The 72,089-nt window shown below is 30.5% G+C and overlaps 1 protein-coding gene and 3 pseudogenes across 1 annotated transcript; 3 read left to right on the top strand and 1 right to left on the bottom strand.

Annotated features, from left to right (window-relative positions):
• Positions 1–2,190: 2,190 nt before the first annotated feature.
• LOC114739759 (L-type lectin-domain containing receptor kinase IX.1-like) lies at positions 2,191–4,106 on the bottom strand (annotated as a pseudogene).
• Positions 4,107–6,939: 2,833 nt separating this feature from the next.
• Positions 6,940–8,354, top strand: LOC114739758 (short-chain dehydrogenase reductase 3b-like; annotated as a pseudogene).
• Positions 8,355–26,657: 18,303 nt separating this feature from the next.
• On the top strand, positions 26,658–33,031 carry LOC114739753 (agamous-like MADS-box protein AGL21). Its single transcript, XM_028927835.1, has 4 exons — positions 26,658–26,839; positions 29,753–29,831; positions 32,333–32,394; positions 32,926–33,031. Exons 1-4 carry the CDS (start codon positions 26,658–26,660, stop codon positions 33,029–33,031), a joined length of 429 nt encoding a protein of 142 aa, XP_028783668.1.
• A 23,387-nt stretch (positions 33,032–56,418) lies between these two features.
• LOC114739757 (MADS-box transcription factor 23-like) lies at positions 56,419–70,363 on the top strand (annotated as a pseudogene).
• The last annotated feature ends 1,726 nt before the right edge of the window (positions 70,364–72,089 follow it).

Genomic DNA, 72,089 nt, shown 5'->3' with positions numbered 1-72,089 from the left:
TCACATTAGAGTGCTTTAACTTGAATTAGTACACAATATAGATAAAATTGTCATAATTGTGATTAATCAATTTTTAAGGACAATTAATACTACCTTATTCTTGAATTGTGGTTGCAGGCTTTTAGTAGATTTTTAAAAAAAAAAACAGAGAAGAAAAACATATCTAAAAATTTTTTTAAAAAAAATAGTAAAAAAGTGTTTTTCTCCTACCTGAAAAATTTCAAATTAAATCATCATCTTCGTGAAAGGAGGGAGGACGCGAGAAGCAGAGTTGACGGCGCACACACAAAAACACGCGAATGCAGGCGAGCAGACACAGAGCGAACCAGAGGCAAGCAGGAGGATCAGTGGAGTCGACGGCGAGAGGAGAATCACCTGTCATCGTTCTCGTCTTCATCTTCTTCTTCTCCTCCATCTGGAGTCAACAGTAGGCGACGGCAAGAGCGAAAGAGACGAACAGAACCAGAGGGAGAGAAGCAGAGGCCAACGGCGTGAAGAGGACAGGGGAGCTCAACGGGAATTCTTCCTTTCCGGAGGATCATCATCACCACCGTCTTCTTCACTGCCATGGCCGACGGTATAAGGGAGCTGATTGAAGTAGATTCTGAAATTATGTATGGCTAGAGCTTCATAATTTTCTAATTCAACAACAATGGCGGGGGCTTGGATATTAAAGGGGAGTTTTAGTTACTTTAATTTTGTGTCTAATAGTTGTTTGGTCTTAGGGTAGTTATTCTGATTATTAAAAAATTTGTATTGTTTAATCTGATTATATTTGGATATTATTGATGCTGAATTACTGTTTAGCATTTGACATTAGGCTGTTTATAGTTTTAATTTCAATTATAATGCTATGGTTATGACATTTGCATTGATTTTGGAGTTAATATATTGTGATTTTCTGAGATAGGTTGGAATCTTATATCATATTATTTTTTAATAGCTTTAATTCTGTTGTTTTGGATTTAAGAGTTTTAATTAAGCATTGGTCTTTAGCGTCCTTAATTCCATTTTATTATTCTAGTTGCAGTTAGTAAGTTGGGGTTTTGAAAAATATTTTGTGACAATTCGAAGTGGCTCAATTGTTGGATTAAAAGCTTAATTATAATTTTTAACTTATTGTTTTAACTCCCATATCTGTTGAAGTAAGGATTACTTGCGTTGTTAAATTGGACGATTGATTATTATTATTATTTACTTGCGTGTTTATTTTCATTTCTTTCATCTTCATTCATTTTAATCATTTTTATATAAAAAAATTAAAAAAAAAGTATTTTAATTTCAATTTACTTCATGACATTTAGTTAGCAATTCATAAAAATCAAAAATCCTTTTTATAGTTTAGATTGCTTGCATTTATTCACTAGGGTTTAATTTTGTTTTTGACTCTTCAAAGTAAATACAACCCGGATTATGCACTATATTGCATTAATTTGGTTAATTTTTGGAGTAATCCTAAAGTGACAAATTAAAGGCATTATTTCATCCACATCTACATGCTATAAACTAGCGAAGAAACAACATGCATTAGCCATTTAGCAAATTTATTTGTATCCTCAAGTTGTGTGGTTCTTTACTTTGTTTCATTGTCTATCTGCTGGGCTTTTCTTGGTGCTGCTGGTTTAATAAGAAGGAATTATTTGTCATACTCTCTTTTATCCACTTTATTATGGACAACTGTTTTTGCTACATTTTTTTTTTCTTGCCTTGCTTGTTCATGCCCCTAAAATCCTTTTCATCTACTACCTTTTATTCTTCTGATTCTACGTTTCTCCTCAAAATTCTGGAATATAGACTATTCTATTTAGGGAGAATTACTTCCAAGAAAGAAAAATAATTACAAAACAAGTCCTAGAAGTTGTTATTTTCTACTCTGAAACTTGTCATTACAGGTTGCTTAGGTTGTTATTGAGATTTTTTAGTAATTATATTCCTTTATTGGGATCTCATTATAATTCTCCCTTCTATTTTTTGTCTTTTTATGACACTACTCATATGGTGATTGCAAGATTTTAGAATCTACCAGCTCATAACACATGCTACCAAACTGCAAAATATGATTTTACAACTAATGCACAACTATAAATATACAACAAGGTTTCTTGTTCACTACAACGTTAGTGTTCCTAAAGCATATCCACATTAGAATATTAAACCAAAAAAAAAAAAACAAAAGAAAACCAAATGAAATTAAAATGTTGGAGGTTGATATGTCAGCACAGGCATCTTCTTTGGAAGATTAGGTAAAGATGCTTCAAAATTCAGCACCTGAATCACTTGCCTAATAGAAGGCCTGGACGAGGAATCTGGATGAGCACACCAAATGCCTAGAATGACTAATTGTTGCATTTGCTGCTCACCAAACGCTCCACGTAATTTTGGGTCTGCTACTTCAATGAACTTTCCCATTCCGTAGAGCTCCTAAGCCCACTCCACAACTGTTGTTTCATTCTCATCATTTAGGTCAATGGGTTTTCTTCCTCTAGCAATCTCTAACGCAACAACTCTAAAACTGTAAACATCATTTTCCTTACCAGCCTTGCCTCTAGTGAAATATTCAGGGGCAATATAGCCCCGGGTCCCAGCTATAAATGTGGTTTGTGACATGTTCTCATGTTCTATTAGCGTGGCTAAGCCAAAATCACCCAGCTTAGCATTGAAGCCTAAGTCTAACGTGATGTTACTTGTTTTAATGTCTCTGTGAAGCGCACATTCTTCATGCAGGTATAATAATGCTGAAGCCAAATCTGGAGTGATCTTATACCTCACTTGCCATGTCAATAACCTCTTTCCATGATATAAATGTGAATCTAAGCTACCATTCGGCATATATTCATATATAAGCAGGAAATCTCCCCTCTTGTGGCACCAACCGAAGAGTTGTACCAGATTCCTATGCCTTAGTTGGCCAATGATCTGCTGAGAAGTTATCGCAAGAAACCTTTGTAAACTCCACCAGAACCACCATTCCCACGCTTGTTTTCTTCTGAGAAGTTACTTGTCCCAAGCTTGTTTTCTTCTGAGAAGTTATTTGTTGCAGTTACCAACTCATCATGGCAAAACTTCTTAGGGCCACTGCACTTTTGGAATTCATCATTCATGTTCAGATCACAAATTAAGTCTTCTTCATTCCCTTGTCTTTTTATGGTCAATAACTATTCCTTTTCTCCAGTTTTTCGACACTTCCTAAGCAAGATATAAATCAATCCTAAGGAACTCACAGCCATACATAAACCAACTTCCAGATATTTCCTTGCCAGTTTAGGGCTGGTTGTTGTATTTGGCGTTATTGCTGGTATATTTCTACGATGATCAAAACTTGAATGAAATGACCAAGACCTCAAGTTAAGGTTCTGTAACGCATCTTCAGTTGCAGCTGAAAAGCCAACAATAACCGACTATGGTAAGAAGTTTCTTAGATTAACTTTATGAGAAATATACTGTGTTGTAGGGCATAACGATTATCACGCTGTGCACAACAAACACCTAAACGGAGAGTAGCTGATTTATACTCAATAATACAGTCATGGTAATCTCTACATAACCAATGTGCAAGATTGTTAGAGTTCACTGAGCTTAAATTCATACCCATATGTGCATAATTGGGGTCCCCTGAGTTTTTGTAAATGTCAAACTCCACTGCCATAAAAAAATGTTTAGCTGAGTTCAATACTTGGTCACCATCCACAAGACCAAGACCACCTGGTTCTTTGATTTCCTTTGAAACCGGGAAATTTGGGTTTGCTAAGAAGAAAGCCATATATACCATCTCCAGGTTGACTAAGAGATTCTCTATACAATATGAAGGAGAATTTGGTGGTGAAACTAGTGATGTTTCATGAGGTGTTATTCCAGAGATGTAACCGTTGGAAACTTGTGATTCCTGTTGTGCTGTAACCTTGGAAGCCTTTGTTTACAGAATCCACACCGATTTTGATTTTAGAATCTTCAACATAAGCTTCTCCATTCAGTTTCACAACTCCTTTCTTAAAGCCATGGTAATCAAATGATAATGCATGCGCAGTAACTGGAGGAGGGATTGCAAGGGGCAAGAAAATGGCTCTTATTGTGTAAAAGAGGAGAGCAAGAATCAGCCCAGCAGCCATATTTCGGAAAAGTTTTGAGCTGAAGCCTAAAAGGATTCTTTTTTTTTTAATTTTATTTTTATTAAACAAGAGTATCATCTTATTAGAAGCATGTTCAAGGCACTATTAGCTACTAAATGTGAGCATATCTCTCTGTGAGGACTCGAATCATAATTCACCACGTTATGAGATGTTAGCTTCTTTTACTATATCCAACTCCCATTGGTTCACCCAAAAGATTCTATCATACAAACGAACTTACATTGTTTTTGTTAGTCTGTGAATTCCCGATGAACGACTCTACAATTGAAGTTGCTTCCGAAGGCACATCGTTTCATTCGAAGTTTTGGATTTGGTTTGACACGTACTGTTTCTTTCTTTACTTTTGAATGCCATTTGAGTTTCTTTCTATCTTGGGAGATCCTTCATAGCCCAGCGTTGTTGTAAACAACAAATCACAGGGGGTTTATCTTCAATAAGATCTGTTTCCATGTACTAGTCTGGCCTATTCTTGAAGGTGCCAGCCGCCTTATGGGTCGACTTCTTATTGAATATTATCCTACTTGTTCTCTCCTTGTTTGATAATAATTTTGATTATCTTATCTGTTAATTTTTCATTAAGCATTTTGTTAACCAGACTTTGGACTTTTGTGGTTGTCTTTACCAAATTTAAACTTCCCCGTTTTTTGGTTCCCGAAGGCTTTTTCCCTTTTTCATTTTTATTTTTGTTTTCTTTTTTAGCTGTATCCTTTTATACAACAGCTAGATATTTTCCATAATGTCGCCTTTTTGAATGAATTCATGATCTACAATCTAAAGTGATTAAATCTATTATTATGAAAATACTTTGTTGATAAGTAACGGAAGAAACAAATTAAAATAATTTTAGGTAAATAATATTTCATTCTTTTGCTGCAACATGCAATAATTGTGCCGGCTTAATGTTCCTTTTCCTTTCTTCTACCTCAAATCTCCCAATTTGATGGAAGCCACCCTACACACAAGGTAACCAATAAGTTAATATGATATTACCTCCAATACTTAATATAAGAGCTAGTTAACTAATTTGAGTAAATTAAAAAAAATTAGTTTAGTTATTTGTAATAAATAGGTGTTATCTTTCCTAAAATATTCTTGTCAATCAAGTGTATTATTTAGAACTACCATTACTATAAAAACTATTTTAGGGAAAAAAATAGGTAAATGTAAGAGATAAAGTAGATTGGAGTATTTTATTTAAGATCAAAATAAAATTCAAACTAGCTCTTATATTAAATACCGGATGTAGTACTATGTAATCCAAAAAGCCTTAAGTCAACCCTTTAAAATCAAGTTGATTTTCAATGTCCCACGTCAATTCATGTACTCCCTCTGTTCCTTATTATAAGAGACATTTGATGTTTATAGCATGTTTCTATATATAAGAGACACTTAAAAGTTGTCTCTATTTTTTTGTATTGATTTCCTATTTTACCCCTATTTATTTTGTGTCCAACTCATACTCTCTCTCCCTCCCACTTCTCTTTCTTTTAATAATTTAATTATTCTCTCTCATACTCTCTCTCCTTATTAATGGGGGCATTGTTGGAAAAAATATTATACTTTTTACACATTAATTGTCCTCAACTAACTTTAACTGTTTTTTTATCAACGTAATTTGGTTATTTGTCTCTTATAATAAGGAACGGAGGGAGTACTATGATGTCTTTAGATTCACCTAAACATTCTGTGGAAAATTAATCACTTTTGTGTTTAATGTTTCTCAAATTGTACTTTTGTATTCGTAGTGTTTGTATATAATATAAAAATTCTAAAAATTTGCATTGTGAGTTATGTAATAAATTTGTGAGATTAAAAAGATTTTTTTTTTCACATAGAGAATTACTCCCTTTTGCCTCTAATATGTGAGCTAATTGGAAGATTAAATTTAGTTTTAAATATAAAACACCGATCTACTTTGCTTCTTCATATTTGTTATTTTTCCTCAACTTAATTTAACTTATAAACTCATATATGATATAATGTTATACAAAATGTCAAAATTGCTATGATTAACTCATTGACTGACTTCATAATTCCATCCGCATTAATCAGGCATACAATGCTACGTTAATTTCTAGGTTTTGCTTGACCAAGTCCGGACTTCAAATATAATCAATGCATCAATATATCTATTTTTGTTAAATGAGAACAGTAAATCAATACAATTAATGTGCTGAGGTTGGAAAGAGAATGAAAATTAATATGATGCTAGAATTTAGAGTAGTTAGGTAATATTGGAAATCACTTAAATTTTATAACAAATTAATGTTTTTAACTATTTTATTAGCATGTGTGAATTATTTAGTTAGTGAATTCTTATAATAAGTACCAAAGGAAGTATATGCATGCATTTGATCCTACTTGTAAGTCACATGTTTCATCAAAAAAAATAAAATTTTAAACCTCATTAACCCTTCATAAAATTTAATATCTTTCCAACTTTACCCCTATTTAATATATATTTTGTTATAAAAGTGCAAAGTACATAACAATAATAATAAATGAAGGACAGACAATAACCTATTAATGTGAACAAGAAAAACTTTCTCCATTAGGGAGAATTAGTTGATTTTCTTGGGAATCATCGAGCCTTTGATTAATATATTGGTAATGGCACTAAGCTTTTGGAGAGAAAAGGCCAAAGGGGCAGTCCTCAGAAGCATCCTTTCGACAATATAAACATTAGCTTATATCCTCTCATAATTTGGAGAACCAACCAACATAAACGCCATATCCAAGAGCTGTATTTGCAGGTTAATTCATTTGAAACCTCATGATGACCACTCAAGGAAACGCAGACACCGCACTGCTGATGCCAAAGGGGAGGTAAATCCTTTCATTTAATCACATTTTCGATCTTCTTCTTCTGTGTGTGTGTATGTATCAAAATCAGTTAGGATTTCATCACCTTAGTGATCATTTGGAAAACAGTTAGGGGCTGAAAATGTGACTCCTCCATCATTCTTTGTAATTAATTTCTCAACTTCCCAAATTTCTTTTTTTTTTTCCCGTCTTTTTCTCCTGGTCGTTAGATTTTATATCAAATGAGTAGCATCAATTTGATATCTTATGAGCACAAAATTGTGTATTATTGAAATTGTTAAAAAAATTTCAAAGAAAAAAAAATTCTAAAATTGTGCAGTTTTTTTTTTTTTGAAGAATTGTTATAAAAAAAAAGAATCAAATTTACAACATTTTATATCCATAAAATATCAAAATGCATTCATTTTATATAAAATCTAATGATCAGAAAAAAAAATAAAAAGAAAATTAGAAACTTGGAATATTACGAAGCACATTAGAGAACATCAGAGGGAAACATATTTAAAGGCCCTAAACCCCCAATGATAGCCATGATTTAAAGTCTAAAATCACGTTGTAATTAATGCAAAATTTAATTAATGCCCCATCATAAAAGACGTAAGAATCTGACGGATTTGTGATTTCAATCTGGTCTTTCTTTGAGATTGTGCAGGCTAGAGGGCAAAGTGGCTCTTGTGACAGGAGCAGCAAGTGGAATAGGCGAAGCAACAGTGAGACTATTCGCAGAACATGGAGCCTTCGTTGTAGCAGCAGATATTCAAGACCAACTCGGCCATCAACTCGCGGCTTCCATACCCTCAAACTCAATCACTTACCATCACTGTGACGTAACAGACGAATCCCAGGTTGAAGAAACACTGAACTTCACTCTCCACAAACATGGAACCCTAGACATACTAGGTCCCTTCTCCGGCATCCTCGACCTCGACCTCCACGAATTCGACGCCACCATGGCTGTTAACGTCCGAGGCATGGCCGCAACGATCAAGCACGCTGCTCGTACTATGGTCCAAAACAACATACGAGGATCAATCATATGCACTACGAGCTTGGCTGCTTCCATTGGAGGATCTGGTCCTCATCCTTACACGACATCCAAGCATGCTCTCCTTGGACTGGTAAAGTCAGTGTGCAGCGAACTCGGTGCGCATGGGATTCGGGAACTGCATGTCGCCGGCAGGCGTAGCGATCCCGCTGGTCTGTTCGCTGTTTAATATGAAGCCTCATGAAGTTGAAGAAGCCATGTCTTCGAAGGCTAATCTTAAAGGGGTTGTGTTGAAGGGGAAGCATATTGCAGAGGCGGTTTTGTTTCTTGCTTCTGATGAATCTCTTTATATCAATGGGCACAACTTGGTGATTGATGGCGGCATCTCTGTGGTTAAAAATCTTTTCTCAAAAGATTAATTAATGCATTTATTTAGCAAATGGTTCGTTGAGAAGCATAATTATATAGAGCCAAGAATAATATCTTGTGTGAGTAATCCCAGCTTCTTCGTGTTTTTTTTTTTTTTGGCTACATATAGCTATTCTCTTATTGGAAGATCCTATTCGAAATACTGTTGAGCCCTAAATGAAGATAGTTTTCTATTCAAACTTTGATTTGTCACAATGTAAGAAAATGACCCTTTCTGCTATTCTGCTAAAGTTGTTGTGTTTGGTCTTCATTGTCACTATATATAGAAAAAGGAGCTACATATGCAAAAGAGATTTATATTTTTGGCTTACAATATTTGATATTCCGAACCCATCATACTTCAACAGGAGAATTTATTCGGAAACCTTTTTTGCTTGATATTTGAAGGGGGTGGAAAAGCTACACTTTGTGTCGGCCCAGTAGTCGGCCCAATAAGCCTCAATTATCCTATAACTAGCTGTAGAAAGGAGGAAGAAAAACAAAAAGTAAGCAAGTTACTTATATCTATATATAAGGTCAAGTTCATAAAAGTAAATTTAGAAATTTATATACGCACTTCGATAACGAACAGTAAAAAATAAGATTGAAAAACTTGAATAAATAAACATAAGCAATTTGATTTGAGTTTTGTCCTCTATATACACACACATCCCAACACAAACATATACCGACTAAGGCACTAACAGAAAACTAATTGTGACAACTTTCAATTCAACCCATTAAATTCAAGAATATTATATCCGCATGCAAAAGCCATAATGTAACTATCAGAATCACGGTAAATGTTCGAATATCAAACGAAAATATTTATGTCTATGTTATAAAGAATAAGATGTAGTGTTCACTTTTTTTTTTTAAAGAAAAATATCACTTCATTAAATATTTTTATACGAAATAATAAATTATTTTATCTTTATATAATATGTTGACAATTTTTTTTGTGTGAAAAGAATGTATCAATAATTGATCGATTATATGATTATCTAAAACTCTGGGGACACTGAAACACAACAATGCACGAACCCGAGCGCAATAGCTATCCCATTGGATATGGGTACTGGATTATGCTGGAATATTCAGGATCCTTTCCTCTTAGATATATATGCTTGCATTTTGATAGAAGCACATTTTTCATGTATTGTACAAAATTTGATAAATAAGTTGTACTATCAAAACTAACAAAGAACGTTATTTGTTATAAATTCTATTATATGCATTGGCATAATGATAGAATTGAGATGACCAAATATTCTCACTTTAGAAAGTAACACATAAAAAATTTAAATAAGTATATGGAAAATTAATAAGCAAAAATTACAATAAGGTCCCAAGAAAAAAAATTAATAAAAAGTCTCAATAATAACTTAAGCAGCTTGTAATAATAAATTCCACAATAAGAAATGACAATTTTTTGGGACTTATTTTATAATCATTTTCCTTCATGGGGATCTCATTGTAATTCTCCCAATTAATAATGGGATATTTTGGTTTCGTTTATTTATTCCCATGAAAAACAGTACTTGTGTGTGTGTGTGTGTGTGTGTGTGTGTGTGTTTTGCTAGGGAAAAATATTGGGTCAAAATGTTTCCATCAAATGATGTACAGGATGCTTTTCCAATTATACCAAACATGTCTCTTTTCTTCCCCTTTCCTTTGCATTGCTTTATCTTTACCTTCAAATCAAACACATTAGGCTTCACTTGGTGAGATAGAATCGAACAAACATCAAATTAATAAAATCTAATATTAAGGGCTTGTTTATTTCTCCTCCAGTCCTTAATGTAAAATCTAATTGGGGAGTTAATATTGTCTTATATGTGAGACCTATTTCACAAGTTTATCAATTTTTTCAAATTGACCCTATTGACATTCCATTAACAATAATCAGGTATGAGAAGGAGAAAAGAAATTAAGAAAGATGCTTAGCATATTTTAGAAAAAATATATCATATTGACTAATTTAACTAATATTATTAATATACTCAAATTAATTAATTAGATCTTAAATTAAGAACTGGAGGAGGAGTATGTAGAATGAAATCTGTTAGGTCAGAGAATTAAAAAAAAAAAGATTTTGTATGTGGATAAAAATGTCCTTTATATTCTTAGATCAAATCATTCTTTTACCATTACCAGCCTACCCATTTTATCCTCTTGTGGTTTATTTAATTACAAGATCATAATCCAACTGGAATGCACATTTATGAAGTGATGTTCAAATGTTGGTCCCCAATTTGCCTACCTTGTGTGCGTGCATTACTGTATTTTACTTTGACCCTCTTTCCATATAACTAGTTTCATTTTGTAATTAATTAGACGGAATATTTCAAATACATCTCTTTATTCCTAATTAGTTGCGAATTTCATCCTCAGCGGGTATTCATCATTTCTTAGTATTAAAATGACAAAAAGAAAGTTTGCAAAATAATGAACGGTTCACAAATCACAACCATATATATTTACTATACTGTGACCAAGAAACTTATTTTTTTAAGAAAAACATAAAGTATTTATTTACTATGCTGCCCAATGATATTCAAGTATTGTCTCAATCAGTTAAAAAAAAAATTATCCATTGGCTCTGATCGAGCATGATATATTCTTAATTTTATTTTGAAGCATACCAACTGATCGAAAAGATTAGAGTCTTTGTGCCTGACTAAACTTTATGAATGTTTGGATTAGCTTTTTAAAAGTGATTTTACAGAGTTTATGATAAATATATAAGAGAAATTTTTTCTCGGCTCATGTGAAAGCATTTTTTAAGTCCTTCTGAAGGGTTCTAATCTCACTACTAGAGCTTTTTGTCAACTAAGTGTCATCATATTAATTACTCCTCCGGTCCTTAATATAGGACCCATTTACCTAATTTGATTAGATTAAGGAAGTTAGGTAAGTTAGTTAATTATAAAAATTGTGACATGTTTTTCCTAAAATACCATAATCATCTTTCTTAATACTCCTCTCTATCTTCTACTTGATTATAGTTGATAGAGTATCCATAGGGGTAATTTAGAGAAAATTGATAAATATAATAAATGGGTCTTATATTTAGGACCAAAATCAACTTAACAATTGGGTCCTATATTAAGGACCGGAGGAGTATCTTATTTTGATTAAGATGCTTGTTCGCTTGTGAAAAGCCCTTAAGCTAATTGGAGCCTATGTCATAAGTTTTAGATTACAATTTACTCCTTACTTCCTTAATATAAAACTATTTAATTAATTTGGAAGACTAATAAAATATAAATAAATCACTTAATTCTAACAAATATAACATGATTTTTCTAAAATATTTCTATGGAATATTAGATTATATATCATTTATAGGTTTAATAAATTAGTTTGGAAAAATGATAAATGGAACTGATAAATGGATTAAAAATCTTATATTTAGAATAAAAATCAACTTCATAACTAATTCATACAATTAGGGTCAAAAGAGAACATACATTGAAGCATAGCATCCATCAATTGCCATTGAATTTAGTTATAGTATGAAAATTTTCTCGAGTATTCTAAATAGCACTAGATGTAAGCACTATAATAGGCAGTGATATTGATAATTTTACATGTTATTTCTTTTCTATGTATGATCTGTGATCCTTAATATAAAAATTTGCTGAATAATTTGAAGAAACTAAGAAAATTATTAAATTACTTAATTATAGTATATGTTACACAATCTCTAAAAAAAATACTTATTATCAGATTATATATATCAATTTATAAGAATGATAAATTAGCTTGGAAAAAAATGATAAATAGAAATACTTTAAAATAATTTATTAACTTTCTTAATCTTCCCAAATAAGTTAATTGGGTCTTATATGAAGGACCGAAAGTAGTATACCCGAATCTCTTTTAATTTGTTGCTACGTAGGCTTAACAAAGTTAATTAGCGGCATTCACATATCGGTGTTTTACATATATATATATATATATATACACACACATATATTTCACTTGTGGGTAAAGACTTTCAATTGTTTTAATCTCAACCCCATCGCCGATTCATCTCCTTCTAAATTATACATTCATACATAAATATATATCTACTCCCTCCGTTTCAAATATAAGGCTGGTTATATATATATATATATATATATATATATATAAGGCATTTCGCGAGGTTACAAGGCCAATTAATAACTTTTTATATAAAATGCTTCTAAGAGTACGTCAAAATTACTTACCACCGGCCTGAAAAATACTTGATAATCGGACATAGTATAAACACACACAAAGACATATACAAACGAAATGCAAGGACAAGAATATTCGTTTTATTTTGGACAACTAATAAAAAGCTGAGATCCTCGTCGTTGAAGCTACGAGCGTCAAAGGACAACCGAGAAAAAATATTAATAATAATGCTTAAGAGTGCACTATAAAATAAAAGCATAAAATTGCTTTTGAACAGTTGAAGCGTAAAGGAAAGTTCAAGTAAGCAAGAAGAACAAGTGATGACTAGTCCTCTCTTTCTTAGGATCTCAGAAAAAAGGAAGCAAATCCAAAGATCTTTTCCAGCTAGGGGCAGCAAATGTCCTCTGAACAGCAAATCACATTGATCAGATATCCTCGTACTGTAAAGCAATTGAAAATTCAAGCTCATTATTATTTAATTAATTAATCGCCAGCAACAATATCTTTTCACATTGATTTCTGACTATATCGAAATTCTAAGTCTAGCTGCGTCCAACTCAGATTGCACCATTCCAACGATTACTTATATATGCTAAAGATTTTTTTCTTTTTTTTGTTCACAACGAGTTAAAGTTACAAGTGGCCAAGTGGGTCTTAAATATATGATCTTAATTTTAAACTTCATATTGGCTACCCATAGTTAATTTGATTTGCACAGCTGATATTCTTCATGATACCCAAAAATTTCTTAGTTTTTATTAGATTTTTTAGGATGAAAAAGGAAAGTGATATATATATATATACACACTTCCTCCATTTCTTTTTTGCTTAATATAATGTTTTGCTCAAAATAGCTTTCAATTTTTCTAATATTTCCTTGTTAAATGAGTCGTTGAGTATTAAAATATCAAAATATTGACAAAGATAGTCCACTGTACTATTTCTTCCGTTCCTTTTTATAAGAAATATTTTACCAAATCATGTTGATAAAAAAATTACTTAAAATTAGTTAAAGACAATAAATATATAAACATTGTAGGTTTTTTTTCTCAAAAATCATCTTATTTATGGGGGGAAGACTATAAGAGAGAACAAGAAAATAGATGAATGATGAGATAATAAATAAATTGAGTATTGAAATAAGTAACTAATGGGGGCAAAGTAAAAAACTGACTAGAAAAATTTGAGACATCTTGCAAATGTTTCTTTTTTGTTTATTACTGCAAATTTTCTTATAAATAGGAACAATATAAATGTAATAATTGTTCTTATAGAAAAAGGAGGAGAGAGTAATATTTTCTCTTATTTTCTTCACAGTTTCTCATTGATATTTTTTTCAAATCCCTTTCTTTAATAGGGGTAAATGTGGAAACTTATGTCAATTGAATTCTGCATTTTTTGATATGTGAGAATTAGGTGCAGGTGATACACGCACACACTTTCTATTGTCCTTATTATAAGTTTCAAATAACTAATTCACAGATAACAAATAATTAGTTAAAAATAATAAATAAGTTAGAAATAGACTTTTGTTTTCAAATATGCTCTTATAATAACAGGAAAAAATGATGAAAGAGAATGTGTGGGAAAATATGATAAGAAATAAATAATTATGGGCAACATTAGAAAATATGCATTAAATGTTAAAATAAACCCAAATTGAAGCTTATAAATAGAATACACCTCTTCTCAAATTTGAAACTTATAAATAAGACAAGAGAAAATATATATATACACACATATATATATATAGAGAGAGAGAGAGAGGAATATTCCTATATATATAGTGATACAGCAATTTCGATCATAGCCAAAGAAGTTCATATTAGCGCATTTAATTTTAAAAAGGAAAATAGCCCAATATTTAAAGTTATGAGTTCTATATCACACAAAACTAGGGAGTAGTTAATCCCCCCATCTAAATATCACATTGAAGAGAGTTCAGTCTATTGATACAAATGAGATGTATTTCAAAGCAAATTAATCTTCGATAATTTATCTTCTGATGTATATATCCTCTCTCCAAGATTTGATGAATACTACTCATTCTCCATCTAGATCATCCATATCGGATTTGGATTTGGACAATTTAAATCGTGTTGCATCTTTCCGATTTTACTACTTTTGTTTAAAAGTAGACAGAATTTAGATCATGGAAACATTCTTCTGACTTTTCGTTTTAAAAGATAAAAATTAAATTATTAAATCACAATTCAAGTATAAATGATTCCAAAACACTCATGACTCATCCCTTTTATATATGAAGACTAAACTCTCTACTTTTAACTTTGAATTGGGGTTCCCAATTTAAATACAAGCTCCATTTGGTTTACCGTAAAGATTATTTTTTATTATAAGATTCAATAAAAAAATTTTACTTTTGGAAATAGTTAGTTTGATATTGTATAAGATAAAACTCCCTCCGGTTTTATTTATTAAACTATGCTCATTATTGATCCTTAACACATATACGAGACATTTTACAAAATTTAATTAAGTATTTATGACCTGGTTTCAAAAATGCCCTAGTACTCTCTTTTAGTTTTAGCATAAATAATTGCTTTAAGGTGCTTAAGGGTAAGGGTAATTTTAAAAAATTGTAAAATTGAATGGGAGGGAGTAGTAGTTATGATTGGTTGTTAAATTGTTAGGCCTATGCATGGGCACGCGTGTGCGTGAGAAAGGGAAAGTGACGAAATATGGCGATAACATAATTAAGTTATTATTTATGTTAACCTCTTTTTTCTTTAGTAAAAAGAAAGAAAGAAAGCCCTAGTTGTGAAAAGAAGTCTAAAAAGAATTCCAAATGCTATAACTTACAAAACCTAAGAATATGATAAAAACAAGATCAGGAACATCTACATTACCTATTTGATATACAATTAGGAAACCAGCTTAATTATTCTATTATCAGTGACCACTTAGAGCACACAATCAAGTAAACAAATGTACCATTAATAAAAAGAAAAAAAAACCTAGAACAATAATCCTCAAACAACAAACAAACTAGGCATCATTCTAAAACCCCATATATACTTTCTCGGGTTCAAAATATAAGTTATTTTTATCATTTTAATGGAATCAAAGAAGAGAGGCTAATAGTCTGTCTCGCATTGGGGGAAAAAAAAAATTTGCACCTATCCAAATCTATCGCACATCTCTTCTCTTTTGTTCCGATATCAATTCAATGTATACACTCTCTTTCTCTCACCTTTTTTTCCTACTTATATTCTTTCTTTCACTCACACTCTCTCCACAAATGAAAGCATTTTTCAAAATAAAATATATTTTTTACACACTTATTGCCTTTAATCAATTTCAATCATCATTTTTATTTAGGTAATAATTCATTTATTTGTAGGCAGAGAATAACTCAATATACACGCTCAAAAATAAAGTAAAATATGTCAAATAACATAAGTACTAATATAACAAATTGCCAATAAGTTGATTCAGTTGGTAAGAAGTCGGCTCATAACTTATGAGATCATGAGTTTGAATTCTACTTCTGATATAAGAATCTTGTTGGTAAGTAATCTGTAAGTACATCAGTAAATGCTCTCTGAGCATAGAGGCACGCCCTAACTTTGATGAACGCCTAACACACAACTCATCCAAACTTACTTTTTATCACCAAAAAAAAAAGTTTGAATTAAACTTCAATAGTTTTACTGGGAGCACATAAAATATATGTATCAGAAACGGAGGTAATTTATATATCAAAATACTAGTATGAACGAACGATAAATTACATGAAGCTTGGGCCGAAAGCCCAAAAAAATAAATAAAAAAAGAAACAGCATAGAGGAGTCAAGACCAAGTTACTTTGATGCTAATTAAATAAGGGAAAAGGGGTACGAATGACCAATAATTTACAAAGAGTAACTACATAAAAAGGTTCATTTTCCATTGTTGGAATCATAAGAATAAAAGATAATGTTAACAAATTCGGCGAATACTTTTTCACTATGGCCAATGTATCCCATCATTTGTTGATGATTGACACTTGGCTATGCTTAGTTGGAAACATTACACACAAATGCTTTTTTAATTTTTTTGATTAAATAAAGAGGTCTAATTAAAATATTCGAGGGCATTATTGTTTAAGGAAACAAATCTTCGTGGGGATACAATAACATTATCACGTGGGCTGGCCAAGTCATAGGCAATAGTTCCAAAAGAGTCATATTCAATTCATCATAATATAAAAATTGGCGAGGACTAAACAATTAAACATGGTACGGTTAAGTGTTATAATTAAATGTTTTTTGTCAAAGTGAAAGTGAACCCTACGGTCTAGAAATTGTAACCTTCCTTTTAGACCCTTACTTAAAAATAAAATATGTTTAAAATATAATAAGTTATCGTTGAACATTAAGGAGACTGAGGAGCATGCGTACGGTATTATAGGCTTTTTATTGTAAAGAGTAATAATTTGTTTAATTAACTTTAGGCTTTTGGTTTACAATTTAAGTGTACAAGAATCATTACAACCACGAATCGGCCAAACTGGAGGGAGTATGTCCGAAAATGTAAATTGAAAATGAATAATGTTAATATGAGATATACTTAGATCAATTTTTTTATATTTATTATGCCATGTTCTCTAATCACACATAGTGATGTGTTCTAATTTTTTTTTATGTGAATTTATCATTAAAACTATTAACTACTAATATTTTGTCATGTGTGATTGGAGAACAGACCGTGAACGAATTCATCTATGGCCTTTGGGCACATCGGAATTACATGAGTTCACGGGGGTAAGTATTGTCCTTCTAATATTTAAAAAAAACTGAGGAAAAAAAGTCCCTTATTAAATTTTTTTGTTTTTGGTAATATGGACTTAAATTAGGGTGTGGATATTTAGTATGTATAAATTTAAAGCATTTAATATTTTCCCTCGATTTTCCAAGATCATATATATTAATTATATTAAAATAACAATAAAGTTCATTATAAAAATAAAATAATGAAATAAATGGAATTGTCTTGATAAAAAATATTATGTTATGATTTTAAATGCTAAGATTATATTCTTTGAATTTTTATTGAATAAATTTCATTTCGGTTTCACATATTGTTCTGTTGTCTTGTACGAAATTAGGCTTATGTACCAAGGTTTTGAAAGCCAGACCAGACCAAATGGTTGGACCAGTTCGGCCGTTACCTATCCTACTCACCGGCTGTTTTTGTAGGTTTCGACCGTCTAAAAGGCTGAGTCGTTTTGACCCACTTTGAACCAGCATTTGAACCGGAAACCAGAGTCAAGCCGGAATCCAAAACGGTTTTAAGGGAACCGGACGGATTTGAAAGTGTGTAAATCTATAATATTTTCTTCCACTTGCCTCTCCCAATCCACACTCATAGAAGGAACCACCATGAAAAAAAGAAGAGAGAGAAAGATAATAGTGAGGAGGAAGGATGAAAGTAAAGATCAATGCCAAATAAAATATACCAGCACATTTTCTTTCAGTTTTTTAGCTTTTTTCTGCATATCGCAGGTCCCTGCGGCTCTCATTCATGGCATTTGAAAGAAAAAAGTGAGTTTCACTTTGACAGTGAGAGGAGAAAAAAAGTTGCAGAGGAAAAAAAATACTACAACCAAGTTTCTAATGTGAAAAGCAGAAACTCAAATTTAAATTTATATTACCTAGTAATAAGTGAAGGTTGACAAGACAAGACTTTTATAATTTGTTTATATATATACATACTTTTTTTCGTTTTTCATTTTTTATTTTTATAGTTTTAATTTCATTGTCATATAAAATTTGTTTACATATTTTTGTTCGATAATCGTTTATATATTTTTATATAAAATGATTAATATAAAGTTAAATGTATATGTATAATTAGACTGTTTAATTTTCTTAAAAATTTTTAATAATTTGATTTTTTTTCTTGCATATATATTATTATAGGCATATAATATTATTTTCGAAATCCGACCGTTTGAATCATGACCCATTAATATTTTCAGTTTGATATCCGGTTCGGCTTTTAAAACATTGTTATATACATGTGTTTATACTTCCTCATCGTACGAAATTGAATTGACCAGAAATTTAAAAAGAAACCTCACCATGGGATCGCATGAATGGCATCCTATTGAAGCAACAGTTAATATAAATAAGGTTGAATGAAATAAAAGACTTTCTTGGAAAAGGGTGAGCAATATTAATTAATAAATTTGATCTTGAGTTTTATGGGTCACATAAAATACAATAAAATAAACTATATTATCTTTTAAGAAATGAATTTAATTTGTTTGGAAGGAATATATAGAATATTTATAACAAGCTCCAATCCTTAATATAAGATATATTTTGTAATTCAAATTGAGTTACAAACTAGATTTTATATTAATCACAGGATGTACGGCAATCATAATAGTTTTTATTGGTAGGTAATCTATATATTTGAAGGGTTTGAACCTTTAACTCTATTCACACCTTACTCCCATCCTTATCATTTAATCTAGCTTTTGCTTCATGCAGCTGCAAATAAGTTTTTCTTTTTTAAAGTTCCTTAAATTACGAGTTTCATGTTAAGAAACCCCAAATGAAAAGTGGTTCATAAAGGTCAATTGGTATTTTCACCCACCTAATAAATTAGTTTTTTCTTTTGTTGGAATGAGGTCTATTTTTAAAACTTATACTCAAAATTGATACTTCTATTGCAAAGCCGACAGCCGTGCCAAACAGTGCATTATTTTATGAATTAGTTCATTTATGGGAGAAGAACAGTGAAATTGTCTCTGGGCTTTATATAATTGCTTAGAAATAAGAATGCATTTCCGAATCTTACCAATGATGATGACGACGAGGACGATGATGAAATCTTTCAAAGCAATGCAATGTGGAAAAGATAACTAATTTGTGATTAGGAAAAAAAATTGGTTTAATAGGTAAATATGCAGCTCATCATGTTACATAAAAGCATGGGTTAAAATTTCATTCTTAGTGCAAAGGTTTTGCTAGTGGGTAATTAGTAAATATATGGTTAAAGCATACGTTTGAATTTGATCCTCTAAAACTTCAACATGTTTCAGTTTAAAATCTCGAGTCTATGAAGTGGACTTCCAGCCTCTAATGCTAATATTATTAATCCCATCAATAGAAAATATTGACTCCATAAAAAAAAAAAAGATAATTTTCCAATTAAATGCCGATAAAGAATGCTCAAAATTTAATTCTTTAATACTCCTATAGTCCTTAATGTAGGACTTAATTGAAAAGTTAGTATTAATCTTACATGTAAGACTTATTTCACATGTTTATTATTTTTTTAAATTAACCATATTGATATTCTGCCAACAATAATCAAGTAGAAAAAGAAAGGGGAAAATTAAGAAAAATGTTTAGGATGCTTTAGAAAAAACAACATATCATATTAAATGATTTAACTAACATTTTTAATCTGTCCAAATTAATTAATTAGATCTTATATTAAAAACAGGAAGAGTAAAATATTTTTATATTTTGAAAGATGAGTTGTTGATATTCAATGTCTATATCAAGCGATATTTTCAGTAATTTTTTTTTGAAAAAATACTTTAAAAAGATATTTAAATAATCCAAATTCTTATTTTGGTCATTAAATTTATTAAACCCATAATCAGGTCACATAACTGAAAAAATTATTTCATAAAATTTTAAATTGTCTCTTTGGATCGTGTGACGTAATTAGGGCTTTAATAAATTCAAATACCAAAATAAAGATTTGGGGTATTTAAGTGTCTTTTCAAGAGATTTTTTTAATTTTAAATATTTTTCAATATACACATTTCAAATAAAGATTAGCCAACATTATAAATTTAGAGGGCTAAACGCATACTTCAATTGTGTAAATTTTTTTGTAGGTGTGTGAGGTCTATCATAAATTTGGCGTCATGTTTATGAAATCTTTATAGTCAACTCCCAAGATCTGTTTCATCTAAAACATCTTTTTTGCATGTAAAAGTGATTAAGGATTTCGTTTATAAATGTGTTTGTGTGTGTGTATTATTTAAGTATCTTTCAAATTAACTAAAGATTGACTCATGTATGACTGCAAGAAATTAAAAGGCAGGCTTATGTTGCATACCTCAATCTAATAAAAGACTATAATCATATGCTCACATGTATTGTCGAACATCGATGGAAACCCAAAATATCGTTTTTTTGTTTTGCCTTGTACGAAGTTAGTCTTAGAGACTAAGAATGCGTTTTTAAACTTCCTCGTCGTACGAAATTGGATTGATGACTAGAAATTTATAAAGAAATCTCAGCATGGGATCGCATGCATGGCATCCTATATAATCGCATATCTGGAGAAAAATATATTTTCATATATTTAAAGTAGGCTGATAATTATGTATCAAAAAAAGTAGGCTGATAATCAAATTGCATTCTCATCTGGTGAAGTTTTTTTTTGGAGTAATCATCTAGTGAAGTTTCAATATTGATGACTTTAATTTCAGTAGTAGTGATTCTGAAAAGTTATTATCAAAAGTGGACTTCAATTTCAACAACATCATTAAGTCATTACTAAAAGAGACTTTTTAATGACAGCCGTAAAAAATTACTCATACTAAAAGAAGACTTTCAATGACAACCATAGGAAGTCACCACTGAAATTTGGTGACTTTCAATGTCATCGTTTAAAGTTTGACAAACTCTAATGTTCAATTAGAGTTTTAACGATAACTCTAGATAATCACCACTGAAAGTGAGATTTTTGGCACTGACTTTGCAAGTTGCCACTAAGAGTCTATTAAGTATAGACTTTTAAAGTTGTTAATAAACAAACTTTCAGTATTAACTTTTATTGTCACCATTAAAAGTCTCACTCAAGTTAGACTAGACATACAGTTTTGACTTTCTTGAGTCGCTGTTAAAAGCTTTCAGCGATTGCTAGTCATGATAGCTCAAAGTTTTTAGTGGCAACTCTTACATCTTAAGTAGGAATAAAAAGTTGCTACTGAAATATTATATATATATATATATATATATATATAGGGTAACAAAGTACCTATACACTAGTTACTATTTAAAGTTTGTGATCTAATAATAATAATCACCCTTTCTAAATATATTATATTTGTTCTTTTTAACAGGGTAAAATAGAATGACCATTATTTAAAGGTTTTATAGACCCCCTCTATTTTCAGACCCTACAATTTAATTAATCTAATTTTTAATGCTATTAATAATATTTTATTACAATTTTGAAATATTTAATTTTATTACTCCTCCAGTCCTAAATATAAGACTCTTATGTTAGTATGTATAAAGGTATTGAAATCATGGTAAATAATATAAAAATAAAATTAATAATTTCACTCTACAAACCTAAATAATTTTGAGTAACTATGTATAGTAGTATTTTAATAATATTTTACAAAAATGTTGAAGTTAATAAAAATAAAATAAAAACAACAAAATTATTTAAAGAAAATATCACTTTATTTTTTTCCTTCTTTTTGATACATTTGGCCATTTTTAAACCCCTAATCTTGACCTACTCCCCACCCTACCCTTATCACTCGAACTAGCTATCCTCGTGTGGCAAAAAGTGTTGTTTTATAAATAAAAAAAGAACATAGCCATTTTCAAAATCGAAATCCAAATTTTGGATCATAGATTTTGGACAAAAATACATATTTAGTTTTACCTTTGCATAATATTTCATTTAGGTCTTTAATTTCATAAAGTGGTTTTTTAGTTTTTTAAATCTAACCTCTTTAAAAAAAATGTTGACATTGAAATTTTAATTATTAACAAAACATTTTCAAATGTTGATATTAAATTTAATTTAAAAGTAATAATGATTGACTTTAAAAAACATCACTTAAAATTGAATGTGCAACAAATGAAATACTAGCTCTAATCCTAATTATAAGACCTTATTTGTAGACTACAAATAAAGTTTTATAATTAGAACCGGATGTAATATTATTGTTTTCGGACCACTTCATGTTAAAACTCGAAAACAAATCAATTTGGGAGGGTCTATATCTGTTCTTATGAGCTACCGAAAGATCCGCATCTTTTGCCAAATGGTGTGCAAGTGTGTCATGTAAGAGGTCAATCCAGTTGGAAAAAATTGAAAAATTATAAGAAATATTTATAATTTTATCATTACGTGAAAAAAAAATAGAAATTCTGAAATATAATTGAAAATTATGACTCCAATTCGAAAGAGAAAATTTGGGTATTTAATTTCCCATTTTGCATTTGTTTTCTTTAGTATATTTATATCATAATCCTCATCCTAAACACATATACTAAGGGCTTATTTGAATTAACATTGATAAAAAGATACTTTTATCATCCCAACTGACTTTTGTATATTGAAGTTAGGATAAAATTAAAATCCATTAATATAATGCACTTTATATTTGAGAAGAATTTTTTATTAAAAAAATTATTTTAAACAGTAATTTGTTTGAATGATATATTAAAAAGTTACTTTCAGAAGGTTCAAATCTGAAAATTGCTTTAATTTTAAGGTAGCATTGGGGAAAAAAGTTAGTTGCCCTTATACCCCCAAAAAAACCCCAGTGGTATTAAATATATTATTTTTGTCCAACTATTTTTTTTTGTCCCAATTAATTTATAAGACTTCCTAGAAACACTCACTTAATCTACATGCACATAAACCACATAATATATTATTGAAATCCTAATCAAGCATATAAACATGTACGTTAGAGTAGGAACTCCGTCAAATTAATATACATGCTTGAAACTATTAAACACATTCATAATAAAGCATATTAATAGGCTTAACCCACTATGGACATGATTAGTTATAACATAGAGCTCATCTATTATCAAAGTCATACCTACTCAAAATGTGGCCATTGGCTACCACAGTACTTGAGGAATACTCCTCCGATTCTATTTATAAATCATTTCATGCATATTTTATGAAAATAAAAAAGTTTCATTAATTTTTTCTTAAAATTTAATAACTTTTTAATTTATCATTATTTAATACTCTTTTGATCTTTAATATAAGATCCATTTAACTAATTTGATTAGATTAAGGAAGTTAGGTAAGTTAGTTAATTATAAAAAAATGTGACACGTTTTTCTTAAAATACCATAATCATTTTTCTTAATACCTCCTCTTCCTCTTTTACTTGATTATGGTTGAGAGAGCATCCATAGGGGTAATTTAAAAAAAATTGATAAATATAAAAAAATGGGTCTTATATTTAGAACCAAAACTAACTCAACAATTAGGTCTTATATTAAAGACCTGAGGTGCATATCACTTTTCAAGAAAATAACAGTTTACATAATAACAAATGAATGGTAAAATAACACGTTTATGCTAAAAATTTAAAGATGTACTATTGGACTAGAGGAACACTACTTTAAATATTAAACCAAAAATATTCTTTTTTGATAACTAAACCGACCAAAAATATTCTAGAAATTACCTTAATAGGAGGAATAGGATGGGCAATATGTAAAACAAGAGGGAGTAATTAAGATGCATGCCAAATTTAATGCAGAAGATTCAACATTTATACTGGGGAAAGGCCGATGATTGCAAGTTCCAACTCCAGCTTTATGATTTTGAAAATAAAATGGCAGGCTCGTCATTGGGAAAGGGGCTCAGTAATTTAGTGTAAATCTCCATAAGCAGGCCACCAACCTTGGCTGGAAAAAGCTTCCATTTTCGGAAACCTTATTCAATCCGAAAAACCAGTACTCTATAGTTTTATCCAAATGGCACATACACTTCCAATTCATGGCCTGCCTGCGAAAGGAATCCGCATTCCCGGCTTGTCCAGTCGGTAAGCAGGAATGCTCATCCCCCAAGCGGCAGTGTTTTGGGATGGGATCCCTATTTTCTTTTTCATTTTTTTTCATTAATTTTATTTTCTGTTTATTTTGGTTAAATTTTACTCCCTTTAGTCTTTATTATAAGATTTAAATAACTAATTTAAGGATAACCATAATTAGTTAAAAGCAATAAATAAGTTAGAAATATAGTTTTGTTTCTAAATATGCCCTTATGATAAATGAGAAAAAGATTAAAAAAAATATATGGAAAGATGTGATAAGAGAGTATGACAAATGAGAGAGAATAAATAATTGAGGATAAAATTAAAAAAAAATACATTAAATGTTTAGATAAACTCAAATTAAAGCTCATAAAATGGACCACACCTCTCTTCAAATTTAAAACTTTTAAATAGGACCAGAAAGAATATCTAGCACTACACATTCTAGAGTATTTTTTCAACATCTAGTGCCATAAATTAATTAATTTTCAGTTCATTCAAAGTGTTTTCTAGTTAACAAGTATTTTGTAGTTAGCATATTGAATGCTGCTTAAAAAAAATTTCAAAGTGTTGGATACAACTTTACACAAATAAACCCAAACAAAAAAAACATATGAGTACCAACTCATCCCCTAAATGCTGCCGTTTAGGGGATGAGCAATGATAGATTTAATGCGCAGGGCGTGCAGATCTGTGCAAAAAGTGACTTACTCAAATTAACTCCCTTAATCAATTTTACCATTTTCTTTTGTGCTGGATTAATCTTGATCAATATTTTTCCATTTCCCTTAATTTTTCAAAATATTGCTACTAGAGAGAAGAGACTTAGGGATTAAAAGAAGCATAGAGAAGAAGGGATTAACATAAAAGGAGCATTAAGTCTTTGGCTTTCTGTGCCACACTCTTATTTTGTGCTTATTTAGCAGAGTTCATAATCACTTGAATAAAACCCCTTATACATTTCAGGAGATAAAATTTATTTAAGAAATTTACTTCGTATAATACAAAGTAAGTTAAAATGAACTAATACCATGAGACAATGAGACTAATAAACCTGGTCACTTTATAGCCAAATCCTTAACCAACGCTCGTCCTCTATTTTCACCAGTCCACGTGTCACCTCCCCATTTGTCTACTAATCCCAATATTCATCGCTCTCCAAGCTCCCTCGATTCCTGGATCCCACATACGAAGTTCCCCACTCTCACACATTTCACGCGCCACATGGTTGCTCTCTCCAATCGCCATCGGTCACTCGTGGTTGGTCCCAACGGCTTCAGGTCCTTCTCCGATGCTTCCCTTGGCAATACTCGAGCGTTTAGGCCCCATACCTAATTAATTTGAATAATAAAATGTTTTCCAGCTCCAAATATTTTTTCAGGTATATTTCACATCTTTGAAATATTTTGTAGTACATTTAATATCCTAAAACATTTTTTAAATACGTCTAATACCGTGAAGTATTTTTTGATGTATTCAATATTTCAAATTTTTTTAGGTACGTCTAACACCCAAAAATATTTAAAAAAGTTTTTTGGTGTATCCAACACTAAGGTAAGAAAAAAATATTTTAGGATGCTGGACGCACCTAAAACATACTTTAAAGTATTAGATGTATCAAAAAATATTTTGGGATATTGAATATATTTGAGAAAATGTTTTAGAATGTTAGATGTACCTTAACCCATTAATTAATATGATATTTTTTTTAAGTCCCTTAGCAATTTTCTTAATTCCTTCTCTTCTCCTCTTACTTGATTATTGTTGGGAGAATATTAATAGGGTTAGCTCAACAAAAATTGATAAATATGTAAAATAGATTTTACATATATGACCAATGTCAACTTCCCAATTAAATTCTGTATTAAGGACTGAACGATTATTTATTTTAAAACCACAAACCGGTTTTCTTACAGCCCAGGCCGGTATTCCCTTTTTCCCCATTAAAAAATATTTAAAGCCCAGAATTATGAAAATCGAGACAAACAAAATAATACTACTTCAGGCTTTCCAAATAAAGTATTCGAACTTCAACATCATTCATAGAAAGCCTCTGTCACTCGGACCTTCCAAAAGAGAGAGGAAAGAAAAGGAAAAAAAAAATCCTCTTCTTCAACTTCTTCTTCGGCCAACTCTTAACATTTTTTCCCGTAAATTCCTGCTTCTGAGGCATATATGCACTACTGATTAAGATTCTCCCTTGTTTTTATTTCTCTGTGTTCTATCTATATCGTTTCAGTACAAGTTATTTTGATTCCTCTTCTGCAATGATGTTTTTGATTGTGAATTTTTTCGATGAAATAACAGATTTACTGATTGTTTGTGGTTGATCTGAAAGGCAAAGGCCTTATAAAGAGAAATTAAAATGGGGAGAGGAAAGATTGTGATTAAGAGAATTGAAGATTCAGCAAGCAGGCAAGTGACTTTCTCAAAGAGAAGAAATGGATTGCTCAAGAAAGCAAGAGAGCTGTCGATCCTCTGCGACGCGCAAGTGGGCGTGATTGTGTTCTCCAGCACTGGCAAGCTCTATGAATATGGAAGCTCCAGGTGTGTGTGTGTGTGTGTGTGTGTTCCTTGTTCCCAATTCGTTTACGATTCTTTGTTTTACCAGAAACTAGCGCATCTTTTGATCTGGCTTCGACTCCTTCTTTTTTCTTTTTACTGTGTGCAACGTTCTTGAATCTGATATTCTGTCAGACACTGGTTATTGTTAGTGCTAGGAGAAATTAAAATCTATATACATATATATTTATATATATGAAACACCCACTTGAACATGTATTATTCACCAAGAGTATCGATCTGTGAGCTTGTAATTGATGTTTAGCACTACGTTTGGCTATTAGTTTTCTCCTTCTAAATGCTCGATGGATATCAAAATTTCCATGCATGCAAGCTCCGATGAGTATGTGATATATAAGAAACTCTTCGTCCTTCTGCTAGCCGAGATCTTTGTTCTTCTTGTTCATGTTCTTTTCTCTTATCTTTGTTTTTTGTGCCCTTTTGTGGGTCATTCTTAATTTTAGCCGATAATATGTTGACTAGATTGCCTGATTAACTCAATGGTTGACAGTTACGCACTTTCTAAAATTCAGATATAGAAGATGCTAGGCAGTGAATTCGATGAAAAGGAATATTTGAAAGTATTCTAAGAATTCTATCTAACTCTGTCTATGTTTTATAGCCGGCACCAAATCTGGGAAAAAGAAAAGGGTTGTGTTGGGCTCTCAACAACTGATGTAAATCTCTGTCGAATCTTTCTATGACAGCGATCAATAAAAAAATTGTGCTACTCTTAGAATTCGATCTGGAGTCACTGTTGTAAAGCTATTTAAAGTTCGAAAACAAGAAATTTTAACACAAAAATTGAAGCATGTTTATGGTCCAGTCATCACCTCTTTTTCTCTCTTCTTCTTTCAAACACTACAATGAAAAATAAAATACTAAGAGATTCAGACTCTAGTTGAACTACTTATGATGAATATTAGATTGTACACTGTGGATGCCTTTTCCGTACCTAAGTAGATAGTCTCTAAGCGTTGATACTATGATACTTTGAAAAGTTATGCATGCATAAGATACTTTCAGATTTCAAAAAATATGTCTTCTGGGTGAACTGCTGAATAATTCATTGATTATATATATACATGCATAAGCGATTTTGCGCGCGCATACGACGATTCACTTATTTTGGTTGGTTTATTAATTTATGATAAATATCTGGTGATATTGGAATGTAATAGAACCAGGCAATTTATAATCTTTATGTTACAGCATGTCAACAAGAACTGGGTTTGTATACAACTGAGATGTATATTTAGTTGTGCTATGGCTTGACCGTCTATTTTGAATCTTCAAACTATATATTCCTTTGTTCTTAAATGTAGAAGTTAGTTAATGAGTTAATTTTGGTCTTAAATATAAAACCTTAGTTCATTTATCTATCAAATTTGTCTTTTTTTTAAAATTAATTTATTTAATCTATAAAAGGATATGTAGTCTAATGTTCTGCAGGGGTATTTGAAGAAGATTATGTCATCTTTGCTAGAATTAAATAATTTATTTAGCTTCTTTAATCTACCTAAATTAATTGAGTAACTCTTACATTAAGAATTAAAGAAGTAGTTTTTCCCCTTACATAGCATAACTAATATTTATTATATATAGTCGTTTTCAAATCTTTTGGGTTAACGAATGCTAAATAAAATTTTGAGAAAACAAAACTAAGTTTTGCAAATTTAAAATGGTTAAGTAACATCCAATCTAGCATTCTAATTTTATTTATGATGCATTCAGCACTTAGATGTTATTTTCCTGATACATCTAACATCCCTTGATGTGAATTTTCAATTACATCCAACACCCTGATCTTATTTATGATTTGGGATTGTAGATGCACTATAAATAGATATTAGAGTGCTGAAATAAGCACCATAAAAATAACATCAAGGTGTTGCATACGGTATAAATAGGATTAGTGTACTAAATACAATTAGGAAATAATATCAAGCTGCTGGATGCTACTTTAATCTAACCAATTCACAGACAAGTACTCGAACATGTTTTAATCCTTTATCAGTCGTAGTTCATTCAATTCTAATAAAAATATATGGTTTGGATGGTAAAGTGATTAGTACTCTATTTTGAATCACGACCCGTTGCTCTTTAGAGCTGGACAAGAATTGAAAATATATAGTTGATGATGTAACAGGTTGGTCCAAGTTCGGGGGAATTGATTAAGACTGAATTTTTTTTTTTTAGATGTTAATTAGCATGTTATGGTGCTTTTTAATTTTTTACAAGGATAATTATATGTTAACTCATGTAAGTTAAAATACAACATCATATATCTGTGTTTGTGTAAGCTCCTGGTACTTACATGATTAGAAATAAAAGCTTAATTTTGCTACCAAACTTTCGATAATATTATAATATATAGAAATATTTTTTAAAGAATATTTAATGACACAATGAACAGTTATAAATATCGCATCGTTAAAATATAGTCAAAATGTAATGTTTCAAAATTCTCAATTAGTATAGTATAAACCATTTTAAGCTCAAGTCATTTTTCTGCCCCTACAAAAGATCATACGAGTATTAGCTTTTCTGAAATATAAGTAACTACTGGATACCATTGAAGTATAAGAGGATGGAAAGCGAAAACATACGTGCTGTAATGATTATATTTATATTAATCTCAATGCAAATTTGAAAATAAGATTCATGCGAACGTCTTGTCCCCAGCTAGATTTATAATCACACATTAGGTTCTGATATTTGATTGTTCTTTTAATCATGACATTGTTTTATGATTTAAACAATCACATAGTTATTTTCAACATTAAAAGGTGGAACTGCATAATAACTAAGGTTATTTGGTTTACATTAGATTAAAGAAAAAGAAGGATCCTTTTGTGGTTTTTTTCATTTTACTAATTGACTCTTCGTTTATGGCAGCATGAGCTCTATTATTGAGCGCTACAACAAAGTAAAAGTGGAACAACATCAGCAAATGAATCCTGATTCGGAAGTCAAGGTACTGCACACCAAATACCATTCTCCAAGTAATTTACATTAATGCTTTGGTTCATATAAATTGGCATTAGCAAAGCATGCATGGTCCCAATATCGGGCTTGTTTGGATTGACATTGCCCGAAATATGACTTTTATCCTATATGACTGTAGCAAATTGAATTTAGAGTTAAAGTCAATTAGTATAATGTGTATAATGTGATTTGTGTTTGAATAGGTTTTTGTGGAAAAAAATGTCAGTTTAGCAGAAATTTGTTTGAATGATATATTGAAAAACCAATTTAAGAAGGTTCAAAGTTGAAGAAAAGCCAAAAGGCAGAGAAAGTTTGCTTCAATTTTAAAGTAATTTTGGGCTAAAATGTCCATTGTGCTCCAGAGACATGTCAAACATCATTTGTCATCCGACTAGCTTTTTATGATTCTAATGAGGCTTTCTAATGCTATCCCAAAACATGTTCTAACATACCCTAGTTATCCAAGTAGAATTATACTAGCAAAACAGAAGGAACACATTGTAAGAAATAGGAGATTCGGTTATGTTATTATTCTGGGCTTAACTATGGTTAAATTAAAACTATATATGGTTAATTATCTTTCCAATAGTTTAAAACTATATATGGTTAATTGTCTTTCCAATAGTTTAAACCTTTTGGGGATACATATTTAATTTAGCTAAAACTATGCATATAAATAGCTGTAAACTTGGGTCTCTGAATGATAGGGTCAAAGTACTGTACGTTCTGCAATAAGTTGGGGATTACCTTATTAAACAGAACACTAGGTCGTTGCTAAAAACCCATATATATTAGCCTTTTAGTCCATCAGTATTCTTGAAGTACGTGCATTCAATAAACCCAAAGAAAGCTCAATATTCAAATCTATACAACTAGGCATAGGAATGCCCAATAAAATCAACGTTGCTCTCATCAAGAGTTGGAATCTTCATTGAAGAATTCATAATCACTTAGGCAACCCTCACTATAATTAATTGCTACTTCTGGTCTTAAATATAAAAGCTATACAATTAATTTGGGAAGATGAACAGAATTGGTTAAGTTAGTTATTTATAACAAATATATGTTGACTTTCTCAAATTACCCTTATTCAATCATTTACATCTATACTGCACTTGGGTGGAAAAACCTTACAATCAAGAGAGATATTATTTAGAACACATTATAAATTTCACATCCTAATATTTTTCTCAAAATGATCCTCACAAACACACCAGAGAGGTCTGTTATGGGTTTCACATTAGGAATGTTACCTTGAAAGAGGGGTATTATAGGGCCTTGGGCACTCCTGCTCCAACAGCTAGCATTTGAGGTGTAATTATCTAAAACAACTTCTACTCGTTACAGGGTCTCCTATTCAAAGAGAATTCTCTTGCTTCAGCCTCAATGGATGTAGTGATTTCCTTTAAATGGACTTCAATATGGTGAAGATTTGACTCTTGCCTGGCAATGAATTAATTCCTTAGTCATACAGTTCTCAAATACACTTCATGGGTGCTTTCCTTCACATAACCATACTGTTACATGAGAAGGCATGCATTGATTTTCATTCCAAGAGAAATTCTATTCATAAACTCATCAAGAGACACTTTTAATTTGGCCCTCTTCTTCTCTTTCACTTTCTATAACATCAGATTTTGCCCCTCCACATGAAACACGTACAAAATCCATGCGTCATTTCATGATCAGTTGTTGGGTTAATTAAATGCACATCAATCTTTACCTCTCTAGACAACCTGTTCTTAAATGTGACCTTCAAGACATCATCAAGTATACCACTTAGTTAGAGGAATTTTCTTTGTAACTGATCCATCTCATTTTAAATCATCCATTCGCTTAGTGTTGTCACTTTACTGATAAAAATGAAATCTGTTAAGTAAAGCTTGGTCTTGAAAGAACTCCAAATAGAGATTACAGACCTAGTTTAAGTGCAATAGAACAAGTTAAGGGCACTAACTTTCAAACCCACGGCTGTTTATAATTTCTGCTTGAGAGGCACACCATTGAACCCAACTAGCATATGCCAACCTCGACTATATCCTGAAATCTCTAGGGATCATTCTTGCTTACTCCTTCTGCCACTAAACTTCCATTCTTGTTGATATAGGGCTTCGTCCATGCATCTTCACTATTCTCTCTTCAATACTTTGTGGATAGGTTTGGATACTTGAAAACTGATCTTCTCATGTTATCCCCGAGACCTGTTCAAGTTCATCAACATTCTTGACCATACACTCCATTCTGGCCATATATGCCTCGAGATTCATGTTGCTTTGATTTCCAAAATGATAATCCTACGATATATATACTTGTACTATTTACATGAAATAATCCCACAACTCAACTATACCAAATGAACAGTACGACAGAGTAGTCAAAGTTACACACTCTTGATGCATTCTTCCTTACATTTGCATTGCTCTTTATTTGATACAATATTTATATCTTATGTTTATTTGATATGTGTGTGTGTGTGTTTGCACTTGGTAGTTTTGGCAGAGAGAAGTGATTGTATTGAGGCAACAACTGCAACATTTGCAGGAATGCCACAGGTAACTGTTTCTAATTAACCACTCAATAGTAACATAACTGTATAATAAAAGCATCGCAAATAATGAGCATTGTTAAGTTTTAGGAGGCAAAAAACATGACGACAGGGGGGGAAAAAAGGGCACTACAACACTACTACCTTTGAACTCATCCAACTTATATCTTTCTCAAAACAAAACAAAAAAACAAAAAGCAATTATTTCTACTTTTTCTTATTACAATAAACTGCAGATATTTAGTAAACCACAACTTATCAATAAATGATCATTTCAACTGACAAATTGCATGTATTCCCTCTAAATACAGTAGTACTAAACACCACAGCCACTGGATAAGTAACAAAAGAAATCTTCTGTTCAATTTCATACATATATATATTTGTTTACTATTACATCATGTATATCATGATGTCTAAGAATTCAAAGCATGAATTCAAAAGGAAAAGGTCAACAATTTCATCTTCATTGGTTTAACTCAAAAATTTTATTGTTTCGAAAGTATATATGATTTCCTTTTGGTAAACACGTACGTAGGCAATTCATGGGTGCACAACTTTCTGGTTTGGGCATTAACGAACTGCAAAATTTGGAAAATCAACTGGAGATGAGTTTAAAGGGTGTCCGAATGAAAAAGGTATGATGGATTAATTAAGACCATCTTCATTAGTTAATCTTACATGACAGGATTAATGATATATTATCATAAATTGATAACTGATTTATTTAATCTGCAGAATCAAATGTTAACTGATGAGATTGAAGAGCTGCAACAAAAGGTACATAATGATAATTTTGTTTTTGCTCCTTCCATATTGGAGAGGTCTTCCCTACAAACTGTAGCCAAACCAATGAAATACTATTGCAGGAACATCAAATCCGACAAGAAAATGTACAGCTCTATAAAAGGATACACCTTATTACTAAAGAAAATGTAGAATTACAGAAGGTAAGTTGGAAAAAGAAACATTTCGTTCATATAACTGATCTTGTCCTCAACAAGCACAAAAGAGGGGAGAGGGTAATCATCAAATGACAAAAGACTTTAAGGTTATCACTAAAAGCCTAAATAGAGGATTTTATCTTAATCAGATTCATGAAGCAAGGATCAATATGAATGAAGAAAATGGGAGTTCCGATCCTCCATACAATACAATCAACAAATATGGTTTGCAAGCTCCAAACCATCCACAGGTGAACCAGCCACAAGCAAAAGCTATGGAATTGAGGTACTCCCTCTTATCTTTATTATAAGACCCATGTCAGAAGAAATTTTTTGTTCTTTTTATAAGATCATATGATAGTTTCAATGAGCATTAAAGGTTTTTTTTTTTTCCACACATGCCCATAGTTAATAAGGATAGTAAGAGAGTAGAAATCAATATGATGTTAGAATTTATTATAGTTAATGAAGATCATATTGGAAATCATTTGAATTTTATGACAAATTTAATGTATTTGATTTTTTTCTAGTACATGTAAATTGGTTAACGGTCTCTTATAATAAGGACTAGAGGGAGTATATCGCTTCAAACTGAACATATATAGCTCTTTTTGTTCACAAGACGAGATAGAATGTCTTTTTGTTCTCTTTATAAGTTGCATTGTTAAATTCACAATGTGACTTATTATTTTATTACTCATTTATAGTGTAAATTGTTATTTTTCTGAGAAAAGTATATTTATCAAATAAAGTCATGGTTAAAAATTTAATGAACTTACCATTTTTAATAAAACACATTGAAAGTGACTTGTATATATAGTTTGAATGTGTGTTTTGTATATGCATTAATATTCTGTACTTGTGTTGTTTAGTCTTAAAAGCTATAACTAAAGACCCAAAATTCTGTGACAGGCTCCATCTGCTCTAGCAATAACTCTGACAACCTAAAACTGTCAAACAGCAGGCTGCCAACAACTTTCCTGTAGAAAGATAAAAGTTTTATGTGAGGGGGGTATATACTTCTCCTCAACAAGTTAGAACCAGAACAGCATATTAATGCTTACATAGTATGGCATGTTCCGTCGTTAATTAATAATTTCTGCCAGGATCAGACATATATATGGGATATTGTTGTAAATTTATATATAATATAAGAACTTTAACAAGCTAAGGTACGTTGCTTATTAATCAAACTAAACGCGTCTCATATGGTGATCAAATGGATGGAGTTTGGCCAAAAAAACAAGGGCATGAATCTGATCTCAGAAATTTTACCTTCATTGAAACAACCATCAAAAGAGGACTGATCTCTCATGGTCCTTATCTGTTTGTGTCTTTGCTTAATCTTTGATGAAGAGTTCAAACCGAAGAGTTCCCATTTCTAATTGTCTTCAATATATTTTTATATTCATCTTGACCTTTTAAAGTTCCAAAGTCTTGACATAAATAGACTATATTTTAACGCAACCTATGCTCAAAAATTAAAACAAGCATTAATGATACAGAAATCAAATCTCTTGCATGGATGGCAGAAAAGTATAGCACATACCAGGATGATGAGTCATACATCACAAACAAGTTATGCTTCATTAAAAAAAAAAAAATCAAAACTGCACCATGTAAACATTGAGCCCGTATTGCTATCTCTACCCATAAAATATCAAAATATTAATCATTTTATGTAGAATATAATAATAAAAAGGAAAAAGAAAAAAATTTGAGAAATGACAGAAATTAAGGGGCAGCAATTATGCTGGCTAACACGCTAGATCCTAAAAACATAATCTCTGTACTCAAAGTATCACTACAAAAAAATAGTAAAATGATGACGAAGTTTAATGATCGAATTTCATCGCTAATTAATTAGTGATAATCTTTTTAATAAGAGAATTTGTAAATTAAACTCCTAAACAAAATGCATGCTACAAAGAGAAGAAGACAGTCAAGAGGAGAGCTCTTGCATCATTCTCCAACTCCTCTAAAATAACACTCATTTGAGGCGCAAAACTTGATAGGCAAATTTATTACTAATCTGCAAAGCAGAAATCAGAAGCCCTAATATATCACTCATTCTCTGATCTCCCAAAGCAGCATGTTGTTTCAGCTGAGATTCCCTAAAGATCCAACCAGTTCACTGAGTTTCTTTAATCTTGTTTCTTTCTCAAAGATACATGCGCGTATCCGCCTTGGCTTGCCTTATAGTATGATCATATGAGAATAGTACTAGTTGGAGATTGTATTTAGTCTTAAATATAAGACCAAAATCTATTTGTCTGCCAAATTTATTACTTTTACCTCCAAAGTATATGATTAGTTTAGGAAAACTAACACTTTATTGCAAATAATCAATTTAGCTAATTTTCTTAATATTCGCAAGTTAGATATTTAACTTTTATATTAAGTATTAGAGGTAGCGTATCTCAATGAAACTTAAGTGTGTAATTATTGGATGAAACTACCCGAAAAAAGCCCATAGAGAATTAGAGGTTTTGTTAGGTGCGGCTCAAATTGATGATGAATTCTCTCTCTGATAAAATGCAAGAATTAAGACCATATTTTGACTTTTTTGTTCTTTGTAAATACGAATCTGAAGGTTGTATTCATAGTCCATTCTGAAAACATGTTGTTAAGGGATTTTAAATAATCAACAAAAACTAAAAAACATGATTTCTTTGTTAATCTTCGCTAAAAGGCTATGGCCAAGGACAGGGGTATGTTCAAAATAAAGAAAAATAGAGAGAATGAAAATTGAAAACCATATTAAAATTAATATAAAATGAAAAATTTTAATTAAATTTAAAAAAATTAAAAATAGAAAATTGAATTATAAATTTAATTTCTAACATGTTGCTTAGTTAACTATTTGCTTCTATTCTATCATATGTGGGGAAAGTAAATGACAAATAGTTTGGAGAATAGCAATGATTCTTAAATAAATACTCTTTGTAAGAAAGCAATCATTTTTGAGGTATAATCAGCCATTAAATGTGAGCATCTCTCTCAATAAAAATTTGAACCTTGGTTTACAATGTTGTGGAGATTAATTCCTTCTGCTAGACCCAACCCTGTTGGTATATCTCAAATAATTGTTGTAAATTACTGTTGAGGTAAAAGTCAATTATTACACTACAAAAAAGTAGTGAATTATCAGCAATCACTTTCTAGCAGTTAAAAAAAACCGCTACAAAAATAAATATTTCCAGCAGTTATAACACAAACCGCAAGAAATCTGTAGCGTTTTGACTAGAAAGGGTGTGGACCCCACATATTTCTAGCGGTTTTAACTCAACCGCTAGAAAATGACCGGCACAACTGGCGTCATTTGGTGCTAAGTTGGGGCCATATTTTCAATTTTTAATTTCTAGCCGTTTTGTTGTGAGAACTGATAGAAAATGTTGTATTTTCCAGCGGTTCAAAAACTGGTAGAAATTTCATCAAAGCTTTTAGTGGTTGACCTGGAAACCGCTAGAAATAATTTATTTTTTCTCAAGGAGTCCTGACATGTGGCCGCATGCAGGTGGCGGCGAGAGGCAGCGCTACAAATTTCTAGCGATTTTCATAGAACCGCTGGAAATTTCATCAAATTTTCTAGTGGTTGTCATGAACCGTTGAAATTTCTAGCTGTTTTCATGGAATCACTACAAATGTCGTAAGAAATTTTAAAATTTCAAATTCAAATTTTCCTCATAGCTGATAATTTCTAGCGATTATTAACCGCTGGAAAATTCTTACCATTACCCTCTTGCTTTGAAATTCAAATTTCCCTCTGACCTCAACATTTCTAGTGGTTATTAATCATTAGAAAATTCTTACCGTTACCCTTAAATTTGGTTCATCTTTTTAAAAATTAAAAAATTGCAATTTGCAGCAGTTACAAAACCGCTAGAAAAGATATAAAACCGCTGCAAATAGCAGACAACCACTAGAAAATTCTCACTAATATCTATAAATACCGTCTCACCTCCTCATTCATTTATCTCATTTCTTTTCCTTCCTTTCCTCTTCTTCTTTATAATTCTCCATTTTCTTCTTAATCTCTCATATGGTAGTTTTTTTCTCTTATTTATATGGTAAGATGATATTCATTTTATAAATCTTAATTTATTTTATTTATCTTTATTTATAGTTTACTAATATATTTATTTATCTTTTTCTTTCATATTTTTCTTGTTTATATTTGTCATACCCTCCTCAACTAATTCAACCACTTTTCCACATAAAAATTAAGGTTCAACACTACAAACTATTCCATCTTCAATTCAACTATCTTATTAAATTCAATTCAATTCAATTCATTTGACACAATTATAATTTAATTACTTATTGTCTATCACAAAATTTAAATATATAACATGTAACACATTGGTAAATACACATACTAACATAATTCTATAATATAATCTATTTAATGGTTTTTTAATTAATACTATAATATTTTATAATAATGAAACTTTTCAATTTTACATTTTTTGCTTGGAATGAATTTTGTAGCGGTTCAGAAACCGCTAGAAAAATGAAAAAAGAAGAAAATTTTTTGCAAAATTTAAATTTGATCCACCTGCTGTCAAATTTCTAGTGGTTAATAACCGCTAGAAAGGTTTGGCGCCAATTTGAAAACTTCATTTCCTCACGAAATAAAATTTTATGCATAACTTTCTAGCAATTCTGTGAAAATTTTCTAGCGGTTTTGAGCCGCTAGAAAATTCGTTGCATTCTTGTTTTTTCTAGCAATTAATGGAACCGCTAGAAATTTTCTAGCGTTTTGACCATACTATATAGCAATTCCTTTAATCGCTAGAAAACTGTTTCTTACACTTGATTTTCTAGCGGTTTTTCTAATCGCTATGAAAGTTGTTTGTAACAATTAAAACCGTTAGAAAAATTGTAAGTTAACCGCTAGAAAATACATATTTTTTTTATAGTGTTATAATGTAATTATCATTTGGATAGATTTTTATATTAAAAAAAGTTAGTTTGATAGAAATTTATTTTCAAGATGTTTCAATTAACAAGTTAGTTTCAAATGTACACATATAAAGAAAAGTCAAAAGTCAAAACCAAAAAAAAAATTACCTCATTTTTGAAGTGACTTAAAACATCGTTTAACCCCAAAACCATATGTGTAGGTGCATAAGGATAAGCAGCCACTTCGCTGCAGGAAGATTTAGATATCATGTCTAATTTATATAAATATCACATTTATACTTCAAATTTCTATTAAAATATGATAAAATTGGACTTTATTAGCGTGAAATTAATTATATAATATGAAGTTTTGTGGCTTCACAGGACATATGTGGGCCATTTTGATGCATTCTAGGCCTACAAGACCCATTATTGTCCCCGGAAGCTGTTTCACATCCATCCCGTAGGTGTCGAGGTGAGAAGCTTAGACCGAATGAACCGGCTGAATAATGGCCCAATAGATCTATGAACTGAACCCAATTTGTGATGGGTTCGGCCCTGTCTTGGCCCACAAGATGCCAAGCTGTATTGGGCTCACCCAACTAAAGAGATTGCTTTTAGCCCTTTCAAGCCATAACATTGCGCTCCGCACACACCAGATCATTTTTTTAAACTTCTAGTACTTCATATAGATTTATTTAAATTAGTTTTTATTCAAAAAAATATGTGTTAACTTTTCTAAAATAACCTCTTAAATCATTTGCGTGAAAACTACATTTAATGCAAACTTTTTCAACATATACAATTAATAGGGATGATTTGGAAAAAAAATAATAATTATGAAGGACAAAATGGATTAATCTATTATATTTATAACCAAATTCAACTCCTATCTAACTCTTATATTAGAAATGGGGCTAGTCATTAATGAGGGATGAATAGTACTTATAGCTGGGAAATAGTTTTGCCCAACTCTAATGGGCTAAGCCTTAATGGGCCCATACAAGATGTCCATTTTCCTAATAGGATGCAGATTATCAAGCCTGGACCTTATTATTGGGACAAATAAAAATAAAATAAAATATTCGAATATTGAGCTGGGGGAAAAAAAAAACAATTCACCGTGTGGAAGCTGCTAGTTCAATAATACTAACATGTCATGTTCATAACCAACAGGGGTTAGATTTAATGAAAGGGGCTAATCCTTCATAATATGGCAAACCAAGATTCAAATCCTCGTTAGGAGAGATGCCCACATTTAGTGCCTGACAGTGTCTCAAATAGGATTGCTTCTAATAGGAGGATGCCTATACTTTAGCAAAAAAACAAAAAAAGCATGTCATGTTCATAGTCTAAAATCAACATTCACTCCTTTATCCTATTTATAAAGCATTTTCTGTGTATTTCACACATATTAACAAAAATCTTAAATTGTATTAACTCTCTACTATGATATAACAACTTTCTAACCTTACTCCTATGTAATAAATACACTTTTTTAAAAAGATAATTATATACACTCTAATAAATGAAGAATAAAATATTACATCCATGCTAAAATTTAATAAAGTGACTTATAAATAAGATTTAAAAAAATTTTGCCCTTTGCCTATAGGGTCAAAGGAGTAGTTATCAAATGAGTGGGTTCTTGGGTCCTTTGTTACAATTTCCTAGGTGCAAGCATAAAAATATAGTTGAAGGAGAATTTGAAATAAATGAAATTTAATACAAATAAGAAGACAAATACATTATGGGTCAAGTAGCTTAAGATAAACTTACTTTCTTAAACTATGTGAAACAGTTAAAATTTGCTTATATTTACAGAACTCCATTTAATATTTCTCCAATTCTTTCAAACATATTTTATTGGAATCAAGAAAAATTTTAAATTAAAATTTATTAACTCTATTTTAAAATTAATAACTTTTTAACTTTATTCCTATTTAATACATATATAGTCCATACTTTAATAGTTTGTTCGTAAAAATACTAAATAAAGGATACAGTTATACATCTATATGAAAAATGTAATAATGTGGTTTATGTATAGAAGGGTAGCAGTGAAAACAATTTCTCCGCCTTATAAATATGAGCGGAAGAATTTTTAGTTCATATCACTAATCATTTACTAAACCTTTAAATTAAGAGGGGTCACTCAAAATAACAAGGAAATTCGGGCCATATTTGTGTCAGCCTGGGACGTGATGAATAAGTATATTCCCACAAAATATTCCAAAACAGCAACTATTCCTATCTAGTTCTTCGCTAATTTTGATGCTACCAAAGTCTTAATTATAACTAAAATCAATAGCATACTCTTGCCGGTCTTATTGTAAAGCGGCTTTTAAACAACCAACTGAAATCCAGTTAATTAAAAGCCATCTATCATTGAAATAAAATACTCCTTCCAGTCATATTTACAAGCTTTTAAGTTAGAGAGGGGTATAGTCCATTTTATAAGTTTCAATTATGTTTGTTTTAACATTTAATATATTCTTTCTCAATTTTTTAATTATTTATTTTCTCTCATTTGCCGTACCTCATCTTATCACATTTTTCTATATATTCTCTTTCATATTTTTTTTCTTATTTATTATAAGGACATATTTGAGAATAAAAGTATATTTTTAGCCTATTTATTGCTTTTAACTAATTATTCGTTACTCGTAAATTAGTTATTTGAAATTTATAATAAAGATCGGAGGAAGCACGACGTAGCGAAGTCTAAAAAATCAAAAGATGAACAACAAAGAAAAGCACCACAAAGACACCAACTCAGCTGACTTCCACATGTTCTTCTTCAGCCAAAACACTATTATCAACATCACTATTCGGCAAATTTAACAACAAGGTGGTGAACAAAAAGAATCCAATGTGAAGGGCACACTTTAAGGGTAGCTTTGTTAAACCGATCAGCAATCAAGTTAGCCTCTCTAAAAATTACAGTACTTGCATTACTTTTTGTTTCTAGTCCCTTGTAAATAGTAACACTATCATTAAATACTTCCCTTCAAAAATGTCATTAAATACTTTCATATTCCAATGAAATATGCTCCAAAGCCATTTTCAAAATATTAGTTGTGCTACTAAATATAAGAGTTATAGAATTAATTTGGGATTATTAAGAAATTAGTTAAGTTGATTATTTATGGTGACAAATATTAATGTGTATTGACTTTCTTATACTACTAACATTTTTAATTATGTGCTTTGGAGTTACTTTTTAGCAGAAACCATCTAATACTTTCATAATACAATCAATAGGGATTGTTTGGGAAAAAAATTAAAAAATCGAGAGACAAAATAGATTGAAAGATTATATTTAGGACCAAATATAATGTCCAACTAATCGAGAAGCAAAATGGATTAAGAGATTATATTTAGAACCAAATATAATGTCCAACTAACTCTTATAATATTATGCACATGAGGTACTAAGGGCTTGTTTGGATTGACTTATAAGTAGCTTTTCAAACGTGATTTACGGAATACGAGGTAAGTATGTGAGGAGAGTTTTATCTCGGCTTACGTGAACTTGCTTAAAAGCCCGTTTTGAACGAAGTTCCAAACAAGCCCTAACTCATTAAATACTACACTAGACAATGAAAAATGACTTATTTTCAACAAACAAGCTGTTGGTTTGTATAAAGAGAACAACACAAGTTCAAATCCCCAAAAACACACTTGTTAGGAAGGCTTTAACATTAAACACTCATGGTCGTATAGGAATTAATCTCAAATCCAAAGTGACTCGGGTACATCTTGAATTATACCAAAAAGAAAAAGGAAAAAATAACTTATTTTAAGAACCATAATTTCATTCTAAAACACGCCTAATCTAACATGTCTAAAGCAAATTTAGTAAGCGATTGAGTTGCTGATGAAAGATCCCGCAGTTGTTTTTTGTTGACCTGGGATGATATTTTGCTAATGGCCGAAAGAAAAAAAGAAGAATCATGTGCTTTTGAACCGTGGAAATGTTAAGAACAAATCCAAAGACATCTTTACAGCCTACGCCCCAAATATGCCCTGAAAAACAAATCACATCAATCTGACATCCTCGTACTGTTAAATCCATTAAAAATTCAAGCTCATTATTTAATTGTTAATTTATCTCCATAGATCAGTATAATATATGAATTGTTTCGTTAATATAAATTTAAGTGATTGCGCCTATTATACAGGCCATTTGTGTAGTAAATTAATTAAAGAGCTGGATCAAGTGCCCTTTTACAGAAAATCACTTCAGGGTGTGCAATGAGGTATTATAGTTGATGCCCTTGCAACTTAAGCAAACACAGTATTTAAAGAGAGACCCTAGTATTAAAAATTTTATTTTAAAATAAAAATAACTTTTTAAACTGGATTAAGAACTTATAAGCGGTTTAGAAAACTCATCACTTTGTAAACTGATTGCACCATCAATGTTTGAAAAAAATTATTTTTCAGACCTGTTCTTAGAGACAGGTAGAAATCATCTAGAAGAAAAGGAGAACAAGAAAAAATTGAGTTTCTAAACCTGTTGTCACTAGCAACTAGCGTAAGTCTTGTGTGTGTGTGTGTCACTGATCACACTTTTTAAATTGTATCTTCCACACTTGTTTTACACTTATGTCAAATGTTTACCTTTATTCGAATTAGGTAATACTCCGTATGATCCTTATTACTACCTCCGCTACTTAAGAATAATTAACTAATTTAAGAAGATTAAAAAAGTTACTAAATTATTACCTTTGGTCCTTAATATAAGAACTGGTTCGACTTTCAATTTGGTCCTAATATAAGACCCCAATATACTATATCTCTCGTATTTATCTATTTTTTTAGACGATCCTGATAATAGTTGCACATGTTAAAGAGTCTATCAAATGATAGTTTTAGCTAATGCATATGATTAACAATGATATTTTAGAAAACATAACACCTATTTATTATAAATAACTAACTTAACAAACTTTCTTAATATGCTCAAATTAGCCAAATAGCTCTCATATTAAAAACTAGAAGTAGTACTTAATTATAGCATATATTACATGATTTCTCTTAAAATACTTACGTGAATCATTAAATCATATAGCAATTTATAAGTGAGGCAATTAGTTTGGATAAAAACAAAAACTATAAATACTTTAAAGTAATTTGATACCTTTCTTGATCTCCCCAAATTAGTCAATTATGTCTTATATTAAGAACCAAAAGTAGTATGTGCTTCAATAACCGATTTGCGTATAATGATAGTTAAAAGCGATAAATAAGTAAGAAATACCTTTTCATTTTCAAATACTTCCTTATAATAAATAAGAAAAAAAATGAAAGTGTGGAATAATGTAACAAGAAAAAGTGTGACAAAAGAGAGAGAATAATAATTAAGGGCGTAACAAAAAAAAAAGCACGTTAAATGTTGAGACAAATATAAATTGAGCCTTATAAAATAGATTATGTCCCTTTTCAAATTTAAAGCTTATAAATAGAACTAGATGGAACATATATACTCAGTAGTTTTTAACATGGTTTACTTAGAGTCTAATTGGTAGTAATAAATTAAATGTTTTTTGGATCACCTGCAACCCTATCTCAACGGGAACCCCAGTGCATGTGAAAGGAATAAGAAATTATATGTAGCAGTTAAGATAGTCTGCTTTTTTTCCAATTAAATTAATTCAATTAAGTAATTGAAAATAGGCAAGTTGGCCAAGAAGTTACAAAAGAGTAATTATAAAGAAAGTGTCGTTTTCCATTGTTGGAATAATAAGATAATGTTAAGATAAATAGGGCTACACTTTGATCCCTATGATCGATGCATTCCATCAATATATACTACCTCTGGTCCTTAATATAAAAACTTATTTGGCTTTTATTTTGATTCTAAATATAAGACCCCAATCTATTTTGTCTCTTATTTTTATTCATTTTTCTAATATAATTCTTGTTATAATGATAGTTCTAACCAATATACTTGATTAGTAAGGACATTTTAGGAAAGACAATATTTATTAATTATAAATAAATAACATAATTAATTTTCTTAATCTACTTAAATTAGTGAACTAGTTCTTATATTAAGAATCGGAGGTAGTATTTGCTTCATGACTGACACTTGGCTAAAGTTGGTTCCTAACATTATAAATAAAATGTTAAATGTCTGTTTTCTCTGTTCTTTTGATTAAAATAATTTAGAGTTTTGATTATTTAAGGAAATAAATCTTCGTCAAGATATGTACGAGGACAAGGTCACGTGGAGCGGACCATTTGCAGCCAATAAAATCCAAAAAAAGACTGATATATTAAATTCAAATATATAAATTGAACGTTAATTGGCTAAGCACTTACCAACAACGAAACGGTACGGTCAGTTATCAGAATTAATTTTTTTTTGTTTCTTTTTGGGAAAATGACAGATAAAGAAGCTTCAAAATGTGAAATGTCAATTTGGGAAGCCTAGGAAATATAATTATAAATAGGGAAGTCCTTTCCAAATTGGAATTTTGAAATTTAGTAAAATGACAAAAATACCCTTTATCCTTTTTTAAAAAAAAAAAACCAGCCCCTCACCAGTGGCTGGCGACCACCGCCAGCGACTGGCCTCTAGCGGCCGCCGACCGCCTCTGGCCACTGGCGCCGGCCACTGGTGTGGGGGCTGCCGGTGAAGGATTTTTGTGACAAGATTTTTTTTTTTGGAATGGGATAATATGAGTTCAAAGTGGCGAAGGTGGGATTTGATCCCACAACCCTTTGGCCACTTGAACCAACAAAAGAGAAAATGGCCATTGGGCTATCAAAGATTTCTTAACCTTATAATGCAAACAAAACTATAAGTTAACTCTTTTGCTATGACTCCAGCTCGTGACAACAATTTATCTGAAGATGACAAGTCTTAATTGAGAAATAACAAGTCTAAATTTGATATTAACAAAGCAACTTTTCCTTATACATAACAAGAAATAGCATGTACGTTAATTAAAAATGACCATAATTTATTTGAAAATAACACGTCTTTACTGGAAAATGATAAGTCTAAACTTGATATCAATAATTTCAAATAAATTATGGTCATTTTTAATTAACATACATGTTATTTCTTGTCATATATAAGGAAAAGTTGCCTTGTTAATATCAAGTTTAGACTTGTCATTTTCCAGTAAATACTTGTTATTTTCAAATAAATTATGGTCATTTTTAATTAACGTATATGCTATTTCTTGTTATGTATAAGGAAAAATTACTTTGTTCATATCAAGTTTAGACTTGTCATTTTCCAGTAAAGATGTGTCATTTTTAAATAAATTATGATCATTTTTAATTAATGCACATACTGCTATTTGTTATGTATAAGGAAAAGTTGCTTTGTTAATATCAAATTTAGACTTGTTATTTCTCAATTAAGACTTGTCATCCTCAGATAAATTGTTGTCACGAGTTGGAATCACAGTAAAAGAGTTAACTTATATTTTTGTTTGCATTATAAAATTAAGAATTCTTTGATGGCCCAATGGCCATCTTCCTTTTTGTCGGCCCAAGTGGCCAAGGGGTTGTGGGATCAAATCCCACCCCAACCACTTTGAATCAATATTATCCCATTCTAAAAAAAAAAATTGTTACAAAAATTTTTCACCGGCAGCCACCACACTGGTGGTCGGCGCTGATGGCCAGAGGCAGTCGCCGGCCATCGGTGAGGGGCTAGGTTTTAAAAAAAAAAAAAAAAGAACAAAGAGCATTTTTGTCATTTTACTGAATTTAATTTGGGGTGTAATTACATTTCTTTAGCTTTTCAAATTAGCATTTCACATTTTCAAACTTCTTTATCTATCATTTTCCCTTTCTTTTTTACAACTTAAAGTGAAAGTGAACTTTATTGTCGGAGGCCAAAAAGAAAACAAGGGGCAGACAAAAGCGAACCATATATTGTCTGAAAGTTGCAGCCCTCATTTTTGGATGAACTTTATAGTTTTTTTTTTTGGTGTCGATTCTTATAATTTTATGAAATTTTTAATCTAGTCTCTATTTATTTTTCATCAAATCCTTACATCTTCACACTTTCACCTGATTTATAATTATATCCTTGTATTTTTTTTATTTTATTAGTCACCTGAAATTATAAAAATTTGTTCAAAATAATGTGAAATTGTAAGCACATGATGAAAAAAACTAAATATAATTAAAATTAATGTAAACCGCCTATAAAGACATGATAAAAATATATATATTCAGGGATCTAACTAAAAAATTAAGTGAAACTATTTGGGCTTACAAATTAGTTTTTCTGTTTGGGCTTAGAAATTAATTTAAAGAATCATTTACAACCACAATAACATTTCTTGCCTCATCTTGCACTTTATTTTTTTTTTTTAATGGTTCAAAATACTTACAATTTCCCTTAACTTTAGCTCTGGTGCATATAACATCCCTTGCAAGCCCTCAACTTTTATATTTTGACATTTAACACCCTACTATGAAAGTACCATTAAATCTAACGGAATGGATGGCACGTAATTTTTAATAATAAAATTATAGGTCACCTGCCACACAATTTTTGATAACTTGATGTGGCACCTATTATATTCTGATAGATTTAACGGTGATTTTAAAGATAGGATGTCAAAATATAAAAATTGAAGGTTTGCTTTTTAAAGGCGGGGGAATTATATGCACTAGAGCTAAAGTTAAGAGGGGTTATGAATAGTTTGGCATTTCTTATATGAATAAACTAGCTTCTTAAATCCATCGCTATAATATGAATATTGTATTTAATTTCTTCATCTCTATATTTGATTAGTTTTCGAATTGATCACCACGTTTTCGTTTAGGTAGTCATCCTGCTACATTTTCACGGAAGATCAGATCTTTTTATTTATGTTTTTAATTTGTAGTTTATCACTTCGATCGTTTAATTATTAGAATTTTTCAAGTCTTGAAAATTGGTGCTCTCAATTCGTTGATTTTTTTAGGGCCAGAGCTGAATAGGTATTAATTATCCGTTAGAAGTCATACTAACTAGAGATGATTGCAGGTCCTCCGCTGTTGTGTTAATGATCGTAATAAAATAAAATAGGATTAAAAAAATCTGAATCATCCAGATCTATGAAACCATATAGTAGCAAAGGACCCATGTTTGATTATTCATAATTCATATACGCATTAATGTGCTAGATTGCGTCAAGACAACTGATACATCGTGTTCATTTATTATACACTCCCAAGATTAAAACATAGGAACTAGATAATTAATTTGTACTACCTCCAGTCTTTTATATAAGATTTCGTTTGATTTTTGTTTTGGTCCTAAATATAAGACGTCAATATACTTTATCTCTTATATTTATTTATTTTTTCTCAATATAGTCTTTTTAATAATGATAGTTTTGGTTAATAAACTTGATTAATAAAGACATTTTAGGAAAAACAACACTTCTTTATTACAAATACCTAACTTAACTTATTTCCTTAATTTTCTCAAATTAGTCAACTAACTTTTACATTTAGGACCAAAGGTAGTGTGTATATATATATATATTAAGAAAATAAGTTAAATTAGTTATTTAAAAAATCAATGTGTGCTAATTTTTCTACAATATCTTCTTTTTTAATCATTTGTATTAAAAACTACCTCATTTATGGAAATCCTCCTTTAACATGCATAATCGATCAGGATAGTTTGAAGGGAAAAAATTATAAATTTAAAAACGAAGTAAATTGAGATCTTTTATTAAATTAAAGGGGGTAAGTAGGTACTAACAGTTTAAGGTTATAAGCAGAATTGAACTTGTGATCGACCATTTATCAAAGGGCTTTTATGCTACTGGGCTAGAAGAGGTTATTATAATTATTGTGTTACATTTAGAGCCAAAACAAACTCTTCAACTAGCTCGTACATGCATCAGAGATGAAGGGACGGCAGTAACAGTTTGAGCTTACAAGCAAAATTAAACTAGTAAATTTTCACTTACTGGAGAGTTTTTATGCTACTAGGTTAGAAGGCTAACTATTGAAAAAATAAATTGTAATTTTATACTTAAAATCAAAACAAACCTATATACTTGACCGATTTCAAAATAGAATTCTTTTTTCTTTTTTCTTTTTTTTTGGGCCAACAAATAGGATGAAATTCCGTATAGTTATTGTAAGTATATTCGCACTAAACATTGACTACTCTTGTATATATAACTTCGAGGAAGGCAGGCTTTTGCTAATTATACCTCGTTTCATGTAGAAGACAGCCAGTTTTGGGGTCACATTTGCATGTTTAATATTGGAACAGAAAATGCGATGACATAGGTTGTGGGAAAACCACAGAGGCTTGTCTCTTTTTTCCCCCGATCAGACAGAGGCTTGTCTTTTTATTTTATGATATACTACCTCCAGTTGTTGATATAAGATTTCATTTGATTTTTATTTTGGTCCTAAATATAAGATTTCAACCCACTTTGTCTCTTGTGCTTATTCTTTGCCAATAAGTATACTTTTCATTTTTTTACTTTAAAAATAGAAGTATTTTATTTTTTATTTTTTAACTTCACCATCGTACCAAATTGCTCATTGACTAAGAATTAAGAAAAGAAAGCACAACATGGATTCACATGCACGGCCTGCTATTTTGTTAACATGAAATGCCGCAGTACTGATCCATCGAGGCTGTATATATAGATACACACACACACACACACAATATTAAAAAAGGAGTTTTCCAGAAGAGTTGACAGTATTTAATGAATATTAATTTCTTCTTGATGCCGTTTTTTTCGTCACTTATCACTCATATCAATCGGGAGTGACCTGTGTGCTTTGGTCAGAGCTCAAGAAACTTGTCATATATGCAACTTGAGAATAAAAAAAATTGTAAAAAGAGCCGTAGTACTCAACTTCCTAAGCACTTTAATTGATATATAATTCTATATTCGATTCAGGTTTTAAATTTTTATAAGTTGATAATGAACTCTTCTAAGCTTATAAATTTGTGCGGATAGCCCTAATTATTTAGTATACCCTCCTTATTTTTGTGTGCGCATATAATCGTTAAAACTCTGAGTTATATGTAGATAATCCTCTTAAATTTGAAGTTATGTGGAGAAAAACAATCAACAAATGCCTCCTCACTTTATTTTTGAACATTTTGGAGTTCATTTTAGTTTAGCTTATTTGCTATTTCTTCTACATTGGCATTTTTCAACCCTTTTTTCCCGTATTATTGTAGTTTTATTCACATATTTGTGTATGCTTTCTTCTATTTAATTATTATTATCTTTTAAATATGCATGGTACACAGACGTATGTTTATTTCCTTATGAGTCCTAATGATTTCCATTTAGTAGCCATTAGTTTGGGCTGTGTTAATTAATAGGGAGGCAAGGATAGACCTTCAAAAAATCGGTGAACGTGCTTTTTTTTTTTTTTAATTTTTGGGCATGCAAAGGCGTACATGTACTTGAAGCCTGTCATATTAGGTCATTAAATCATCTTCACTACTACAAATTTGTTAATATTTAACGTTTAATACTTGACAATTATAAAAAATAACCATCAAATATGATAGGTGAAGATGATCAGAAGGAGTATATGATTAAAGAAGATACTTTTAAAAAAATCAATACACTGATTAATTTTTTTAATATCTCCAAATTAATTATCTAGCTTTTAAAAAATGCATGTAGTATGTTATAAACTGGGGAATTTTTTTTTGGGCTTCTGTAAATTCGAAAAATTTTAGGCTGGAGAAAATTATATGAAAGAGTCATGGGTATGTAATGACATGTATACTAAACGTGTGGGCCATCACCCACTCTTGGAAGTAAAGCTTCCATTTTTGAAAACTAATTAGTTCAATCGCCGATGAACCGAAAAGCTCTAAGTTTGACCCAAATGGCACAAAGTAGTACCCTTGCTAATTTTTTTGGTTAAATTATACTATATCTGCTCATTAATATAAGAGCTAGTAGGGAAATTAAATTTAGTCTTAAATATAATATCTTAATCAACTTTCTCTCAAAATCTATAATGTTTCATCTAAAATACCCTCTATTGATTGTAAGATTTTCTCACTAAGAAATAGTTTCAGTGCATATAATTAGAAAATATAATTTAGGAAAGTTAACATTCATTTGTTATAATTAACTAACTTAACTGATTTATTTTATCTCCCCAAATTAGTTTTCTAACTCTTAGTACTAGGTAGTTAAGATTTCTTAAAATGTTTAATTTACGTAATGCTAAGCTATCATATTTTTTTTTTATATTTTAATTAAAAACGAAAAACATTAAAATTATATCAACGTCAATGTTACTTCTTTTCAGGCGAATTTGTCAAATGCAACTTGCCTATTGACGTTTGATATAGTTTTTATGTTTTCAGCTTTGTGTGAAAATAATACATTTAAGGAATTATACCAATGATAACTTTTATAAATTTACATAATTGAGGTTTAAGAATTTAAGCAGTTGAAACTTATGATCCTGTTTGATATGAAACATTAAGAATGAAAGGTAAGATTGGACTTAGAGATGAAAAAACTCACTAAAACAGTTTTTAGTATAAAAGATTGTTCGTTACTTGGGAGCAATCCATTCCCACATACATAAATTAATTCAATTCCAAGTAATAAGCAATTCTTCGTATTAAATATTTTTTAATAGATTTTCTTATTCTCATTCTCAATTCTTAGCTCTCATTTTCATACACTTCATACCAAAGGGGACCTAGTAACAGTAATAGGAATATTCTCATGGAAGAACCATGCTTTTAGTTTTTAGATTTTAGAATAAATGATAATTTGGCCCTTTAAATTTATAAAGTTATTTTCATTTTCTTAACATTAAAAATATATTGTTAAGTTTCTTCGGCCAAAATATATTAAGTTTCTCAATGAAAATTTCTTACATGAAATTAAATTAATTTGCCTATGATAATTTCTGGACAACCTTCCATGACAACAAAAATGAATGAAAAATAATATTTCTTCTAAGTCTCATATGAAGTTGAGAAAATGACTTACTTTATGTTTCTTATATATGTTTTAATCAATATTTATATTTATGAATATTATGATTTTATCTACAAGATGTGACTGGATGCACGTGGGCACAGTTGAGAAAAAAGACCGAACAGAGAAATTTCTATGATATGATGTGTTTTAATTTTTAATTTCAAACTTTGACGTTGTCACTTTTGTCTTTTCCCAAATGAAGTTGGTTTTGAAGGTAAACATATTTCATTAAAGATTAAAAATGCCCTCCTCTATGAATTGCGCATTTTTCAAAGATTAGTTGCAATATTTGTCATTTTTAATTTTAATATTCTTATCTCTTATTTGGTCAAATTCAGATGAGAATGGTTAAAAACGGACGGCATCTAATTTTTCTTTTTGTTTTCTTTAGTCGTAATATTTATAGTGGCCCACGTGGAGCGAGCAGTTGACAGGAGAGTTATCCACACGTGTGCGCAGTATATGTGAAAGACTTAAATCAAGATACTGATAATCTCTTACAATATTGATATTTTTTATCTATAAAAATTTATCAGGTTCTTTTTACTGATAAAATTTTTAATGAGAGATTTTTTTTTCAATTTTTTATTTTTAATTTCAACCGTTTTGCTTGTTTTCTTTTTTCCCCCTCCCTTTTCCCTTTTTTTTTTTGGGAAGAATTGGGTTATGATATTATAAAATGTATTTTCAATCTTCTAATTAATCACTAACGTCGTTAACTATCACACGGTACAAAATAAGGAAGGCTTAAAAGATCTAGATTCCTGATGAAGATCAGAACGCCTCAAACAAGACTCTTAATGTTGCTTACAAGGAAGTGTTTTGTAAATTTTTCAATTAAATTATACTACTCATTATTATTATTATCTGTCCTTCTTAGCTTTAGCGCTCATATAAATTAAGATAATAGCCCCATGTACTACGCGGGTCCTATACTAGTTCATAAATAATTTAAAACATTAATTTTGGTTTAAAAAACATTAATTTTATTTTAATATCATGGAGTGTTTTTTTGGGTGCAAAACATACAACCTCAAGTTACTGTCTTATCAAGGATCATAGGACACAACTTTACAGTCTTATCTTTTGGGAGATTTGTGAAATTACTTCACAGTATCGTGGTGTGTTAGGGGCTCTGTTTGTCGTTTTTTAGAGTTGAGTTTGATGTATTTCTTTGGCTGGCTACTTTTAGATTGGTGTTTGTAATAACTTTGTTGTTTGAATGAATGAATACTTCTTCTGGTAAAAAAAAAAAAAAGTTACTGACTTGCTAGTTATAAAAGAAACGGATATTATATAAATATTGGTTGTTTTTCCTCATCTTCCTTTATTTCCCAAGTGCATCCACATCATCCTTCTCTCTTAGAGACAACTTAAATTACTCGGTTAGACTTACTTATTGCTTAGATATCCTTAATTTATTTTTGGCTTTTAATTTTTCTACACATATATATCTTCTCTATTCTAACAAAAGTTCTGCTTTTTTTCTCACAAAAAAAAAAGTTCTGCTTTTTTTTAATTATTTTACAATATATTCAAACTTAAACTAAATCTTCTTACATAAAAGGGTAATTATGTTGTAATTAAAAATAATACATTTAACTAGAAATAATTTTAATTTCCCAGTAAGATAAAAAAAACGTTAAAAAAATATTTTTTTTTTTAAAATCTTTCTTTGCCCCAATCCTCAAAGCTTGAACCAGCCAGGCCAGCCACTATTGCACAGTGGGGACAGGGATTTGGGGTCCCCAAGGAAAAATATAATTGTCACGCAAAGTTACAGTTTCTAAATATGCGGTTTATGCGCAAGAATATACTAATTGTAAATTTTTATAATTGATTAATTTTCTTTCATAGGGTAAAGATCTAGAGTCGACACTTTTACCAATATGTAAAGTGATAAAATTGTCTATACTTTTAAATGATACCTATGCATTAAAAAAAAATCACGCTTTTCTTTACTCTTTTTTCACAATAATATACAAGTAATCACTTCAATTTTACAAGCTGCAATATTTGAGATATGATACGTAATACAAATATATTACTCCTCCGGTCCTTATTATAAGACCCCATTTGACTTTTATTTAGTCCTAATTATAAGACCCCAATCCATTTTGTCTCTTATATTTATTATTTTTTTTCAAGATAATCCTTCTAATAATGATAGTTTTAGCCAATATACTTAATTAGCAAGGATATTTTAGGAATGACAACACTTATTTATTATAAATAACCAACTTAACTTACTTCCTTAATCTCCTCAAATAAGTCAATTGGGTCTTATAATTAGGACCGGAGGAGTATTTAGAACTAGAGATAAGATATAAATTTGATTATAATAACCCTCGGTAATTTTATCTCAATTATTGTTGTCCGTTTAAATGAAGGATATCAAATTGAGAAGTCGGACTTAACAAACAATAAACTATATTAGTTGAAATATACTCTACTTTTTAAGGAATAAATTAAAATATTAATATTTGATAGACTAAATAAAAAAGGTAACACTATCTGAAGGGAAAAAATCGAAATTATTTATTTAATTTGGCTTTAAAAATTAGTTCATGAAAATTGATCTGGTTTAAAAATAAACCCCCTTATGATGACCATTATTCTAACTATTATTACTTATATACAAAATTACATGTTTTTCTTTAGTTCAGACAAATTTTAGTACATGTTATATGACTTGTTTTATAAGTAAGGCTTACAACTTATGCACACCAAGTACGAAAGAGAATTTTAAAATGATATATAATCTGATCCAGAATATAAGTAATCTTCTTAAAAAATTCTTTACTCCATAATATAAGTTACTTGGCACATTAAATAATAAATGATTATTTTCCCTTTTTTCTAGATAATTATTGTTTAAATAAAAATCCTTGTATTTTCTTTTTTCTTTCAAAAGCGAATTTTTTTTTTAATTTAAGACAAATTAAATGAATTAATCACTTTTTCATAATTTCAGTGAGATAATCGAAATTAACTTATATGATAGAGAACTGAGAATATGTATGTATATATTTTCTTCCATTCACAATATAAGTCGCATTCATTAATTCATCATAATTAATAAATAATAGTTAACTCAATAAATCTGTTTTTAATTGAAATATTTTTCCAACTTTACCAACATTAAATGAGATTGTGAAGGGGAAATAAAAATACGAAAACAAGTTAACAAATAAACATGAACTGTTTTCCAAATAATTATATTTTGAATGAAGTCATTTTTCTATATATTTGGAAAAGAACGGGTCACATGTAGTTTTCATTATTATTGGAATTTGGACACAGTGCATGTGCCATCGATTAGGTGCACTGACCATTGAATTAGTTGCCTTCTTAGCTGTTTTGATTTTTGGGTCGCCCATTTAGGGCTGAGGTATTTTTATTCTTTTTTCCTATTTTGAATTTTTTTAATTATTTTTCCAGCTAAAACAACATTATTTAATTTTTTTTAAAAAAACTAAAGTTTCTCGGTTTCTTATGGCTTCACTTCATTACTTCAGGCGATAACCCAAAAAAGCACAAATCCTTGTAAAAGTTTTTTTTTTGTGGGGGGGGGGGGGGATAGGGGTGGGGATATAGAGAGAGAGAGAGAGGTGGGAACTAATGAGCATCTGACCATTGATAATTTTGGCCACTTATCAGTGAAGAGCAGGTGATCTCCGCATTAAAATATACTACCCCATCCTTTATTATAAGATTTTTTTAACTAAATTATGCAGTTTAAGAAAACAGTTAAAATTAGTTAAAAGCAATTAATATATAGTAAATACAATTTTTTTAAAATATACCCCTATATATAAATGGGTAGATGTGAGAGAGTAAGAGTGAGACAAATAAAGAAAATGTATTAAATATATTAAACTAGGGGTAAAATAGGTAATAATGCATTAAATATTTAGACAAACTCAAAAAGGATCTTATAAAAAGGGACAAACGTATTCAAAAAATTAGATATTATAATAAGAGACAGAAGGAGTATATATTTGAAAATAATAATTAGTGGACAAAAATTAAGCACTAGCAACTTAAATTGCTGCACAGCACATAATTTGCTGATCCAACTTTTTTGACTTTTCCTTTCTAACAGAAATATAAATTTCTTATTTTTTTTACAATTTAATTTAAAATGGCAATATCACTTCTTTTTAATGAAGAGACAATAATTTTTTCTTGATATAATTTAGAACATCTTAAAATTATTTTGGACTTGAGACTAATTTTTATCGAACCCGGAGTATAAAAGTTAAAGCTCTCCCAATAAATACGTTTTTCAGTATTTAAACTTATGTTTTTCTCTTTACAGAGATGAGATCATTTACTATCTCAACCAATAACTTGTTGATAAGAAGACAATATTAAACTTACTACATATCAATAAAGAGACAATCTTAAGCTCCATTTGGATTTTTTTAATAAGAAATGTTCAATAAATTTTATTTAAAAATTAGTAAAATTAGTAATTCTCATTAAATATGTTTATATTTTTTTTATGATTTTTAAGATTGTCCTACTTCAACAAAATTTATTAAAATTTTTCTACTCTTATTTCTCTTTATGTAGTTAAATTCTTAAATATAGTTAAAAAATAATAGATAATAATTTTATTTTAAAAATGTGTAAAATCTCTTATAAAATTTCAATTTATCGCAAAATTAAAAAAAAAGTTTATCTGAAGGCCAACAGTCATTCCCAATTCGCCACTTCTGACCAAATCCATCACCAAAAAGCAGCAACCATATGCTCCTCAGTTTCCATTATTCCACGTGTCACTTTCCCATTCGTAAGATGATCCAATTTATTCATTGCTTTTCGAACGCCACAATCCCTGATCCCCAATTGTCCTAGGAAACGCATTTACTGACTCGCAGATATTTTACGTGACGTACACTCGCTATCTCCGAAAGACACCTGTCCGGTTTTGTCTCTCTCGTCACCTTTAAGTCCCCGTCTGGTTCCCACCTAAGAAATACTCGAGCGTCAGGGTAAATTTGGTCGATCCAAAGGAAATTTGAGAAAAAACCACTACCGGTTTTAGACTGCCCGAAAACCGGTTTTCCGGTTTTTTTTTTTTTTATAAGGGATACGGGTTACTAGACAAACAAAACCATACCGAACCAAGCTTTCCAAATAAAGTATTCAAAGTGCATCATCCATAAAAGGCACCTCTCTCATAAGGACCTTCCCAAAAAGAAGCCGCGTTCTTCTTCTCCTCCTCCTTCATCTTCATCCTCACCGTGTTCTTCTTCTGGTTTTCTTAGCTTTCTGCAGAAGCCCAAATTGTTCTGTAAGTTTCAGCTTCTTCTCGAGCATATACGCACTATTAATTATCACGATCTCATTTTTACGATCATTATAATTATTATTAATTTTGAGCTTTATTTTATCTGTGATTTTGGAACATTATTCTGATTCATTTGAGGATGATTGTAGTTTGGTTGATCTGGAAGGTGAAGGTGCTAAGAAGCCCTAGAAGAATGGGGAGAGGGAAGATTGCGATTAAGAGGATTGACAATTCAACAAACAGGAAGTCACTTTCTCGAAGAGAAGAAGTGGTTTGCTCAAGAAAGCCAAGGAGCTTGCCATCCTCTGTGACGCTCAGGTTGGGGTCACCGTCTTCTCCAGCACCGGCAAGCTCCATGAATATGGAAGCTCCAGGTTCCTCTTCTTCCCACCTTCAGTATTTATTTATTTATTATTGTTGTTGCTGTTGTTTCTTTCTTTCTTTCTTTTTTTCAAAAGCTACGACAGCATTTTTCTGGGTGCTCCTCTCTTTTGATCCAGATATATGCCTCTAGTCTAGACTTATTTCTTCTCCCCCCCCCCCAAAAAGGCAAAAAAAAAAAGAAGATGAAAAAACCATCTTGGATATGATGATATTCTGTCAGATTGATCTGAATGGTAGCAGAAAATTAACAGTTTTTTTTTTTTTGAAATATAATCCCACTTGCATATATTGGAGAGCATCTGCGAGCTTGACATTGATGCATTAAAGATTGCTGTATGTCATCATCTCTGTTTTTTTCTTTCTCTTGTGGTTTTGCAGTGATCACTTTCCGTTAAAATATGTTTTTTGATGCCTTAATTAGTTTTGGATATTGAGCCATTCTTTTTCCCTCTTCGCCTCTTATATGCTTGCTTAGGTGAACAATTAACATGTGTTAGAATTTTGGGTTGAATCATTCATTAAAAAGTACGGCACGCTTGCTGCATAAGAAAGTTTTACTGCGAGATTAGAGTCATATTTGGACACCCAACAAAATCTTAGGTTTAAAGCTACAAAAATAACCCGAATTATTACGAGGTATTCAATCCAAAAAAGATGAAAAAAAAAAAAGAAAAGCAATGCTCGTCATAAAAGAAACTGGATAGCAATCTTTATTCAACTTCTTCTTGATACTTCATGGAGCTTCATGCTTTGCTTTGTACTCAAATGATCTTTCCAGCCTCTTGATACTTTTACTCTTTACCGGACTTATAGTGGTTGGGCTTTCAATGCCATGTAGAAGATCTTGGGATTGAACCAACCGCTTTTGGATGACATGGACACCACTCTGATGACTGTGAATGCCACATATGACATGGCTGCGATGTAGGACTTGGCTACCAACTTGAATATCTTTACTGGATGCACACAGGTCACCATCTATGCTTATATTAAATGCTATTGTTTCCTAGTAGTCTTCTTGTTCTGATCAATGCAATATAAATTTGCTACTAGGTTAGCTTAAGAAACCAAAAGAAATGACACAGAAAAAAATATGAAAAGAGGATGTGTGTGTGTGTGTGTTTGGAATATTATCCACATGCATGCGTAAGTGTGGGAATCGTAATGTTATCAGTATATAGCAAGGCTAGATAGAATATCAGAAAATCCTCCCTCTTTATAATATATATATATATATATATATATTCTTATTAGTAAGACCTATCCTGTAAAGTGTACACTACCACATACCTCGCCAGACTGGCAAACTCATTTACAATTGCTCTTTCTAAAGTTCAAAGATATACAGAAGACGTTAACCATTGGCAGTAACATCTTCTGAGAAGGAATCTGAAAAGTTGAAGTTGCTGCGTAAACAAATGACATTGTATCTAGAGAGTGTCAGTGACCTTATAACCAAGTAGTATGAATACTCTTCTGTAAGTAAGAGGATCGTAAGTTTATGTTTGATTGTGATTCAAAAAATAAAGAAAAAGGAATTTAGTAGGGTGTTTATAGAAAGAAATGGAGTAGGCTTGGAATTTGCCCTTTATCTATCTGTCTGTAGTTTTCCCCCTGTCATTTTTATTTTCTCTATTCTCTCATGGTAATATGTAATTAGAAGATTATAGATACCCTTTACCTATATAAACTCAAAAAGCTGTGCATGCGCATATTGTAGCACATTCCGTGCTCTTTTTTCTTTTTCTTTTTTGAGAACGGAATGCTCAAGTTGATTTGGATAACTTAGGTTAATTTTAAATGATCCAGATTCAATTTAATTTTTTTTCGAGTTTTAGATTTTTTAAAAATAAAGATAATTTTATAATAAATGATCTTTTTTTAAAAAAATAAATCTATTATTAAAAAAATGTAGATTACAAATTTTAAATCTAAATCATTCATATCATATTTTGTAATGAAATCTAAACTATCCCTGAACTGCATATTACATTAGGCACAATTTTTTTTAACTAATGATTTACTTAGTGGAATATGTACTTAAACATGGACTTTTTTTTTTATTCAACTAATAAAGATTGATATAGTCTTAAAGACAAAATGCTGGGAGATCTTTTTTCCAAAACTATTTAATTCTAATATCTTTTTTTTTCTAGAGGGATAAACAATTTCCCAAAGACGGGTGTTTATGGGGCCAATAAAAGTAATGATCTAGGCATTTTGCAATGTGACTTATATTGGAAAGGAAACCTCCCTACTCTCTTATTTTCCACTTGTTTTTTTTTTCCGCAATTCTCATTATTAGATCAACTCTGGACGGTTGATATTTAATAATATATAAAACTATTATTTTGATATCAAATAACCAAAAATTATATAAATAATTTTAAATTATTAAATTTTGAGCTAAATAGTTCACATCTTTATAATTTTATTAAAATGTCTTATATATATTTTTTATTTTTTTATAAGACATTAAATATCAACATTGTTTTTTTAACTGAAATTAAATATCGACAGTTAGTATTATTTATATTGTAAAAGTGTAAGCCATATTGATACTACCTCCTATCTTTGATATAAGAATTAAATAACTAATTTGTGGATATTAAAAAAATTAATTGCATTAGCTATTTGTAATAAATGGATGTTGCCTTCTTTAAAATGTCCTTATTAGTTATGTGTATTAGAACTATTTATTGGTGGAAACTCCTTAACATGTATAATCACTATAGAAATTGCTTGGTGGTAAAATAGATAAACATTAAAGACAAAGTAGATTGGAATCTTGGCATTTTATATTAGGGAACATATATTGAATCTCCACCTAGCTCTTTTTTTTTTTTGGCCCGTAGTATTATGTGCATGAATAGTTAAAAATATGATACATATTACGCGCACACATATATATATGTTTATATATATCTAACTAGCTAGATCCTAGTCAACTATAGATCGTATTAGTGCATCAAAAAACATATTATGTGGATGTATGGGCACAATGATAGTTATCCCAGTAAGGGCCTATTTGTTTTAGATTATTTAATAAAAAAATTGCTACTTTTGAGAAATTTTAGGATGCTTGTTTAATGTTTAAACAATTTAAAAGAAAACATTTTTGTATTATTTTTAAATGCTATTTTAAATAGCTTCTAATTATATTTTGAGAAGCCACTTTCAAGGAAAAATTGTTCTTTTATATTCGTAACAAACATAAATAACTTTCAATATTCAAAAAATATCAAAATAATAGATCACTTTTTAATTGGAAAATTTGAAAATCACTTGTTTTTTAAAACTCAGACAAGCAGCCCATACGTTTTTTTTTCCTTTTTGGGGAGAAACTCTTGTACAGGAATCATTTCCATTTCACACAATTTGTTATTTATACCCTCACTAATAAACTCATTCAACTCTCCATAATTTTTCAGATCAATCTGAAGCTGGCTAGAGTGCATGTGGCTACTGGCTAGCCGACCTTCCCATGTATATTAAGTAGGCTGTTATTTGGTGATTGGTGATTTAGGATCCTCTCACATCATGACTATGAAGTGAAGTTGAAATACTCTTTGATTCTTATTATACGCATTAGATAACTAATTTGTGGATAATTAACAATAAGTTAAAATTAGTTAAAAACAATAAATAAGTAAGAAATATATATATTTATTTTCAAATATACCTTCATAATAAATGAGAAAAAAAAGTTGAAAGAGAATGTATAGGGAAAAATGACAAGAAAGAGTTTGATAAATAAGAAGGAATAAATGATTGAAAATATATATTAAATGTTAAGACAAACTTTAATTGAAACTTATAAAATGGATCACACCCTTCTCAAAATTTGCAACTTATAAATAGGAACGGAGGGAGTATATATTGTGTCCACTATAAAATGGTTATGGTTGTTATGCAATATGCTTGGTTCTTTAATTTGTTAGTTTGATTTTACATCATATTCCAATTATTGAGTGAAGTATGATTTGCGCATATTCATGTTCTCATACCTTAAATCAAAGAGCTGGTTAGGTTTTTTTTTTTTTTTGCTCTTAAATATAATTAAGACCTCAGTCCATTTTGTTTCAAAAATTTATAACTTTTTTCAAACTAGCTATATTAATTGTACATGTTAGGGTGATTTTCATTAAAAGGTAGTTCCAATACCAATAATTAAAGGGGATATTTTAAGAAATAAAAATACTTATATCATATTTCTTAGATCCATTATTTGAAGTTCTCCAATCACGTATGGTCATATGTTCTCTTTTTTTATGCAGGTTTATAGTTTAATTAATGATAATACTTTAAAAACATGACACATGACCATGTGTGATTAAAGAATTGGAGGTCATATGTGAATGAATAATTCATGTTGTCGTTAGTTATTTTGGGCCAGGAAGTACGTTATAGGCTTATTAGGTTAGGTGTAATTATATTGGCTTAGTTTAAGCATTAATCATAGATCATGCATTGCCAAGTGTGATCTCCCTTTGCTTCCCTTTTCCCTTTTATTAAAGCAAGGGCATAGATATGAAGCGTTGCAATAAAATCATATTCCCTTCCATTATTTGATAAAGCTTTTACCCCCATAATGTGCTTAGGGAGCTAAATGTGTAGGAAGAAAAAATGATAAACACTCTGAAAAATCAATCATTCGCACCAAAAAAGTATTAATACTATAACATCATCCATTATATAATTAAATTGCATTATATAGATTTACATAAACTTAATTTTCATCTTATTAATTGAATTCTCTGATTAATTATGACAGCATGAAGTCAATTATTGACCGCTACAATAAACAAAAAGATCAGGAACACCATCCGCTTATGAATCCAGCTTCAGCAGCTAAGGTACTGTGATATTTTTATGCTTTCTTCATAAAAGTCATTTCTTTTCTTTAAGTCATGTCAAGTATTTGCAATTGTCAGTGTGCTTTATATATATAACTCCAAGCAACTAGATAAAATGGAAACATCAATTCTAATATATAGAGAAAAACATATAAGACTTAGAAATTATTGGTGAAGCAAAAAGTGAATACCTTATCTAAGTAGGACCTAATTAGAGAGTTGATGTTAGTCATACATGTAAGATCTACTTTATATATTTATCAATTTTTTTTTCAAGTTAACCCTATTGATATTTTCTAAAAAAAATCAAGTACGAAAGGTAGGGAGAGTATTAGGATGATGTTTACAGAATTTAGAAAAAATATATTGTATTAACTAATCTAAATAACATCTTTAATCTACTCAAATTAACTAATTAGGTGTTACATTAAGGATTAGAGGAGTACTATAGAAACTGAAATGGCACAAATTAAAGAGAAACAGAGATCAAGGAAAGATGGGAGAAGAGATGAAGAACACACACAACAACTAATTTAACCAACATAACTATCAGTGCTCTCTAAAAGAGAAAAAGGACCCCAAGTGATACGCAACTTGTCACTCTCTTTATGACCTATTATACATCAATTGGAACCAATATAAGTTGTTTCGTAATGCATCCGCGTGAAAAAATTTAAAATTTAAGATTTTATTGTTCATCCTGTCCGTACACCTTTCATTTGAAAATGGGCCAACTTTGAAAATTCATAACTAATTCTAGAAAAATCAAAATGATGTGATTCCAATTTTCACGCAAAGCTTGCTAAGAGTTCTATGGGAAAAAAAATACTCATTAGGTCCATTTCCACCCAGAATAATTCCAGAACATTCGTCAAAGTACACTAATCATTTGGTAAATTTTTGAATTTTTAGTATTTTTGCCTAATTTTGGAAGAGCATAACTCTTAGCACAAAACTCTAATTTTAGTGGTTAACTACTTGTTTTAAAGCTAAAACTGAGATTTATAAGCCTGTAAAATTTTATGTCCAAATTCCAACAATTGTTTGTTATTTCATGTGCCATAAGTTTGTCCTCTTTTAGAGAGATTCTATCCCCTAATGCTACTTTCTTTAAATTATCTCCCATTTTTTTCTTACACTCTTTTGACATTATACCATTCAATATTCCAACATTTAGGCATGTCATATAAACATAATTTACATCACATATCATTCATAATCCATTACATTCTCAACATAAAATTCATTAATACATTACACAACAAAACATAATAGCACCAATTCCATAATTGCTTCTCTATCCCAAAATCATTTCCTTGTCCTTGCCATTAGATGAATCATTTCCTATTTGAGACATAATTTAACATAGGAGGAATGAGATTTTCATGAAATCTCAGTAGCATTTGAATTACAATTATCATGCAAATCAAGCAAGTTATCATGTGACATGTTATGATTCCTCAAGGCATAATCAACCCCGTAAAATCATGCTTAATGCCATGCTAAAAGAGAAACATTAACACTTCCACAATGACATAACCCAATGCATTTGGCCAAAGCATAAACCAATGTTATTCACCCAATCCATGCCACAACACAAGTTCCTCTATCCAAGCAAACAACAAATCACATTAAACATAACAAGTAAGATTAGCAATCAAATTATAATTCAACGCTACCTTTTTAACACTTGTCCACTAGGTTACTTCAAGGGACAAAGCTTCTCCTTGGTTCCTCCTCACAATGCCTATCAAACCAAGCATAAACATAGGCTACATCAATTACTAAACAACTTGATTTCAACACTTTAACATTAACTTAACAATTCCCCACCTTTTTTTTTCTTTGATTTTTAACAAAATGATTCCTTCTTTAGAATCAATCATCTCATGGCTCATCCCTACACAATTTTTCATGAGGAATCTAATGGTGCAATCAGATTTTTGAAATTCATACTCCTTCCCCATGAAGTTCACTTGGCCGAATAGGGGGTTCTTAATTTCCAAAAATTCCATTTTTGATTCCAATGATTTTAAACACTTTTCAACAACATATCCCTACACAAAAACATGTTTTAAAGCCATTGGAATCATCAAATCAAGTAAAATCAAATTGCTTCTACATGAACAGTGCTGACCGAATTGCTTTTCCTTAAACCCTAACTTTGATTTCATCCAAAAATCAATCCATACACCACTTAATCTTCCTTATTCCACTTGGTTAAAGGTTTCTATCCTTCCCTAAACATCACAAGGTCCAGCGAAATTTTGACAGAATTTTCCTAATTTTCCAAGCTAAAAATTTCAACTAACCAAGCTTGAAACTTAGGAATAGGAAGGCACAAGCATACCTTAATGTTTTTTTGGTGTATGTTGAATAATTACTTGTCCAAAACACTTAGAATTTTTGGTTGAAGGGTGCTGGAAGCAAAATGGCAGAACCTCCCTTTGTTTTTCTATTTTTTCAACATTTTTTTGTATTTTCTAAGGGGGTATTTATAGAAAAATTCCATCTGCCCTCACCCCTCTTCAATTGGATGAAATTGGACACCTAATAAGGTTTATGTGGCAGCCATCAAGTGTCCAAAATATTTAGATCACTCCATGTGGCTTTTCTCTAGATTTTTCCACAAAAATATCTCTTAATTTCACATTTTATTTAATAAAAATGGAGGGACCTGGAAGGTGCACGAAATTGGGCCCTTATTGGGCTCAATGTGGGCCCCAAAAAAGTTTTGGGCTGATCCAAAAAGATAGCCCACAAACCAAATCATTATCTCAAACCAATTAGAAATTTTATCGGTTACTATTCACTAGTAGCATTCCATAATTTTTTTAGACTTCAAAAAATTTATTTCTCTCCATGATAATTCACCTTTTAATATGAGAGTATGATTTGAAAATTTTCAGAATTTTTCATCACCTCTAAGTATTTATTTTGAATTTTCTCCGGTTAGGCCTCTATCACTAGTTCTAAGGGAAAATATGCAACACCTAACTTTCTAGATACTAATAGGATCATTTTAACATCTATGAAATCACTAATGATAGGTTTGCGACCTGTGAAAAGACAGGGAATTTTTTTTCTTTTCAACATTTGAATCAATCAATCAATCAACATTTCAACCTTTTAGAATAATTAAAAAGTGATCTACAATCAACCCTGCTTTCAACTTAATCTATTATCACCTAAAATAATTTCATACTGTACAATCTTATAATATCATATTAAAAATAGAGCAACACTCTTGGTTGACAGCATATACTTGCACCCGGCAGTGCTCACCTTCTTATAGAGGATACAAAATAATATTTCCATAGAGCAAGTAAAGTTACTTGCCCATATAACATATATAATAAAATAAGTATTAACTTATTAAGATATTTTGCTACATATTTACAGAATATAACAGCCATCTCTGCTCTTCAGCCAACTCATCTTCTTCTCAAACAACCTCTTTATCCTTCGAGCTACTAGCCTTCGCTGTTCATCATAAATGGGAGGGTGAGATTCTAAAGAATCCCCGTCGTAGTAATTTCCATCAAACAAATGTGCAGATTACATAAAGTATGCAAAACAAGCCAAAGTGGAACATAACCTTGCAAGCTAATGCAATTAAACTTTTATGCACAATGACAGATAGACAAGCTGAATAAATAATACGCAAATAATTGGCAAATACTGCCTCATGTTTATTAGCTACACGTGATCACGGCTAAATAATCCATGCAAGGAATTAAGGATTACATGTTCTTATGCTTTAAACAGCAATATGACACAAACAGACATGCAGCAATCATACACAAGTGTAAGGTAGGAAAGAACTACTATCAAGTCTGCTTCCCTCTGAATAAAACCTTACCATTCTCCTTTCTTTATGCTTCTTGGTGAGCTTGAGCATATATCAAAACCTATCATGTTTGTAAGGGTAGATCAATATTTGATCCAACTATAATTCATAAATTCAATAACTCTCTTTAAATCCCAAATTTTCTTTAATCTCTACCCTTACATAACAGTTGGTTATTCTGGACAATTTTTCTTATTCAACCTATTCTATTTGGAATGCTTCCTTCCTTAATTATCTCAACCCATACAGTTTACTTTACTTAGTAACTGGTCATCTTGGTCAAATATAATATATATATATATATATATATGATACACATATAATTGCACCAATTGATTTTATTTCATTTTTCCAAAATAATGCTATAAGCTCTCTAGGCTTTTATTCACAATTAACTTAATAATTATTATTTAAATCCAAGCTAAGCAATTCAACCTCTATACATCCTTCAATCTCCTTAATTTTAAATTTACATTCCTTAAACAACCATTCTCATAAATTCTATTAATTACAACTTTTATCCCATATTACTCATTGGCTGTGTCATTAAAAGTTTTCCTCATATGTACCTTTGAAATAATTTATAAATATCATGGTTATTAATCTACATGTTAAAAATTTCCAACCACCATTTGGAAACCTCAATCAAACCTCAAATCAACAATATGAAGTCCCTATTTGAATAACCTAAAATCATAAATGATTATAAACCATATCTTTAATCCCTTTATTCTCCCTCCAATTTCATTCTTAATCTCTTTATAATTCAAACACCTAAACCAATATTACATCAACAATCCAAGCCCGTCATCCTATCTTGATCTCCCATTTTCTCTTTCCCATAAGCATCTAAATATTTCATTTGCTCATATTTATTCAAAACCAAACAAAACAGTGACTCTTTATCTAATTAACTCACCCTTTCTTCCCTATTTAAATGTCATTTCCATGAACCCATAACTCTATTCTTCTTTAATCTCCCTCGGTCTCAAATCCATTTTACCCATACCACCTCCTATTTCCACTATCTTACATGCTATACTCTCAAGTGTCATAACAGCTAACATCCACCGCTATATATATATATATATATATATATATATATATATCCATATATATGTAAGTTTCAGTTTGTTCTTCCCTTTTTATTCAGCCACCGCCTAGCCTATAAATATATCAATAATAACTCCACGGTTACAACCTTTCCTCAATTACTTTCAGACCCAAAACACCTATAGTCGTGGACACACACACACCCCCACACACACACGCACACAATCATGCCTAAACTTCCTCCCAAATAACCATTTCAATTTCAATGTTTTCCACTCCATAATTCTCACGGCTTTCCCCCATACACACACACACACACTCCAAAATCTCTGTTTTTGACAGCAATAACAGAGGAAGAACAAAGCATATATAACTACCAAAAACATACTCCTATAACTAAATAAAGTAGGAACCAAATCTTAGCTTTGTAGAGATGAACACCCCTGTTCGGTAAACTTAAAAACAGAGCAACCATTCGGGTATATATATGCTTACATATTCATACCTACATACACTTACTCCCTCTCACTAGCTTCATAACTTGACAGCACGGAGGACCAGTCAAGCATTTGACCTTGAAAAATCACCACCCAGATTCGTACACACACACACAAACCGAATAGGAATGCAGAGGCAAAGAAAGGGACATGCAAGCTCAAAAACTACCACTACCCACTTCAGCCTTGTCATGGAATAAGAGTTCACCGGTCCTCTTCCTCTTTTCTTCACTTTCTCTCACTACCCACACTTTCTTACTAAACCATTGTAGCTAAATCTAAACACAAATCGAAAGAAATAAAGATGGAAGGGTAATTAAGAGGTTTACCCAAGCTCAGAACAGTGATTGCATGTCAGGTTCTTGATCTCTCGTGGTCTCTCGCCGGTGACGCACCGCTGGTGCTTCTCACTCGCGCGCTTTCTCTATTCTCTACGGAAAGCAGAAATGAAATGAAGGAGCTACATGAGTGATCTGCATGAGTGATCTGATGGTCAAAAGGGCAAGGCACACGTGTGAGGTGTGGGAGATTCTTGGACCAGTTTGCCCCTCTATCATATTTATTCCTCAAATTTTATCCTTCTCCTATTTTTCTGAAATATAAAATATATCCAGAAATTAAACCAAAATATCTTATATGGATTTTTCTCATCCATTGGCTTCTTTGACCCATAAAATAGATTTTCTAAAAATTCTGGATCAAAAGTCAATTCCTAATTATTTTTCTTGAATTTTTCAAGAAAATAGCCATTCGCTCTAGAAATTAATCCTTAACCCATTTTAAGGATTCTATACCACAAATAACTTCTTTACCTTCACAACTGGTTATCCTAAAATTTTCAGATTAAATATAAATCTCTAAGCATTTTTCCATAATTTTATGAGAAAATAAGTCATTTTCCCCTTAAAATTATCTATTAAAATTATTTAAGTCACTTTTGGGGAAATAAATTTTCCAAAATATCTCTAAAACTTGAAAATCAATATTCCATAATTTTTCCCAATTTTATTTGGCTATTAAATAATTTTAATGAATTTTCCCTTTTATGCTCATCTTGAGTCAGAAAATTCGGGATGTTCCAAAATAAATTCTCTAAAATTAATTTCTGAGTTTTCAAGGCCTAAAACTAATTTTATAAATTTAAATGAATATTTAAATAAATTTTTTATCAATCTCCCAAATGTATTGAGGTCTCTAACTAATTAAAATAATTATTTTTCTCTGATTTTCTAATATTTTCCTGAAAAACTTCTGTTTACGGGAAATTCTGTCATAACTCATTTTTACCAAAATTTCATCTTTTGGGCCTCAATCGAGTTTTCAAAACCTCTACTCTCTATTTTTGCCATTTTTTAGGGATTTTCTGGAATTTTTCTCAAATTTTTCCGTTTTGCCTTTCCTAGATCGATGATTATGAAAATACCAATTCGAACCTTTTTGGGGTTTCATATCAAAAGTTATTTCATCTCCCTGTCTAATTCTTACATTGACCCTCATCTCAATTTTTGATCCTTTATCGCCAGATAAAAATTTTTGGGATTTGACACAACTAATTAATTTTTACCCAAACCTTTTTAGCCTATGCATCTAACAAGAGTAGATTAGAAAGTTCAACTCTTCTTTAGACAAAAGCAATGATTTAACTACATTTTCTTAGTGCTTGTTAAGCAGTTAGATACTTAGGATGAGGCGGTATTTGGCTAAGGTCTTTAAAACATAGATTGAGATCATTACAATCATATATATGCTAACATTTTTTTAACAGTACACAACCCAAAACACAGACTGCTACACGCTTTGAATCGACTCACCTAGTTCATGTAAACTTAGTTACCTTTTTTTTTCCCCAGTTCTCCCCTTATTTAGTGCTTACATTATTTTTTGAGGAAGGTAACATTTGTGACAAGTCATTTCATACATACAGTAGGGGTATATTAACAAAAGAAAGATTACATACGTCTTAAATTTTGTAATTTGTCTTATAAATAGAAACAAATCTCCCTACAAAATTTCCTACTAACAGAAACTGAGGGAGCATTATTATAAGTTACACTCTAGAATGATTTTATGGTCCTTTAATGCATACAAGTTACTTCGTTCATACATGCTTCTCAATAAGAAAAGTAGTTTAAAGATTAGTTAAAGCATTAGATTTGTTATAAAACCTTAATTAGTTCTCAAAAGGAAAAAGTGCCCATTTCATTTTGGCCCTTTAATTTTTCAATTGTTTAAATAATGACATATATGACAGAAAAAATTATCATTTGATACTAATGATTTTAGGGTTAGATGACCAAAAAACTAGTTTTTAAAATTATGAGACCAAACTAAAATCGTGTAAGAAGTTAAAAAACTAAAAGAATTTTTTTACTTTTTTCAATATTACCCTTATTAGTTACAATAAATGCCACTATCAACTACTCCCTCCATCGCCAAATATAAGAAACAAATAACCACTTTTCCTGGTACAAAAGAAAATTTATTTTTGTTGGTTCAATGCTTTAAATATTCTACAATTTGTTCTTTTGTTTTCAAAAATACCCGTAATGAAGTCATTAAAGGGAGTCATTAATGAAGTTCCCTAAATTTAGACTGGAAAAGAATGTAATGCTTTTGACAAGTAATTGTACAATGTTATAAAGAGATTTGGACCGAAAGGCGTCTTCATACTTGTATCATTAGTTAGAACTCGTACCTTCTTACAATTGCATCGCTCTTGATTCAATTTAATAGTTATATCTGTTGTTACACTTGTTAGTTTTGGCAGAGAGAAGCAACGGTCTTGAGACAACAGCTGCAACACTTGCAGGAATTGCACAGGTACAAGATATTGATCTCAACATGGAAAATTTGATGTTCTGCTTTTTTCCCTCAAGAATATATGGAACAATTTAGTGAACCAGAAGTAACTTATTTCCTTTGGGAAATGTATAGGCAATTCATGGGTGAACACCTTTCTGGTTTGGGAATTAACGAATTGAAAAGTTTGGAAAATCAACTGGAGATGAATTTGAAAAATGTTCAGACCAAGAAGGTATGATAGATCATTTCAATTTATATCCACATTCAATATAATTTAATACATGTGGCAAATACGATAACCTGAGCTTGATCATTAATTGGTCTGGAGGATCAAATTTTGACAGATGAGATTAAAGAGTTACAACACAAGGTATATATATTCAAGAATTCTGTTTCTGATCTTGCCATGTGAAAAATACTTAATAATCGGATATATGATAAACAGACACAAAGACATCTATAAGTGAAATGCAAGGACAAGAATATTCGTTTTATTTTGGACAACTAATGAGATCCTCGTCGTTGAAGCTGCTAGTGTCAAAGGACAACCGGAAAAATTATTAATAATAATGCTTAAGAGTGCCCTATAAAATAAAAGTATAAAATTGCTTTTGTACAGTTGAAGCGTAAAGGAAAGTTCAAGCAAGCAAGAAGAACAAGTAATGGCTAGCCCTCTCTTTCTTAGGATCTCAGAAAAGAGGAAGCAAATCCAAAGATCTTTTCCAGCTAGGGCAGCAAATGTCCTCTGAACAGAAAATCACATTGATCAGATATCCTCGTACTGTAAAGCAATTGAAAATTCAAGCTCATTATTATTTAATTAATTAATCGCCAGCAACAATATCTTTTCACATTGATTTCTGAGTACATCGAAATTCTAAGTCTACCTGCGTCCAACTCAGATTGCACCATGCTAACGATTACTTATATATGCTAAGATTTTCTCTTTTTTGTTCATAACGAGTTGAAGTTACAAGTGGCCAAGTGGGTCTTAAATATATGGTCTTAATTTTAAACTTCACATTAGCTAGCCATAGTTAATTTGATTTGCACAACTGATATTCTTCATGATACAACTGATATTCTTCATGATACCCAAAAATTTCTTAGGTTTTATTAGATTTTTTAGGATGACAAATGAAAGTGATATATATACTTCCTCCATTTCTTTTTTGCTTAACACAATGTTTTGTTGTCACAAAAAATTATATATTGCTTTAAGGTTCTCACATATGGATTAATTAAGAAATGTAATTAATATGTTAAAATTTCTTTCAGTTTTTCCAATATGCCCTTATTAAATGAGCTGTTGAGTATTAAAAAATCGAAACATAGACACATAGATTGTCCACAATACTATTTCTTCCGTCCCTTTTTATAAAAAATATTTTACCACATGAATTTCTGATGTATGTACATCTCCTTTCTCCAATGTTTGATGAATACTGCTTGTTCTCCATCTAGATCATCCATATCGGATTGCGTCTTTCGGATTTTATTACTTTTGTTTAAAAGTAGACAGAATTTAGATCATGGAAAAATTCTTCTGACTTTTCATTTTAAAGGATAAAAATTAAATTATTAAATCTTTCAATTCAAGTGTCAATGATTCGAAAACATCATGACTCATCCCTTTTATATATGCGGACTAAACAGTTTAACTTTGAATTGGGGTTCCCAACTTAAATACAAGCTCCATTTGGTTTACAGTAAAGATTATTTTTTATGATAAGACTCAATAAAAAAAAATTTATTTTTGGAAATAGTTAGTTTGATATTGTATAAGATAAAATTCCCCCCGGTTCTATGTATAAAACCATACTCATTATTGATCCTGAATATATATACAAGACATTTTACAAAATTTAATTAAGTATTTATAACCTATTTTCAAAATGGCCCTAGTACTCTCTCTCTCTCTTAGTCTTAGCATAAATAATTGCTTTTAGTTGATTAAGGGTAATTTTAAAAAATTGTAAAATTGAATCGGAGGGTGTCACATCCCGAATTTTGGGCCTAGAAGTACTAAAATTAGGCTGAATTGAGAGGCTACTAGACCCTTTATGACAGGAGTCCTAGAGATTCCCTAGAAAGATAAAGAGATTTTTAGGGACTAAATCATAAAGAGAAAGCTTTCT

Source organism: Neltuma alba, unplaced genomic scaffold, assembly GCF_004799145.2.
Source record: "Neltuma alba isolate B1F8T4 unplaced genomic scaffold, ASM479914v2 tig00002907_pilon, whole genome shotgun sequence".
NCBI lineage: Eukaryota > Viridiplantae > Streptophyta > Magnoliopsida > Fabales > Fabaceae > Neltuma > Neltuma alba.
This window is presented reverse-complemented; position numbering and strand designations above follow the sequence as displayed.

What these genes read in the sequence shown, in the direction of transcription:
- LOC114739753 (XM_028927835.1), top strand. Translation starts at nt 26,658, where the DNA reads ATGGGGAGAGGAAAGATTGTGATTAAGAGAATTGAAGATTCAGCAAGC. An exon ending in TATGAATATGGAAGCTCCAG is followed by an intron (nt 26,840 to 29,752) that starts GTGTGTGTGTGT and finishes CGTTTATGGCAG; the next exon opens with CATGAGCTCTATTATTGAGC. An exon ending in ATCCTGATTCGGAAGTCAAG is followed by an intron (nt 29,832 to 32,332) that starts GTACTGCACACC and finishes TGCACTTGGTAG; the next exon opens with TTTTGGCAGAGAGAAGTGAT.